At 40.8% G+C, this 60948-nt stretch overlaps 3 protein-coding genes across 3 annotated transcripts in view; 1 reads left to right on the forward strand and 2 right to left on the reverse strand.

Moving 5' to 3' along the window:
• The window catches only part of CFAP100 (cilia and flagella associated protein 100), a 13737-nt gene extending 8621 nt beyond the window's left edge, over nucleotides 1–5116 (forward strand). Inside the window, exons 11-15 of the mRNA XM_032194356.1 lie at nucleotides 1297–1445; nucleotides 2105–2240; nucleotides 2710–2912; nucleotides 3923–4016; nucleotides 5003–5116. Of these exons, the coding sequence (XP_032050247.1) occupies nucleotides 1297–1445; nucleotides 2105–2240; nucleotides 2710–2912; nucleotides 3923–4016; nucleotides 5003–5116 (696 nt within the window). The remainder of the gene's footprint in view (nucleotides 1–1296; nucleotides 1446–2104; nucleotides 2241–2709; nucleotides 2913–3922; nucleotides 4017–5002) is intronic.
• Nucleotides 5117–7630: 2514 nt separating this feature from the next.
• On the reverse strand, nucleotides 7631–17193 carry ZXDC (ZXD family zinc finger C). Its single transcript, XM_032194388.1, has 10 exons — nucleotides 16053–17193; nucleotides 15428–15580; nucleotides 14269–14347; nucleotides 14021–14151; nucleotides 12914–13084; nucleotides 11901–12586; nucleotides 11045–11129; nucleotides 9914–10086; nucleotides 8941–9042; nucleotides 7631–7897 (listed from the first exon to the last, which is right to left on the reverse strand). The coding sequence occupies exons 1-10, from the start codon at nucleotides 17191–17193 to the stop codon at nucleotides 7811–7813; spliced, it is 2808 nt and encodes a 935-aa protein (XP_032050279.1). The 3' UTR covers nucleotides 7631–7810.
• A 4229-nt stretch (nucleotides 17194–21422) lies between these two features.
• UROC1 (urocanate hydratase 1) lies at nucleotides 21423–59891 on the reverse strand. Its single transcript, XM_032194167.1, has 20 exons — nucleotides 59766–59891; nucleotides 52869–52999; nucleotides 51687–51780; nucleotides 50555–50614; nucleotides 47836–47964; nucleotides 47099–47160; nucleotides 45949–46015; nucleotides 45349–45492; nucleotides 41885–41973; nucleotides 41374–41436; nucleotides 40482–40661; nucleotides 38956–39053; nucleotides 38622–38694; nucleotides 37209–37330; nucleotides 33342–33412; nucleotides 32324–32422; nucleotides 30711–30810; nucleotides 27797–27878; nucleotides 22476–22575; nucleotides 21423–21620 (listed from the first exon to the last, which is right to left on the reverse strand). The coding sequence occupies exons 1-20, from the start codon at nucleotides 59889–59891 to the stop codon at nucleotides 21480–21482; spliced, it is 2031 nt and encodes a 676-aa protein (XP_032050058.1). The 3' UTR covers nucleotides 21423–21479.
• Nucleotides 59892–60948: the final 1057 nt, after the last annotated feature.

Consider the following 60948-nt stretch of genomic DNA (forward strand, 5'->3'; position numbering starts at 1 on the left):
TTCATATAACTTTCCTCCGCTGCTTTCCAAAAACCCACCATCACTTCAAAGCTTGCCAACCCACAACAAGATACGACATGTCACAACAGGAGGTTTTGAGATTAGCAAAGTTACCATTTTATGTCCAAAACTGAAGTTTTCTCACTCAGATGTTTGCATCACTTTTTACTTCCCGAAATTCAACTTGGTGCAGCTACTGAGGTAGTGTCAAGTTAAACACCTGGCAGGAAAGTAGGAGACATTTGTACGTGGACAGCCAGGTACCTCTCTACATGCAAGAACAGTTTGACAGCTGGGGTTGAATAAGCTCTTCACTTGCTTTATTTCAGTTCGTGCCTGTTTTCTACCATCTGTGCAAAAACTGAAGTAAGAGCTTCCACTGTTTTACATCAGTTGAATGAAATTAAGGCAAAGCTAGCAGCATCACCACCCCAAATCAGCCAGTGCAATAAAGGCACACAGACTTTGTGTAAGTCTTGCCTCTCTCTTCAAGTAAGCCTTACCTCCCTCTTTTCTTGAGTTCATCACGTTGACTGCAGATCACAAATCACATAAACCTTCTCCATAAAAAGACAAGGCTTCAGAGACAGGCCTGGTCCTAGAGAAGAGAAGAGACAGAAGGTTTCAGGAGTCAAAAATCAATGCTCAGAGTTGGGTGCAAAGCATTCAGCTTTTTGTAGCCACAGCCCCTCCAGCCCACACTGCCATAAGAAACCAGAGAGCCACTCTGCTGGGCGACAAAACTTCTTTAACCTAGGGCAGGGTCTAGTTGGTAGTTTCCCCTAACTTTTTTTTTTATTATTTTTATTTTTTATTTTTTATTTTTTTTTTTATTTAAAGGGAATATAGTCATGTTTGGGGATCATGCCTGGCTGTCCTGCTGGGGGGAGCTACTAATAACTCCAGTAGGCAAAGGCACTGGAGGGCATTTCCCTCTTTCCTCATTTTGCAGTTTCATCTGGAACAGAGAGAGAGGAGTCACAAAATCATCTTATTTGGATATTGAACAACTTTTATGTTCCAAAGTTTTAGGAAATTTCTCTCTCTCTGGGATTGAAATAGTTACAAACAGCATGTTGTTTAGGCAAAGTTTTTCCAGAAAAAAATACTTTTTTCAAGTCTTTTCAAGTTTTGTTTTGTTTTGTTTTTTCCCAACAGTTGATAAAACAAACAAGCAACAACAACAAAAAACACAAGGAAGCTTTAGGGCACCTTCTTCCAGTCTCAGATCAAAGCAGCAGAACTAGAACAAGCACAGGGCAAAAAACTCATCACACGTGCTTTCCTCTCCAGGAGCCTGAGCTATATTTTACTGATCCCCAACAACTGCTGTCTATTTTCACGGCGATGGAGGAAGAGAACTTGTCCTTCATCCAGAATTCCCAGGAGATGGAAGAAAGTTTGGATGAGCTCCAAAACACTTTCATCACCACACACCAAAGGACGTAAGTGTGATCCTGCGATTCTGTGAGTGATGGGAATGGGGTCCCTGTGCCCCGGCTTTCAAACACAAGTGACCTCCTCCATCTACTAGCACCTTCCCACCAGGCTGCCTAGTCCTCAAGGCACAGGCTGGGGAACTGATGCAATTAGCATTCTGTGGGGTACACACGCCAGGAAGTATCATGTAATTCTCATAAGAAAAGATCAAAGCAAGTAACAAGGAACCTGGAGCTATCCAGACCAGCATCTGTTTTGACTCAATGCAAACCCTTCCCAGAGGAAGCCAGCAGGGAACCTGAGTGTAATTGCAGCACAGTATTTCTACCGCAGGTAGGCACACCTATTCCCATTTGCAGTGCACCTTAACCCCTTGTGAATGTTTTTAAATGCAATCTACTTCCTGCATCGACTCATTAGAAATTCTCAAGTGTTATTTAGCTATGCTATTTCTCCATCCCCCACACCGACACAGGAACTGTTATTCCAGAAAACCCAAAGCTCTCTGCTCTCAGAGCTACAGTGCAAGCTGTCCAGAAATGGCATGTAGTGTTACCTCCATCTGCCGGCAGCAGGAGGGATGGTCCTGGGCTGGAAAGCAGAAGAGCAGCCAAGGGGTTCTGAGATGCCTTTTTCAAAATACCTCCCTTCTCTTCTGGCCTAGGGAGCAGGAGATAGGACAGCTGAAGCAGGATGTGGTCAACCTCAAATCCACCATCGCCAAAGAAGAAGAGAGGGCAGCAGATCTGAAGCACAGAGTTCAAGCCTTTTCTTCTGAAGAACACAACACTGATGTCCAGGTACTCCTTGAGATCAAGGCAAGGTGGGATAGCATGGCAATGAGCATTTCCTCTCCACTGACCATAATCATCCTGGGTAAAAAGTGACAGAGGGCTGGGATCAGCGCTTTTCTCAGCAGTGGAGCTGCAGCAAGGGCAGGTTTGGGGCACAGTGGAGGCAGCAAACTGGGACAAATGTGCCCACACCACACAGCTGCCATGAGGAGGGAGGAGAACCCACAGAGGCACCCAGGCTGCTGCAACCTGGCCCGGGCCACAGCAAAGCTGGGATGAGGAGGCCAACATAAGAACAGCTCAATACAGCTCTCCCACCCCAGGCACTGCAAAGCAAATTGAGAAGCAAACAACTGAGTTTTGTTGAGGGAATTGAAATCTACTGGTTTCCTTTTCTATTCTTTTGAAGGGATGTGGTGTTTCTACTGGGCAGAAGCTCACTGGTGCATCTCACCTTATCTCCTCTTATCCCTAGGACAAAATGCTCACAAGCTTGAACAAAAAGGTGCAGGAGGTCTACAACCAGTGCATTGGAGACAATGTGGCAAACCTGACGACACTGCAGATGCTGGCAGCGATAGAAAAACAGCTCAACAATTTACTGGACAACCTGGAGAGAGTCCCACCAGAAAAGATAGCACAGATTGAGAAAGCCAAAGAAAAAGAAAGGAGATTAAGGTAAAACCAGACTCTCTGGAAACAGGTCCTCTATTTTTAAACATTGAGGGTCAAAAGCAAAACCACTGAAAGAACTAAATTTTTCAAATCAACCCTGGAAACTAACAGAAATCTGACTGCCCAGGTGACCAATAGATCCCATTTTACTCCTGTGTTGCTTCAAATTCATGGTACTCACAACTCTTCATCAGCAAACAGCAGCCACAGCTATGTTAGAAAAGACCTGGAAGGTGCCTGTGTTCTGAACTGAAAGGTAAAATCTAGAAAAGGATAAAAAAAAAGTCTTCGAGCAAATTTGATGAGAACTGTAATTTTAAGAAGACAATTTGCATTAACGGTTAAAGTAATTGGATAGAAAATTAATCCTCTGTATAAGTACATAAGAATTTTTGGCAGCTACACCAGTTTCTAAATGTTTCTTCTACAGAACTCTAAATTTAACTTGTGCTTTTTAATGGAAATAATACCCAGTTAATACAACAAATTCAGGGTTTGAGACATTGCTATTGCTTCAGTTACCCACCTGAAAGTTCCCCTTGCAAACTGCAAAGAGAGCTGGAAAAAATGGAGAGCTGACTGGATCTGGCCATTCCCAGGTGAACGAGATTAATCAGAAGTAGCTTGAGCATTTAAAGCCAGAACAGTGACATTCTGCTCCTGCTTAGTTTCTTTCTCTGTATTTTTCTTCACCTTTGTAGTAGAAAGGGTGCAATACTTCTTCCTGATGTTCTGAGTGATTTTGCACTTGTAACTGATAAAAGAAACAAGACCCACATGTAGCATGCTCTGGGGATGGAAGAGAGAAATCCAGGAAGGAATCTGACCAACCTCTGCCCCTGCCTCCACACCCCCCATGCCAAAAAACACCATTCAAAGATCATTTAAAATCCAACATCACCTATACTCAATCCCCACACTCCATTGCTCTTACACTGTTAGACGACACGTATATCAAAAGCGTACTCTGTGTAGCCATGCACGTTTAAATCCTTTTTCATTCCCTTCAAAAGGTTCAGAGAGGAAAAACTAAAGCAACAGAAGAAGCTGCAGGAGGAAAGATTGCAACGGGCCCTGGAAAGAGCACAGGCAACCATAAAAAAAAAGGTCAGTGCAATAATCCATAGGAATATCTTGTCTCCATAGCCTGCCTCAGAGAAGTTGGGGGTACCCTCAAGCATTCAAGGGAAGAGCTGTTGCAAGGAGGCTTCCACAGCTGCGTGGGAATGACACCCATGCTCAGGTGTAGGCCAGATTACAGGATTCATATAATTAAAACAACTGCCAGAGGGCAGCTGTGCAGAGTTATTCTGGTTCTGTGTCCTTCTGCTGTCCTCCCATTCTTGTGCCTTAACCATGTGGTCCTGGTCCTCTCCATTGCTTGCCAATTTTCTCATTAAACTCATTTCAACTTGATAATCTGGCAATATTAAGAAAAAAAGGCAGAAAAATCAGCAAAGGAGAAAGGAGGCAGCAGCAGGACATCCTGCAGCAGCAGCAAGCCCCTAGACCAGCTCGGCTATATCCTCAAGCCCTACTTTTTGGTGCATAGTCCTCATCACTACAATCCAAGACTTCCCTCCTTAGAGGTACGTGCAGAACCACAGGCCAGGGCTCCTGCTGCACACCAAGTGAACACATTTCACGGGTCAACATGACCGTGAGGGCAGCCCAGCTCTGCCACACACCAAGCTGGTGCCAGGACAGGTGACCAAGAACAGGCACCATGAGTCCCTGCTACTTTACGCAATATACAATAGTTCCACAGGCTCTCTCAGATTCCAACTTCCCACCTTCTTGTAGCAGTACTAACAAGGCTTTAATCAGAAAACAGCTGCAGGAACATCTACAGTCTTTGCAGAAGCTGAAGTACTAGCACATGAATCGTCTTCAGGTGCTTGACGCTTACACTTTAATAGAAAGAACACGCTGAATAGACACATTCAAGCCTGCCTAGAAAGCAGCCAGCAAAGGGCCATGGCTCCAGGCAGCAGGAGAGCCCCATGGTGTGAAGCAGCTGTAGCAGGAGCCACAGGGCTCAGAGATGCTGCTCAGCACAGCACCGATGTGCACGGCCTCTGCTTTCTCTGCAGACTGGCAGGAAGCTGATGTTCCGCTCCAGCCCACCCACCAAGAAGGAAAAGAAGAAGCGCAGCCAAGAACAAATGGATAAGGAGAAGGAAGAACTACTCTATTATTTCACTTGACAGCACAGCCTTTGCTATACCGTGTAGGGCTGGTAATCGTTCTAGAAAAAAGGTTTTCCTAGATCTACAGTCTGTTAGAGTCTAAGCCATTTACTCAGTGTATGAACTGCTATAAAATTCCGTATCTTATACCACAAGATCCCAGGGAAAAGAGCTAGTGACAGGTAAATACTTTTTAGCCCCCAGTTTTTTGCTTACGGAAATAAAATTTTCTCTCATTTCATTGCAGGCAACAATGTTTTTCTCATTCAGTTCTTGAAGCAGAAAGCTTTATTCCTACAAAGCTGACTAGTGAGATTTATCACAATAACGATTTTTTTGTTATGGTAGAACTAAGTCAGGCACTTACCAGACATCTATTAAAGTCACAAACCTGGTGAATGACTATAAAAACAGAGGCTATCCCTTAGCCTAAAGGATGGGTTTTGTTATATATCAATAACTTGAGCAAAGGAAAAAAGCTATACAGAAACCAAGCTATTGACCGTTAGCTTTATGTCAGATGCATCCATACAAAGAACACCACCCAGTGACAAACTGACCATAAAAAAAAAAGCTTTATTAACCCTTTTGCACCAGCAGTTCTTCGGGTATCCATTGCCAGCAATGGACTTCAAGCCAAGTGATCCAATTTTCGGCCCCCAGAGGTTAGCGCTTTACATTCATTTACAAAGCTGAATGAGGTACATTTTCAGAAGTATAAAGATTCAGTTGCAAGTCCCATAAAAAGATGGTGTGTTCCTTGGCCATTTTATTAGATTAAGAACTGGTATGGTCCTTGAAAACAGATTAACACAGGCAATGGGAGCTTGAGGAGTTTCAGCTTCCAGAGAGAGCACGGTGACCACTAGGAAAAACACCAGTAGTCCCTTCAGCATGATTCCTCCTCAACCCTTCTACCTCTCAGGAGTGGATTCTATGCTGTGGTCACAGCCATCAAGTATATCCCCTACCAATTAGCGTGGTTTCGAAACCCCACCTGAGAGGGTTATGATATTCCCTGGACATATGCTGTAAACTCAGGATGAGAGGAACAGAGAGACCTCAATGCTCAAGATAGTTAAGCAAAAGATAGAAAAAATAAAGACTGGTTAAACCAGAAGATAAAATACTGCCTACAGACCAGGACCTGAAGTTAAATGTAACCTGTAAACTCCCCCCCGCCCCCTCCCATCAACCAGAAAAAAAAAGTATTGTTCTGGACACATACATAGTTCAAAAGGCACAGGAAGTAAAAGCATTTCTGAATGACCTCGTGTGAATTCAACATCAGTAAAACTGTAAAATAAATAAATATGTGCAAGATTAGAAAGATCACAACGTTCTTCTGCATGACATATCTTATTTCATAAAAAATATACACATACGTGCATACACACACCTCATTGAGAATAAAAAACAGTACATACACCCTTTTATCAAATTCCTATACATAATTTTATAGGCATTCAGTACATTACCATAAGAAACATTTAAATTGCCACCTTAAAATGTAACCAAATGGTGGTTTTCCCCCCTATACAACCCTAAACTTACTTAACTGTCTGCAATCCAATCCAGGGAAGTACAGTACATACAAACTCTTCCCCCCACCCCCCGGCAGAAACTGCAGCTTTTCAACGGGACAAGTCTAGTAACAATTCTTTTCCCCTCCCAACATATTCTAACAACTGCATATTCTGTAAACCAGACGGAAGCTCCACATGCATGTGATACTCTGTGATATCAATAACAAAAAAGTGTTAACAGTGTTCCATAAAAAAAAAAAAAAAAGGGAAAAATTAAAAAAAAAAAAAAAAAAGTAGTGGCCAGTTTACAGCTAACTTGGCAGCAGTTCATAGATGAGATATAATCAAGGTGCTTAAAATTTATGTGACGGTCAACATCTCTCCCAAAAAAAGGGAACACAAAGATAAAACTAACCTCTCTCAGACACTGTTGGAGTTTTAACTAATCACTTACAGTGAGTACAGTTCTATTGCAGTTCTTTTTTCAAGTTTTGCTGGAAGAATTCAGCAGATAATTTGGGATGCAGGAGCAAGGAAAGGGAGAAACTCAACATGAGCTACAAACTGATTCACAGCTAAGTTAACATTTAGAATCTAGCTTGCTAAAACAAAGACTTTAGAGCTTTCATTTTCATGGTGTAGGACATTAACTTTGTTACATGTGACAATTTATTCCAGTTTTCTGCCAAAACACAAGGGCCAAAACAATCTGTGTGTGTGCACATGTGAAATACTTGCAAATTTTAGCTTTTAATTTCTCAATACCACTGGTTTCAGCAGGAGACCAATGGAAGGGAAGCTTGAACTGTCATAGGCAAAGGTTTATAAATTTGTACTTGTTAGCTGTAGAATACTTGCTTTCCTGTGAAAACAGTAAATATTACCTCAGTTTGAAGTTTAATACAGTACTTCTCCCTGAAACAACACTGTACAGCAGCCTGCCTCGGTCTCTGTGACCATTAGGCAGACAGGTTATACTACACAGGCACATCAAGTAGGATTTACATTTTTTTTTTTTAAGAAAATCTTTCAGCTGTAACTGTCTTTAGCAAATTGTAAAGAGTGCAACCCATAGTCCAGTACTCCTAGTTTTCATATTTTCCTTGGAAAAAGACCCACACGGTTATCTCACTTTGTTGAGACATGATTGCCCAATTTGTTTTCAAGTAATAGTTCTTAATAACGGTCACTCCAGATCCTGTAAGTTTATTGTGCTTCCAGTGAACTGAGAGTTATCAGAACCTGCATCATCTTCAGTGGAATTGTGTGGCTCCTGTTAAAGCAAACAGATAGCATGAAGAGTTCAGTGGTGCTCAAGATGCTCTTAATGCTTCTCACTAAGACTACCTTGACATTTATCCAAGATCAGAGAAACGCTTTTAACTGTTTAGAGGAAACCCAAAGTTCTCCTACTTCAGGGACCCACTCAGAGAGTGCCACTCCATTTTTTCTTTGGAAAATTTCACACAAATATTACTAAGGGAGATAAAATTTAAAATCACTGACTATTTGCTTTCCCTCTGTTAACTCTCTACCACAGCCAATGATCCTAGTACTCCTGCACTTCTACATTTATCATAGTAAGGTGCTTCTCCCAAATACAAAAAATTATTTTCTATCCAAGACACACACACACTTGGTAAGAATACTGCATGGCAGAGTTTAACAAAACCATAGCTCCACATGGTCAAATAGAAAATCTGGTGTATGTATATCCATTAATCACTCATTGCTGCTTGGTTCTCAACTGCTCATATTCACTGACAAGCAGCTTACCAGAACAGCAGATAACAAAATATTCATGCTAGCAGCAAGACACTGAGCCATATGAAACTTTCTGCATTTGAACAACTGAATTTCCACTGACACTCAGTAGTTAACAAGCAGTGAAACCATGGATTGCAGAACTGAGCAGACTTTAACAGCCATTCTCATATAGACACCTCTTTAACATCTAGGACCACGATTTTATTGCCCACTTCCCACCCTTCATGTAGCCTGTTACCGTTAAGAATATCAATTCTGATCCTCTTTCTTGACCTACTTAATATCTGTAGAATGGGATCAGGAAAACAAGAATAAGGCACTAATAAATTAGTAACGTTTAGTTATTCATTGCTCAGTAGCAGAGGAAGAAAAACAAGTGGCTATGATGCATCACAGGTTGGTAACATACACAAGATAAAACTCGCAGTGCAGTTCTGAACGCCTAATGGAAAACGAGGTATTTCCATTAGGCAGAACATCAGGGTTCACAGTAAGCTATATTCACTTTCAAGCAAGCCAATAAAACCCGGCAGCTTAGACATGCTCTACCTGAAGTATGTGAACAGGTAAATCCACTGTAAGCTGAGAATGTGATGAGGAGGACTGAGAGCTCAGTTGAAAGGGTAAATCTCCCTCTCCTGAGGGATCATCCTGTGAAGGCAGAAACATGATGCAATTACAAGACTCTGAAGCATCTCAGCACAATACAGCAAATTTCAATCAACCTTAGAGTCTTAAAAGATCTGATAAAGCAACTACTCTGTACTAGTATAAAGCCTAGACCCACCAAGATATGAAGAAAGCTAACTACCACTTAAATCCAAACCTATAAAGACAGAGAGGAAGAACTCTGTCCATAACTTCCTCCATACCAAATCTTAAGTGGAACTTACCTTCCCTCTGGATAATACGCAGATATCCACCATACCAAAAATGTACTGCCCAACACGCTCCACCAACCAGCCCACATGGATTATTAAGTATTTAAAAAAAAAAATAAATTCAAACCTTATTTCAGTAGTTTAGGGGAACACTAGTTTAAGCTAAAACTTCATTTTGCAGAAAACTTTTTGTGTCAGTTTTATTTACCTTGTATATGTGACAAATAGAGAGCAATGCAAGAATTTTGGTGGAAGGTAGGGACAGGAGTGGAGGTGGGTCATCAAAGGGAAAGACTTTCCTTTTTCAAAGAAGAAAAAGTTCAGCTTAAGAAGTTGAATAGGATGCTCCCTACAGTTACAGTGCCTATATGGTCCAGACTGGACTGAATGTTAGCACTAAACCAAATAAATTATCTTATCCACTTGTGCAATGCATTGGGATTCTGGCCCCAGCTGTTGCATGACTGAACCAGCTGTTCTCAGGCACTTCTACACCTCCCTAAAGCCACATTTCATGTAAACTTCCAGGAGAATATTTCTCTAGGGGCAGTCATACCTGAGTTCACAGTCAGTCAGATTTGCCTGTAAATGTGCTAGCTCAAGTAACAGAGACGAGCATGTTTGTCCTCCTCAGCTCTTACCTGTAGAAGCTGAATTTGCACATACTGTGCTCCAGTGGCAGGGTCCCTTATTGTCAGCCCCCCATTTGGCAGAACAATGTTGCCACCCAGTCGACTGCCAGTATTGGATGATGAAAAGTTTGTAGGGCTTACTTTACCACCCTTGCTTTTCCTCTGACCAGAGCCAGAAGCCCCTGAAAAAGACGGTTTAATATTTAGATAGCCAGAAGCAATTTGCCAAAGTTTCTTGCTAGCATTTTTCAATTTTATGCAGTTAATTTAAACTGCACCACTAATTAGCACTACACAGCAAATGCCTGGAACAGTGCAATATAATTAAGCACCATCTGATAGCTAAAAAGGCCAGACAGCAATCAGCTGATGAACTCCACCTGCTGACTGAGCAGTTATCTTTCTACATGAATGTCATTAAAACCACATCACAAATTGCTAAGCTTAGGGCTCTCCCCTCTGGTAGAACAGAAATACCAGCACATTTGTTATAGTGAGGAATTAGGAACTAGAACTTTGTTTTCTATTTTTAATTTTGCAACTCATTTCCTGAGAAGTCATGTACACAATTTTTCTAAACTGAAAAAAAAAAAAAAGCATAGTGAAGCAATGAAGTTTGCATACTTCCATGTCTGCATGACCTAAATTTCACCCTGCTCTTTACAAGACTAAAATCTAACAGAGATGTTTGAGTATTTCTGGGTAACTGAAAAAATGAGTTCCTTAACACTGCATAAACATTGTTACCAAGCGAAAAACAGAAGCAAGAGAAATCCAGCTGATCTTTTCATTGTCTGTACAGAATAAATGAAAACCCACAATGTAAGACCAAAAGTGACCTTAACTTTTTTCTATTAGTTTTAATAAGAAAAAATAAAAAGCAAACGAAGAGACAGAAGGATCATCTTTTTAAACATCACAGAACATAGGGTGCAAAGTTCTTTGTAAACTTACTGTGAATTTGATACTCCACAGAACGTCATTTTCTTACTAACAGATGGTAAACCATAGGCATAATTATTTTAACTACCAATAAATGGATGGGTTACTTAAGAATGAACTGATATCTTCTCCCATTTCACTGCCAAAACCCCTAAATACTTGTGTTTAACAAATTTAACAAAATGAGTATCTTCTCACCTGTGCTGCTCCCATTCCCTTTCTGTTTTCTTTTCTTGGCTAGCTGAATGGCTCTGTAGTCTGTTCTTGCAGACCCACTGCTCTCCTGAGGGGATAAAAAAAATAAAGAGGGGAGGGGCAAAGGGTGCAAAGTGTTTTGAATGCAAGAACTAACCAAGACAATGAGAACAGACTAATGAATTCCCAGTCATGGTTATCTTTTATATTGCAAACACTGAATTCCAGTTTCCCATGCTGTTCACATTAGGGTTTCAGTAACTTACCTGCATGTAGTTAATATCTGGAGTTCAACACAAAAGGAAGTTAGCTCCATATTTATAAGCTTTCAGATTTTAATATGGTAAACATCACAATAGAAAGAATACCTCATGCTGTAAATAAACAGGCTTCCAATAACATAAGAAAGCAGAAAGGAATGACTATTTGAAACAGCTATGGGAATGAGGACTAAGATGAAAACGTTTCAGTTACTCTCCTAACTTAAATCTTTTCCTGCATCTAATGTACACGTAATGTACATGAGATCATCTTGTTCCTGGGTTTTCTTGTACATCCCGTTTCATCCTCAGATGGATGGTTATTTTTTAAATCCCTTATTTTGATAGGTTTTCCCTCCACTCTCACCACCAGAATTCCAATTGTTCTTAACAGAACTTATCACCATGTTGAATGTACTTCTGGCAACACACAGTTCAACATAACATCTTACATTCTTCATCCAAAAAAAAAAAAAAAAAGTCGAAACACATCACCGCCAAACTCCAAGAAAAGAGTCTGCCTATAAGGTGTAAGTAGCAATGGATAAATTCAGGGTGTCTCACTCATCTAAAGGTAAACAAGTATAGCCACTGCATACCAAAAACGAGCTGCCAGTGACCGCGCTAAGATCCATTTCTTTCTGAGCACTGTAGCTTCCTGGAGGGTTGGAGAAAACAAACTGAGTCACTACTTTGCTGCCCTCTTGCTGACCAACAACGTCCGAGCTGGGAAGCAAATTCCGTTCAACTTTAGTTGGCGTTAGTAACTCAGGCACGTTGGTACCACCAAGGCTACTAGAAGGAGTCAAAGTGGCTGTGTCAATTGTTAAATTATTGCTGGATGTCAAACTGTGCACATCTTGACTGGAATTCCTCACTGACAGAGACGCTAGCGAACCCAAGGCTTCTGCATTGACAGTCTGTACATCATCCAAATTTAAAGTGCTTTGCTGTAGAACTGTTGTGCTGGTTCCCAGCAAGAGAGAACTGTCCAGGCTCTGCGGCATGTCACTGCTGGCCACCAGTATCAAGGGATCAACCGCTTGACTTAAAGAACTGTTACTGACAGGCAGGTTTCCTCCGAGAGTTGAGCCCACCGAAGCAACATCTATCGTGACTATTCCAGAGTTCACTAACGCCATATCTGTTGCAATTCCAGAATTGTTACTTGACACGTTGGAGAACAGGGACACCAGGTCTATGTTGCTGAGATCACTTTGTCCCGGACTAGTAAGTTCGCTGCTGGGTGTGAGGGAGCTGGTTGCTTCAAGCTGAGTTAGGAGATCTGCAGCAGAATACAGTTTAAACATCTTTAATTGCTAGGACAAACAAAGAAGATAATGCTATGACTTATCAGGAGAACGAGCTATTAGGATACAAGAACATGGATAACAAAGTGCACAAACAGACAATACTGTCATCTGCTCTAGGGAACACAGTGAAGATAAAACAGCAACAGTATAGTAAAGGCAACTCATCTTTCTGGGCAGGGTTCGGGCCCCTTTTCATCAGAGAACGGGGATGAAAGAATATGAAAGATCAAAGGAGGAAGCTTTTAGAAACTTTTAGGTGTTCAACTGCACCTTGCCACAGTTTGAAAAAAATTCATTACCTGGACTGAAGTTGTGCTGTTTGACCATGTGTGTCTTCATACTGTGTTTGGAAGTGAACAATTTATTACAGCTTGATACAGGGCAACGCGTCTTTAATGAGTCCACATCCTGAAGATGTTTTTTGGAGTGAATATACAGACTACTACGTGCTGAGAATTTTGCGCAACAGCCTGCAAAAAGATACAGAAAGCTTTACAGATTCATCTAGCTTCAATTTGATGTTTCTTTTTACTGTCTTAACAAATCAAAATGGCTCTGAAGAACTCTATTTGTTGCTTTGCAGTGTCTGGACATATGTTCAGAGGAATCAGAAGACAGCCAAACATACATTTTATTGTTTTACATTGAGGATATCTCAGTGGGTAGAATAGTTCAGCAATCTCATTTCCGACAAGAAATGCTAAATCATTCAGTGTAAAGTACATCCCTTCCTTACTGCATCATCTTAAGTGAAAACTCTTCATGCTGGCTGCTGGGAAAAAAACATTAAAAGGAGAAACAATCACCAAGGGGAGCTGTTTTACTTTATGAGGAAGAATATTCAAGATCAGACACAAAACATTCACATTCCTGGAATCTTACTGAAGCAATGGATGTAGTGCTAAGAAACTCAGAGAGTCAGTTAGGTTCCCATGTGACCACAAACCACAACAGAAAACACTCACACTGCCTTTCCAGCAGCAAAGCCTATCACAGAGCAACCACTGAACACCCAAGATCACATCACAGCAGCCAAATGGAGCCTTGGAAGCGCTGGATGGTACTTTTCACTGCTTTTGATGAACCAAGCTTCTGACGAACCAATCTGAGCTGCAGAAACTAAGCATCAGAAGTAAGATTTTCCAGAGTAAAGCAGTTTTTTTTAGCATAAAAGGAAAAAAAAAATCAACCTAGAGCAAGCCCTGTTTTCTTGGCAATCCATAAATTTGAAAATGATCACTCAGTTAAATTAAGTTACTTGTCTTCTGTTTTACCTCTTCAAACTGTGTTAGAAGACTCACTCTGAATTTCTCTGATCCTGTACCTAGCTTGTGTCTGGGGAAAAGCATACAACCTTTAGGCTATATGTACACCAATTATCAGTTAATGCAAAAGTTGAACTATACCTTCTACTGGACACTCAAATGGTTTTGTACCAAGGTGGGTTATGCTGTGGCCTTTCAAGTGTTCTGCTCTTGTGAAAGACTTCCCACAGCCTTCTACTGGACACGTAAATCTCCTGTCATCTTCATGTTTCCTACAAAGGAAGGAAACCACCAATGGCAAGATTAAACCTGCTGCTTAACTTCTGCAATAATAATGAAAAAATAATAAACAGCAAGCGACTGAGAAGAGCATAACCAGAAAAGGCTACCTTTTATGTCTCAGCAGCTTGGACATACTGGTGAAAGACCAGCCACAGCCTTCAAAGTCGCAAATAAAAGGCCTTTCACCTTAAGCAAAGAAAGGTTACATTAATAATATAATACCAAATTACACACTGCTATCAAGAAATCTCAAAAGCTACTTAAATTCAATCAGATTAAGACAAGAAGACTTGACCACCCCCTCAGGCAAATGATTTCTGAGTAGCGATGCCACCTTCCCTCTCCTAAAGTCTGAACGTTGTTTAACACAAGGACTTTGCCTTTTCTCACGTGTACGTGGGAGCAAGGATTGTTATCAATCCATCTTGTGCTTGTCAAAACACATGGTCTTTCCTGGTTTTGTGCTCTTTTTTCGTTCAGCAATCATGGTCCATCCTGTCTTGTTTGTTTTCTAACACCAGACCTTCCACAGTATTCTCCTAATTTTCTCCCAAATACTCTTTCCAAATAACCCACAGCTATCTTGAAGTTGCTTCAATAGCCAGTGATGACATTGTTCAAAACAGAAACATGACTGAGGATTTTTTCCTGTTTCCATGACCTGTGAATATATGTTGATTACAGTATAATGAAGTACTTGTATTTTCCACCACTTCTATTAACCTTCACTTAACAAAGCAACACTTCTTGAAACACACTGTAAAGCCATGAAACCAGGAAAACAGAGGACAGTAGCAAGTACACAAAATTGTCTTAAAAACACTAAAATGTTGGATTTCAGCCTAGCAGTAGTTCTTCCAAGTCAGGAGTGCTTGCTTGTGTTGAAATATATCTTTGTGCTGTTCCAAATCTTAGTACAGATGTTTTACATGTTCTGAGTATCTCTTTTAGCATCTTATTTTGAACAAGATTAGAATTCACACAGTGATCTGAACGTCTACGAACTTGGGAATAGAGCTATGATAATTTTTATGAACAAGCTCACATGCCAAAAGCTGTATCTCTTGCATATCAATTGTTATCTCAGATTTGGGCAGTATGTCCCGTGGACTCCTAGAATCCCAAGAATCAAGCATTTTCACTGCCTTTAAGTAACTCATATCTTTCTTCCTCTTCTCAAGACTGTCAGTCTTTCCAGCAAACTGAAATTCACTGTTGACACTTTCTCTTCTACTTCCCCAAGGTGCAAGTTGCCCCTATGAATACCTGTGTGACTCCTCATGTGGATCTTCAGTCGGCAGGCCTTGTCATACTGCTTGTTACAGCCAGGGAAGGAACAGGAAAACTGTTCTTGCTCTCTAAAGTGGGCTCGGTTGTGGGAGAATAACGCGCTCACTGTGATGAAGGTCCTCTCACAGCCTGAGGAAAGAAGGGAGACAGCGAATCAGCTTGATACAGGAGTAGTTCAGGAAAGGTGTGTTGCTTTGTTTTGTTTTAGTTAGTGACCTTCATTGTCTTCCTGGATAGTACATCCAGATACAAAGAAAAAAAAACATGATTGTGCTGTTTTTTTATGTTATTTGCATCAATTATAGCTACTTAGACAAGGTGAGTGATGAGAACATGTAGAGCCCGGCCTAGGGCACACAGCCAAAGACCTGTGCTTCAACCTCAGGCTACCAAAGCCGTAAGGAAGATGCCAAGCTCCCAGATAACCGAGGCGGTGGGGGAACAGGAGCCTGCTGGAGACCCAGAGGGCGATCCCAAAACCGAGCGGGGGCTGCAGAACAACCGGCGGGCGGGGCCGGCAGCCCCCATCCCTATCGGGTGCCAACCCCAGCGGGTGAAGAAAGGCACGAAAAGCCGGGGGACGATCGCGGCGCTGCCTTACCGGGGAAATCGCAGCGGTAGGGCCGCTCGGGCTCCAGGTGGCTGCGGCGGCGGTGGGCGGCGAGGCGGGCGGCGCTGGGGAAGCGCTGCCCGCACGCCTCGCACTTGTGCGCCGCCTCCTGCTCGTGGGCGCGGCTGTGGGCCCGCAGGTTGTAGACGGTGGTGAAGCGCTTGGAGCAGCCGGGAGCGGAGCAGACGAAGGGCCGCAGCTTGTCGTGCGAGTGCAGGTGGCGCCGCAGCTTGTAGGCGGTGGCGAACGACCAAGCGCAGCCCGGCACCTGGCAGCTGAAAGGCCGGGCAGCCGTCACCACCGCCGCCCCCCGGCCGTCCTCCTCCTCTCCTCCTCCTCCTCCTCCTCCACCACCGTGAGCAGTCAGGCGGTGCAGCCGCAGCTGCTGCTTGCGGGGAAAGGCTTGGCCGCAGCGGGGCTCCGGGCATGGGAAAGCCGGCGGGGAGCGCGGCCGGGGCCCGCCCGGGGGCTCGGAGGAGGAGGTTGAGGTTGACGAGGCGGCCGCAGGAGGTGGTGGAGGAGGAGGAGGCAGCGCGGAGCCCGCGGCCTGCTGCTCGGCGCCGGGCCCCAGCGTCAGGACGCCGTTCTCGATGCGCACCACCAGGCTCTGGTTGTTGATGGTGATGGTGCCCGAGAAGGAGCCTTCCTCCTCCTCCTCCTCCTCATCCTCCTCCGTCACCTCACGGGCCGCCGGGGACGGAGGCTGCGGAGGAGGAGGAGGTGGTGGTGGTGGAGGAGGAGGAGGCGGCGAAGAAGAAGCGGGGGCCTCGCCCTCGTCCTCCTCCTGCTGCTGCTGCTCTCGCCCCGCTTCCCCACAGCCCGGGCCGGCCTCGGCGGCGCCGCGCACCACGTTGAAGACGAGCAGCAGCCCGTCGCTGTCGGGCGGCGGCGGCGGCGGCTGCGGCCCCGCCGGCGGCGCGCAGGGGCCGGGCAGCGGGCTGGAGCCAGGCTCCGGCTTCTCCTCCAGCAGCAGCACCGGGAAGCTGACGTAGAGGCCGGGCGAGGAGGAGGAGGAGGCTGAGGAGGAGGCGGCGGCGGGCGGCGGGGCGGCGGGCGGCGCGGCGGGGCCGCCATGTTGGGCGCCGGGCCGGGCCCGGGCCGCCTCCGCGGCGGGCAGCCCCTGCGTTTCCATCTTGGGGGTCCCTGTAGCAGCGGCTGAAACCGGAGCCGCGGGGCGGGGCCGGCGCGGCCCGCGGGGAAACGCGGAGCGCGGAGCCGCGCGGAGCGGAGCGGGAGGCGGGGAAAAGGCGGAGAGTGGAGTTACGGAGCGGGAGGTGTTGCAGGAGTGGGGTTGGGGCTGTGCTGCCCTACAAAGGCACCGCTGGAGTTGTTTTGTTGTTACTAATGTTAATTCAGGGGAGAAGTTGTGTCAGTGCAGAGCGCTCCTAAACTTGCAGCCGGGGTGGGAGAGGTAGAATATGTGAATGGTGTAGCAAAATGTGAATGTTTTGGCAAAATAGCCCATGCACTGTTATTAGGATCATGAAAACAGCATTATGAACCAGCCCTGAGGGATGCAAGTTATTTCCCCCACGTTGAAGTCCTGGCTGTGCTGCTCCCTCACCCCAGCCCCTCAGAGAGGTAACCCAAGGGAGGGAGTCCAGCAAGAAATCCTACAATAATTACCTAGAATCATTAAGGCTGGACAAGGCCTTCACGACCACCTGGCCCAACCCTCACCCTGCTGCCAGTGTCACCAACAGAGGGACAGGCAGAACAGGAAGAAGCGAGTGGCTGAAGGTGGTGGAAGTACTAAAAAAAAAAAAAAAAAAACCTACAAAGGTAGTTAATGCATAAAGAGTGGTGTGCATTTTTTTTTTCCCCCCAGTTATTTGGGAGAGTTTCTCTCGCTCCAGTCTTGAGCAAAATGGAGAACTCTGTGATAGAAATAACGAAAGTCCCAGCAGATGGTGCTGTGATTCTTCCACTAGGCAAATTTCTGCTTTCCTTGGAGCAATTTTGCATCGGATCTCCAACGGCAAGGATGGGGAACTGCTGTCCAGCCACACTTGGCTCTGGGGAAGTTGGTATTTGTTGCAATACCACTGTAGGTGCCTCCACTCTGCACCTCCACAGCTGTCTGTGCAGAGGCTGAAGGCTCTGGGTGCCTGAGCTCAGCCTCCCCAAAATCCCTGTTAGCCCCGTGCTGACTGGGTCAGGGTCACTCCTGTTGGCTGCCCCTGGCCATCCTGATCTCACCTCTGAGCAGCTCTCCTTCACGTTCCTAGGAAAAGAAAAATGTGCCCAGGACCTACTGCTCAAGCCATAGGTTCATCCCAAGTTGATGTCAAAGCTGAAGGATAAAACAAACAAAAAAAAGCCACAAATCTAATTTGCCATTGCCAGGAGAGACTTGACAAGATTCTAACTAGTATCTTGCTCAGGAGAGCAAGCAACAGACATCAGAAACTTTATGCACTCAAAAGCCACTGTACTTAGACACACATACATCTTGCATGTTCTTCCTCACAAGGCTCTGATGTTCTCTTGCCTCTATCTGCAACCACACAAAAGGTTTTCAGACAAGTGTCTGTGTTACGAGGAAAGCATCAAGGTACTGCAGCTCATAGGAAGGACACCAGCCTGTGGCAAGCTTGGAACCTCACTACAAAAATTCACTACTTCTATATCCACTGTCAGGATCTGACACAATGACTGCAGATGCGTGGTTTGACAGACTGCTCTGCCTGCATTGAGCTTTTCCAGCGGTGAGGTCATCTACCTAGAAATGACATCTGCATCCTCACTGAACAAGGCAGAACAATTGCTCATTCATAATCCCAGTTTCTCTGCAAACAAGCAGAGAGCAGAAAAAAATAAGGAGGCCCAGCCAAGCTCTGAAAGGGAATCTTTGAGCACACAGAAGCCATAGGCCAGGCCAGGGCAAAATCACCTTCTGTTTCCTCCCAGCAGGCAGGAACAGGTTGCTGTTCCCCTCTGCTTTCCCAAAGGTAATGTAAACCTCAGTTCACATGTGTTGAGTAATTTGAAATATACCATTAAAGGACCACAAAGTAGACTAAGAGTATACACATAACTGCATGTACTGTATAACTCAAAAATTATCATTGCCTTTCTGTAATCCCTTTGCCATATTCATACTAATTAATAGACAAATATTTCATAGCCTCATCTTCAGCTAGAAGCTCTCACATATACCTTCAGGTGCCGTGTCTCCCTACAGGTAGACCAGAGTTACAAACTCCCAGGGACTTGAGTGACATTAACATAGTCATACTTGCAAGGTTATGTCCTCTTGGCAGTAAAGTTGCAAGGAGGAAAACAGGGTTCCCTTGTTTTGTCTGGGATGTGAAGGTGAGCATGCTGGCAGGTGTCTCAGTACTAAATAACACAATGGTGAAAAACTCATGACAACTATGGAGCAGCTGTAGATTCTGTAATACAGAAAGCCATTATATTCTCTGCATGTTCCTCATAACAAAACAGTACCCCAGTTCTTTGGGGCTATGAAAACTAGAGTGGTTTTGCATGATAGTTACTGAGATGCCAACTTTAGGCCCAACCCAGTGTGGTTATTAATAATAGGTAACACATAACATATGTCAAAGCAAAGGCTGTCAAATCTGGCTGTCAGCTACTCACGTCTCAATTGTACAACTTGTCAATGTGTGTGTTTTTTCCATAATGTAAAGCAATTCCAATGAACTGCAGATTGCACTTCACAGAAGGTTCAGCTGCAAGCAGATGCCAGACTCTCACTATTCGTCTGGAGACACACACAGTATGTGAACAGAGTAAAGAACTGATTTCTGATTAAAAAAAATAAAATTAAAAGGTTTTCTTTGCCTGACACCAGAGGCAATACAGGGGTGCAGTGATTGCATGCTTGGTAAGTGCCACAGGGTCTAATAATTATTTGCTTTCCTGAGGCCCGACAGTCCAAAGGACCGCAGCTCATCACTCACCTGCAGCAGGCAGCATGGGTTTACCTGTGTAACCCCCACCTTCCCACCATGGGGTGCCAAGCAAATCGAGTGCCAGGCAGGATCAGCGGTGCATGTCCAGAATTACGTGCACACTGAGGCAGGGACCGCTGGCACTCTGTGTTCCTGTCAGAATGAGGCCCGTAGGCAAGGGCCATACTTAACATGAGGCTAATGATAGCTGAGAACTATTTTTGTACACGTACCAATATGTAAAACATTTCTCTATGTGTGCATATAAATATAGATATATGTATCTGTCAATATGTATGCGTAGGAGTTCATTCACAGTTAGCCTCAGATTTCACTTCAGCCTCATAGCTGATTAGAACAAAATATACTTCAGTGAGCTACAGTTAACAAATATAATGGTAAGTTCAAGTGCAAAATAGGAAGTTTCTTTTGGTTGCATCTAGGCATATTGGGGTCTGTGTCTTCTTATCTCTATCTTGGAAGAAGGGAGGCCAAAAGACTTTATCTCTCCCTTTATAACCATTTTCTATGTGAAGGAAGCCCGTATCATCCTGCCCTTGATGCTTTAGTTTATTTCTTATCAGAAAAAGTCAGCCAGCACTCAGAATCTAGATTTTATGAAGGTTTCCATCCATTTGTAAACTGCTCAAGTGCCATACACTTCTACAGAAGAAACCCATTGGTGTGAGGCAGCAAAGCACATGGCAGATTCAGCAGCAGGGCACCATCTCACACTGAGGCAGAATTTGACTCCCACTAATTTATTATGAGCTGTTCCATGTTTATCTGGCCTTAGTCTAAGATGTTTGGAAGTGGTCTACTACTTACCACCCTCTGGTTCTCCTCCACCACCACCACCCCTCCCAACCTACCTAAATAATTGGCACTAGATTCTGTTCTTTTTTCTCAGGTAACGATTTCAGGGAGAAACACATGCAGGCAAGCTGCACTGGCCATTTACAGTTTATCTGTCTGTTTCTGTTGCAATAACTAAATGTTTTTATGGTGATATAGAAAAGTTTGATTCCAGCATATGTAATATTAGTATATACTCCAACAGCCAAAGAATAAATCTGTTTTACAAATCAACATGTTGACTACTCGATTTCATGACTATTTGCTGATAGCAGCAGACTGAATTAGGACACAGTTCCAATTTCCAATTCAAAGTCTGATCTGCCAGAGCTAAGAAGTCTCCTCAAATTCTGAATTATCAGGAATATTTTTATATATATGGGACAAAATTCCAGTTCATTTTCTTAAAATGAACAGTTTCTCATTGCAAATACTCCTCCATTTTGTTAGTGAAAAGGCTGTTCCTGACAACAGTGGACCTGTCACAGACCAATACAGGTCTGCACTATTAACAAGGAAAAAAATAACAACAACAAAAACTCACATGGAAGAGACAGTTGCAAAGCTTTTATCATTTGCACAGGTAGGATATCAAGGAAGCAGCTTCAAATGTTTCTGCCAGGATAACAGTGCACTTGGAATACCACTAACTTTGCAGGGCTTGCTCTAAGATGTCTTCATCTGCCACCTTTTGAGGAAGAGTCACCTTCAACATGACATTCTCTTTCATTGCTTGGCAGATTGTTTCATAAGCGTAGTCATTACCTGACCAGCAGCGTCTTGCAACCTGTCAGACAAGAAAATCAATGGGTGTAAAAATCGTACATTTCTCATGCCACATCCCATCTTATGCAGTATTTGTGCAAACACTGGCACCCAATTTCATTACAATAAATCTTTCAGCTCTGCCAGTTTCTAGTTTCCTTACTAATTTTGGAAGTAATTTGTTAATAGGTACTTCATTTTCATGAGTATTTGGATGGTTTTGAAACATTTTCCTGCAGAAGCATATTGCTGGGCTGATAATATTGGTAGAGCCATGTACCTCAGATACTTCCCAAAATTCTCTCTACAAAAACTTACGTACTCCATCCCGGTTTGGTAAAAACAAACCTTTTATTTAGATAATAATCTGATTTAAACAACCGATGCTTTTTCAGTTGGATAAATAAAAGGATAAATGACACTCAATGCATTTTCAAAATATGAAATCAAGGAGCCAAATTCTCTGCCAGCATGTATGAGTGAAACTCCACAGACAGGCAGTCTCTTTCAATAGCAAAGTTCTGCATTTAAGTCTGTGTACAAGAAAGGTATCCCAGATGAAAAAACATCATGTATTGGCACAAAGGAAAGAAGCACTTGCTTGTATCCAATGCACTACAAGTCTCTGCATTATGAATTGCATATCAGAGTGTGAAATATTCAGGCTCAAATGTGTTCAAGCAATAAAATCACTCGGTTCCGATTTAGCAAAATATTTACACATTTGATTAATGTAGGGCTAATAAGAAGTTGCCAAGATCATAGCAATAACAGCTAGAAATGACCTTTCAAGTCAGCAACTCAATTTCCCTGCCACTCACCTATGATTATTCCTGGCAGTATATGCCAGTGAATGTATATAGTGAGTTTTACTTACTCCATTGGAAACATCCCAGCTGAGCATCATCTTAGCTCGTTCTTCAGCCTCTGTGGACCCATCCAAAACCAGGCCAAATCCCCCATTGATCACTTCACCCCTAAAAATATAAACATAATAGAATTCAATCAAAAGAACTGGAGCCAATCCCACAAAATCTACAGGAGTTAATTTGTTCAGTTGCACTGGAGGAAGGATGAAAATAGAAATTACACTGAATAAGAGAAACTAACAGTGACCTCTTAAATTCTTTAAAAAAAAAAAAAAAAAAAAAAAAAAAAAAAAAAAAAAAAAGGGGGGGTGGGGGGGGCTAGTTTCCTGAGCTGCATAAAACCTATTCTACCTTTCTTGTAAAGTTCTGCTAGCAGTGAGTATCTACTCCAAGCAGGTGTGCCAAAAACTAAGCTTATGCTGTGTTTCCTGGGGACCGCACTTTGTACTGGCTCTAGAAACAAGTAAAGAAAGGCTAGCACTTCTGATGGACTAGAGAGTTACCTATCTTAAGGTATTTTTGAAGGTTAAGCTGTTCGTGTTTGCTACGCTAGAGCCTGCCATATACTTAGGATCATGAGGAGGATTGTGTACTTACTGAAGCAGACAGATGGATCTATTTATATTCTCTCAAGACAAATGAGAGAGCATCTCTAATTAAAAAAAGTGTTAACCACTGCTTAATGCACATCTGCCTTGATCATTTCAAAAGTTGTCATTCATTTTGTATGAGATATGTAGATGTTTAAAGACACCAGTGCCAACTTTTCAGGAAGCAGACTTATTGGCAGAAGAAGAACAGAAACATGCTCCAAACTAACAGACCATACTTGGGAGAAATACCAGTCTGGTTTTAAAAGGACAGGGAAAACACAGAGAAAAACATCTTGTCTCACTTCAAAATCTGGTATGCTCAAGTTCCTGCTTTGTTGCATATGGTGAATAGTAGAGAACACAGTTTGAAAATCATCTATTACTGTAAATCTGTAAGAGACTTCTAGCACTATAACCCAGCATCAGCAATGTGTGAGATGGGGCATGTTTTACAGCAAAGCAACATGTGGTGTGAGAGAATACTAACGAAGGTCCTGGAGGCAAGATTTGTCCTCAGTGTTTTATAGTTAATAGAATGAGTATATTCACAAAATTTACTTAGAATAACATCGGACAAACCCATGAATCAGGCAGAAGTTAGGTATCCAGAAAAGAATCATTTCTTACATTTTCCAGCAGTAACTTTTGCTTCTCAGGAAATGGGAAAAATCAAGCTGCATTGGAGCCTCAACAAACTTGATCTGCTTTGTGAAACTAAAACTCACATTTTTCCCCTTTTCAATGTTATGTTGTTAATTACGTGATGTTAATTCCCTTTCACTGGTTATATACACTACCTGTGTGATAAGCAGGACCTTGTCACATAGATGAGCAAAGAACTCAGAGCTCCAGGTGTCACAATGATTCTACCCATTATTGGAACTCCCTCCACTTTACCATTGTTAGATATATTGCTATTACAAATACATTTTATCTTGAATTATTTTTTTCCCCAACAAACGTTTGTCATAGCAGAATATCAGAAGATTAACCACTTTCTTATATTTAGCAGGAAAATCTGAAACAAAATCATGTTTTAACTGAGATGTTTGAATATTCTAACCTCTGACATTCAAAATAAAACATTTCATTTTGATTGACACTCAACATGTTTCAGTTTGGAATTTAATTCCTAGGATTTTCTTACTGTGTGAAATCTTTCATTAACACTGCTCTAGGTCTCATTTTGGGATGAAAACAAGCATCCAAGCATTTGTATTTCTTGCCAACTCTACTTTTTGAATGGCTCATGTTACTGTCTTCTCCAAAAGAGGTGACCAGATTGAACTACAACATTACAAGTGTCACCGTATGAAGACCACGGCCAGTTACCACACTACACTCTGCTTCTGTTGTGTACAGAGACCAAATTAACAGTAAAAAAAGACTAGTGTGAAAGTATAAGCCCAGAGTACACTTACAAACATCAGTTATGGCATCAGGATCATAGTATGATCACACCTCAAGGCAGCCTACTTATGATTTCAGACAATAAGAAGATGAGATTTCTGAATTGGTGCTTTGTAAAGATTATGCACACTGACAGATGATGTTCTGTCAGTGGTAGAGATCCCCTCTGTGCACAGCATCCCAAAGAGCATCCTTTGAAGCTCAAGCATCAGCAGTGAGCGTCTGATCTGGCTTGCACTCCATAAATTCAAAGTCTCTCCATCAATTTCCATGGAGTTACCCCAGTGTAAATCAGAATTACTCATCAGAATCTGTCCTACTGTCTAAAAATCACTCATAAATTAGATGTCAACATTTGTTAGGATGGATTTTCTAGCAAAAGCTCTCACTTTTAAAGGGGAACTCTCTGCCTTCATTAGCATTGGGTCATATTTTCAGGTAATTAAAGAAACATGTGGCATTTTGACCTAAGCTACCTCCTATAATTTCCAGATGTCTCCTTCTAAGGTGATCAAAGAAAACAAGGCCTCTCTCACAAACAAGATGTCACACTGTCAACAGCTCAGTTCAATTCTTAAATTACTTCTGCCTTTTTGTTACTATAGGTTACCCAGGCTCCATGCTAACATATATTCTCCTGCAAATAAAGAGGCAGCAAGAAATGAATAACATTCATTTGCTGTAATTATAGTCAAGACCATGTTAATCTTAAACCTCTGCAACAGCACATGATGCAGATTCCAGCTAAATATTAATCCTGCTTTTTTCCGTTTGCCCACCAGGCTATTGTGCAGGATGTCAGAGCAGGTAAAATACATCCCTCTGGTCTCAGAAAGAAGACACAGCAGATCTATCAACAGATCCAGGCGAGCCCAGCCTCTGCAAGGAGGACAGGGAGCTTGGCACAGTGCAAATGTTATTTCTGAACTCCCTGAACAAAAACAGTACAATGGCAACTTCATTTCCTTCTAATCATACGCATGTTTGTTTATAAATATATGTTTATTGCTTATAAATATAAGCTTTCACATGCTTCACATTTCCAAATCAGCTGACAAGAATATTTTATCAGGCACATGGAGATTTCTTTACAAAGTCAGCTGAATTTTTACCTCCCCAGAGAGAAAGCAAAACAGTCCTAAAACCTAGAAGCATCTGTCTTTCAGGCAAGGAAAGTCATTTATAATGGTTGGGGGATGGTTTTGCTTCTTTTCCCACCTTTAAATTATTCCTCTCTTTCTCCTGAGAAGGCAGAGGGGCACAGTGCTTTAACTAGCCCGGGTGGTGCCGTGATTAGTTAAACCAAGCAGAACCACCTGTCGTGCCACGGCTTTCGGGGCTCTGCAGACCGCGGCATCTAATGACATGACATTGTTACTGCATCTGAGTCCCAGCATGGAGGCTTATTAAAGCTCATGCAGAGACAGGACTAATTTTCAGGCACCGCATTCTTCACTGAAGCACAGTCATTTAATCACAGAGGGTTAAGACTACTCCTGAGAACAAGGTGAGCAGACACTGTGCCACAATGACAAGTCACTAAGCAGCCATAGGAGCTGGTAAAGAGGACAATCAAGCCCTGCTTTTCCATGGATATTTTGATTTCAGTGAAAAGTCACATGCTAGCTTCCCAATTCATTACATAAATGACAGCACCTTTCCTCTGCCTGCAGGGACAACTTCTTTCCAATGATGCAGTTTCACTTCAGAAGCAACAATACAATGAAACTGTATTCCCAGTTTTTCCAGAAGTCAGGGCAGTCTCACCATTGATTCACTCTGTTTGAATTGCTCAGAGGGCTAGGAATGTGCAGGAGGGATTGGTTTTATAGAGGCCAGAAAGAGACAGGGAATAAGATCATCTTGATTAAGCATCATTAATGCACAGAACACTCATGGCATAAGCAATTACTTAAGCAATTCCAGTAATTATAATCACCATGAAAACATTCCAAGCATTTTGCACAACAGTTAGCGGAAAGTGTTTTTCTTCTCTTGTATTCCATAAGCAATGTTTTAGAAGGTTAAATTCAGACAGATCTAGTCTGCTACTATCTGGAGTCTGACTGCAGTAACCAGAATAAGTGGATATTCTGGTATTTTCCATTCAGAATTATGGAAGTTGTGAATAAAATCCTGACCGTTGTGGTTGTTACAACTGAAATCAGTAAAGTCAGATTTTCACTCCATGTGTCTAAGCCCGCAGAAAATTTTCTTATCCCATTGTTCAGTTTTGCTATTGCATACCTTCTATTCAGTATCTACTTCACTGGAAAATCAAAGGAGGTAGAGTACAGGGGAGGGAATTCTCCATCTGACTTGAAGGGTTATTTTTCTAGCTCCAGCTCATCCAGATGAGTAATAACTAGGTATCATCAAGTGTCTCTGAGGAAAACATCTGCAACAAGTTCTTTGGTTTGCTGCTGTTGGCATATTCCAGAGCTGGATGAAACAGTGAAGTGAGAGATCACTAGAGTATTTAATAGAGGGTTGTCCTCCTTTTGACTGGCTACACGACAAAATGAAGACATGACTGTAAATGGGAGAGGTTTTGCTGGACCGTGCCATAAAGAACAAACAAGAGTTAAATACTCTGTAGTGTACCCAGGCTTTCCTTTACCTTTAGTCTGTGCCAAGCCAGAGTAGCCTTTTAGTAGCATATGAAGGAGATTAATTTCCTTCTCAATAAATGATATTTCTTTCATTCTGCTTCTTAGTCTAGGCATTTATCCTAGTTCTGCATCTTACGTGAAGAAGGTGCTTAATCAAGTCCTTGCTTAGCTGTAGTCTTTTATGGTACCACGCAGAAACAAGGGGAGAAAGAAGAGTGGGGGGTTTGCTGGCACCTGAGCTGTTTTGTATCAACAACCCCTCGTTGCACTTTAGCACATGGGCATTTATATTGGGGTCCTAAGGTCACAGATTTAAATACAGCTTAAGGGGAAATCTAAACATAATCCATCCACTAACACTCTGGCTGTGCATGTGTGAAGACAACTTTGGAAACGGGATCTGTTCGAAAAGACCATGGCAGACTGTCCTTGTTTTGCAAATTAAGTTCTCCAAACTGTGCTGTGGCCAATGTCCAAAACACTTTTTCTTGACATATGGACATTAATTAAGAGAGCCTCATACAACACCACACTTTACCTTATAATGCATCCTTCCATCCCTTGTCTCCAAACCCATCCTTCCCATCATACTTCTCCAGTCATACACACACGTTCTCTAAAATTCACCTCCTGTCTCTTGTCCCCACACACATGCACAGCAGTGATAACTGGATTCAGAGTCCAGCTTTAGAAAATAAAAAAGTAAGTTCTTACCAGCCAACTCCACCACCATTGTGCAGTGCAACCCAGGTTGCTCCTCTGAACGCATCTCCTACAAAGTTTTGTACTGCCATGTCTGTGAGGAGAGAAAAGGAGTTACCAGGGCTCTGACATGCTGCATTTGTTTTTGTTGTTGTGCTGCTCACTTCCTTCCACTGCTACCTCGATTATGGCTGATTGAAGGCAGTGTTGGAAGCAGGGCTTACACACAGCTTCTCTCACATATATAGTAAATATCTCATGTTGGGTGGGGGGCAAACAGGCAAGAGTTCTCCCATTCTTTCTTTCCTCCCTACACTGCAGGAACCAAATGCTGATTTCACACCGTGGTTTACAAGGAGTTTTATGTATTTGTGATCCAGTTCAAGAAGCTGAAGAACGTACCACTTCTCAGCTGGGAGGTAGCTCCTGAGCGTGGAAAGAAATACAATCCTCTCCTTGGGAGTGCCTCAGTCATGGAACAGGCTGTACACATCCACATAGAAGATTTCAAAGTGAGGGGTCACTTGGAAAACTACGTACCTCGTAGCTCTCAGGAGAGCCTGAGCTGAAGTATTTTCAGATCAGACTGAGGAGTTAATTCAGCCCTGTGCAGAAAACCAGTCTAAAGCTAACGGGTTGCATTTTAGGAACAGTCACAATGAAAATGATATAAGCTGCCATTCTCTGGACACAGGAATTTCACCCTCAAAACTAGGACGGTTGAAATCACATGGGATGTTTCTTTTGTTTTAATAAATGAAGAAAAATAAATGTAGGAGCCAAATGTAATTTGACTAATGTTAAATGCACAATATCTGCTGAAGTGATCACTAGAATTTCATGTTCACTACAACTTGTGCTAAAAGATATACTCAGAGAGGTGGAAAAAGGTACACACTGAGGATAAGAGTAAAAAAAAAAACAAAAAAAAAAACACAACACTCGTCCAGATTTAATTCAGGAGCAATAGATTACTTGCTAAGCTTTTAACAGCAAAAAATGGGACATAGCAAATGTCCCTAGTCACATTTGTAGACCTACAGTAGTTACACGTCTGATGGAAAAATGAGTTTACTTGAGCACTAATCTATGTTAAACCCTGTCAAAAGCCCCATTATGGCATCTTTTATCTGGCATTATGTCACTTTAATAACCCAATTATCATAATTATAGTGCTGTCAGGAGGAAATGGGAGAGATTCAAATCCCTATACTCTAAAAATGTACAGATTTCTTCCTCAGCCACTTGCATGATAAGAGTGGAGCTTAGACAAGGAGCATGGTAAATAGACCAACAACGTAATAACACTGTGCTCCTTGGTTTCAGTAAAGGTCACTAACTGCACAAATGTCTGTGCTGAAATACTCTGCAGAGCAGCGATTACCTGTTTGACAGGGATCAGACTGAGGTCCTTACTGCAAAACAAAATGACACAGGCAAAGACTCAAAAATTCCTTTTGTGCCAGAGAGGAGCCAATTTCAATCGAACTAGCTCAAATTTGGCGTTAAAACAACAGAAAAGGAGGGAAAGAAGAGAGAGGAAGACCTAAGATGCAAGGTGTTCTTTAATTACCTCCAGAGGCTCATCTGGAAAACAGAGTTAGACTTGGTTTTAAAGACCAGTGAAATCAGTGGTCAACAGGATTTGGATAAGCCCATGGAGAAGGCAAATTGTTCATTTAATTCACAAAACTCAAAGAAAAACAGATAACATAGTAAGCAACCGGGTTAGCAGGCCTTGTTTCTATTTGCCCTCTTCTGAGAGCATTGCCTGGTGTTTACTTATATGGTTAGGCTCTTTGGTGGAGACTTCAATTTGGATTGCTGTTCTCTGTGCAGCTGCACCATTTTCTCACAGCTTGGCAGAAGCAAACATTATTTCAGGCCTCTATCCATCTGGCACATTAGAACCAGCCAACAAACTCAGAAAATGTTGAAGTGGGGCTGATAGGTACTGCTAAAAGCCTCATTTCATCAAGCAGTCCATTTAAGATAGCAGGGAACTTTTTTCCCTAACATTGAGCCATAATTTGTTTCTATTATGAATTCTCAGTCATAATGGGAGCCATTCAATATTCTCAGCTACCTCAATCATAATTTCTCTTTCTACAGCAGCTTGCATCCTCCTCTCTGAAGTCACTTCATGATTGTCAGTTCATGGCATGTGATAACACTACCGGGCTAAAATTATCGTCATCATTTCCACTTTATGGATGGAAAATTGAGGAAGATTTAGGTTAAAAACATTTAGTGCTTCACTCATTTTTCACATCTGCAGTCTGATATGTTGGATTTATTTTTTTCTAAAGCACCATTTCACAACCTTAAGAGCAGATTCTGGTTAGCTCAGGTCAGGTTTCTTTTGAACAGCGAGTGTACATAATTTGCCCACAGTCACACTGAGTGAGCAAAAAGGTTTGGAATATAATGCAGAACTCCTGACTTCCATTTTTGTGCTTTCACTAGCAAAGTATATATGTACCCTTATGCCCAGAAAAGTTCCTCTCAGAAACTCCAGACTTCTGAGTCTTTGATTTTGCTTTAAGCAAAATGCTGCTATAGATCTGATTTTGTGCATCCTGATGAATTACTGCTGTAATTCTGGTCAGATCACCTCTTTGAAAGAGTGAGGTGCAAAATTAAAATCAAACACAAGATGCAGTTCTCTAAAACAGATTGCTCTCCATTTACAGTGAAGTAAATCTGGTGCATCTTCATTGAATTGTCATTGTTCTGAGCCTCCCCTATTTATCTAGCTCTACAGACATTTCTTTATCTCTTGACAGCTATGTCACATTCACAGAAAATCTGATTAATTGGGATTATAGGGTTGAACAAAAACATTTCAAAATGTTGCATAAAAAATTCTCTTTTAAAGCAATTTTCTTGTTTGCCTGTACAGACAAGTCTCAGATGCTCAGCTGACCTGCGCAAAAGGCTGATCCATCATAAATGTTTGACGTTTCTCTGTAAGGACTGTCAGTCCCGCTCACATCATGGTGATCTCGGCTGAGGACTACTGGAGCCTGCAAAATCCAAGGACAAGCAAATGGAGTCCTTCATGGACTGGAAATGTTACCACAGATCATATATTGCTGAATTCTCTTTATCTGAAGTCATCTCAAATCTCAGCTTTGTTCCATCTCCTAAACTCCCTAAATCTCCTCTCCCTGCTATAATTTATTAGCAAAGGGACATTGATATGCTGCTTGTTCATGAGAGTCATTATCATTTCATAGCCAGCAAAAGGAGTTTGTTCTTTTTGTCAGTGCCATCCTCAAACAGGACAGGAAGAAGAAGAAAAGTAGTGTGGCAATTTCATCTGAAGCCTTTCTTTGCCGAAATTTCAAAGACACTTCAGAATGCAAAAAATCTTCCTTCACAAGTAGTTATTTCTCTGAACAACAGCAAACAAATAGCAAATATTACTGTTTTCATTCTTTTGGAAGACTTCAAGACTAAAAATAAGGCAACAATGAAAATTAGTGATCTCCTGCATCTCAAACAAGTCCATTCTTGATTTGGAATTTAACTAACAGTATGAATCTAGACCAGCTGCAGGTCTTGCACCAGGCTTCTGTAAGAATAATTCACTCTTTTGACATGGTTTGGTCTAGAATTAGCTGGCTTTGTTTTATGCTGGCAGTGGATTAGAAAATAATTGAAAATAGAAATGAGTACCCAGATTGCAAGAGGCGGAATAGAGATTTGAAGAAATGAAAAAAGTACATAAAATCTGAAGGGCCTGGGAGTCTGACCCTGTCAGTCACAGCTCCATGGGAGTGCTCTGCCTGGTCAGGTTTATTTTTTAAGACTAGCTTGCAGTGATGTTCGTTTTGAATCCCGAGAAGGTCAACAGCTCAACATTTGAAATATTTTAACAAACATTTTCTGAGTAACAAAAACACAAGCCTTCCCTAGCTGGAATCCATTTTAAATTTTACTTGAATTTGCCCCTTTTAATATGGCAATTATTGTAGTTTGGCTATAAAAGAGATTGAGATGAGTAAACATGCCTAGGTCTGCTGCTGCTGTATACACCCAGCAGGGACACTGATGAGGACTGTTTAAAAGCAGGTATCACAATCTTTCAAAAGTTAAGGAACAATTTTGAATTAAATCAGTAGATGTAATAATATGGCTGAAAGCAGGGGATTGAGGGTAAGAAACACTGGGCAGTGGCATGGCCTCTTGTTATGTGTCATCTTGGGGCACTGCTAAGGAGTTTGAGACCCTGTCTTGTGTTTTCATCAAGTCACAGTGTGGTGCATTGTACCTGCAGTTGCTCAAACACAGAATAAAGCAAATTTCCAACATGAAATAAAGGGCAATGTATTTCAGTTTCTAAACCTTTACATAACACAATACTGGTTACATACAGAGGAGGACTGACCTTTAACATATTTTAACAGAATGGTCCCACGTAAATAGCAGGCATTTCTGCTCTTATTGATTGAAGCTTTCTCCTTTCCCACCTGCCACCCTAGCCTCAGATGCTAAACACAATTACTGGACCATATCAAGAGGAAAAAGGCAAACCTTAATCCTTCCTTCAGAAATCGCTCGATTAATAGCCACAGCTATAGACACACGACCCCTCTGATCAGAATATAAGATTCTAGCTTGAGAGCCGACAACCTGCAAAATAAAAAAGCCAGAGTGATAAGGTTCTCTGTGCAACTGGCTTATCTTCAGGTCCCAGATAGATATAGTCACAGGATTGCCTCCTTCTGTAGGAGAAAGTACAGATTATTCATTCATCAACATCCAGCTTTCAGAAAATATAAATTAAAGCCCTTCTTTGAACTGAGTTTTATCTCCACTTGCACAAACAGTGAGATGTATTTCTGTATTCAGCCACTACTGTCCAATAAATCCTGTTTTTAAAATCAACCTGATTGCTAAACTATAATCCCCCTATCAACAAACCCCTTATCAACATCTGAGAAGCAGAGGTTTGGAACTGGTGGTGGTGGGCTGGAAGGGAAGAGAAATACAGAGACAAAGAATGTCAAAGAACATCTGTCCTGCACTGCTATGCTCCTCTCCAGCCTTTACTCCACAGACCAGTCTGGTTTCCAGATGAGGAGAGCACATGTAAGCCCTTCAGTATTACCAGTTAGCTTCACAGTGAGAGCCTGCCCTAAAAGAAAAACAAGGGATGTTTCATTGCCATCCTGCTTCCCATAATATAACATACCTGTTTTGAAAGGGGAACTGAGAACTGTAGGCCTAATGAGGTTGGGCCAAATGAAGGACATTTTGAATGGTGCTGAAAGGTAGTTCCAAATCAGGTGGAGAAAAATCACTAGCCTGTTTCACTCCAGATACAAGACTACAGCTTGCTGTATTATTTTAACATTTCCAGATGAAGAGGTGAAGGGAAAGAACTGCTTCAGCTCACCCTAAACCCCTGCTGTGGAGAGATGTTTAGTTATGAGCCCTGGTATTTACAGACAGTGTTTTCATTCATACACATTCCTACTTTTCACTCCAGCATTTGAAACTGTCCTGGACAAGGAACGATCGCTTGTGCTGAAGGAGGTTGTGCACTTACCAAGCTGTGCCTGCCAGCTTCCTGAATCCAGCGGATGTTGTCATGGTACTGCTGCTTCACAGATGTGCTCACTTGCAAGAGAAAGCAAGAAAAAATAGGTTTTGAAAATTAATGCAATATGCTCTAAATTAAATTAAATTCATCTGACAGCACTAGCAAGTCAAATTCTGCTCTGAGATATAAGCACGCATATATAAAGTGCTGTGCTCTTCACAGCCAATGCAGTAATCGGTAAAATATATTTAGAGAAAGGTATGAGATGCTGTGGAGCAGGCAGTTAGAATTATAGCTCCCATTCAGGTCTTTAGCAAACTAAATTAAACCTTGAAATATGGGCTGCACATACTGCTCATTTTCAGCAACCTGGCTTGCTGCCTACTAGATGACCAGACACTTTCTGAGCCTTTGCTAAATTAGTAACTTCAGCAAATTCCATGATATTGTGTACCACAGCCCAGTGTTGCATCAGGTAGTAAATAACTCTGCCGAGCATCTATCAGAAATTCTCAGAAGCAGTTGGTAATATATACTTGAGGATAAGTTACATCAGTGCTTGGGATATAGGTTTATAGGATTGCAATTGCTCTGTACTGAATTGCTCATGTGAACATTCTTATCCCAAGATAAACCTGAAGTCAGCCATGTATATCTTACAAACTGCGGTACGTTGCCTCACATTATTACAGAGCACAAACTGCACAGAAAGACTTATGGGTTAGCAACTGCGTGTAAATTCACCCTACACCTTGTCTAGACACGTACGTTATCTGAGAATTGAATACAGCATCTTGAACTACTCTCCAGGAGGACAAAGAACAAAGATATTTGAAGTGAAAGACAGGCAAATATGGCACATATCAGTCAGATACATGGCAACATCAGTATAGCCAGCTGCCTCCAAAGGCATGGCACCATCTGTATCACATGAGTAACTAAAGGGAGGAGTGTAGAGCATCACAGAAGCATTGTCTTATTATCTTAATTCGGGGGGCTTTCACAGTTATGCCTTTCTACAAAGGGTGCGTGTGAGCACAGCTGAGGTTACAGTGCTTAGGAAGTTACTCCCTATAGGCGTAGTTACAGACAAAGATTGGCCTAGAGTTATGTTGCATTACTTTGGCCTGAGAGACACAGGCAGCCACCAGGACTCAGCTGGCATGTGGCAGCATGCTAAGCCACAGTGACTTGCTTGTGCACCGGAGCTCCAAATCATAATCATTTCTGCAGATGCCAAGACAGCATGTCTCCTACCTCTTCCCAGCTCTCACCCATTTTCAAGTCAGATTATAACGTACAAATGATTTGCATTTGCAAGTCAAACTGGAGTAACTGCACACTGCTAACTTGAAATTGGCCAGGTAACTGAGCAGAGTGTTTAGACTGCTATCTTTCCATTTAGGCAATATGACAGCAAATACGCATGTAAAACTAGAACTACTCTGGGTTAAACATATCATTAAAGAGAAATACAAAATACATTCATTCTTGCAGAGGAAGGCCTTCCAAGACACAGCTTTAACAATCCTAAAAGGACCTGTCAGGGCTTTATGGGTTGCTTCCAAATGAGAGCTTCTAAACACTGTGATGAGGATTAACGTGTCAGCTCTTAGACTCATAGGGAGTGAAAGACAAAACATCTGCTTGTGCTGTCCTAGTAGGATTGTGCTGCCATTCAGAAGTTTCAAGGAAACATCTTCTAGAATGTAATGGGTAGTATTAATTTAGGTTATTACAGACATTTTGTGAGAGTTTACAGGTGTTACTCTAGAAAACCAAATAGTGAAAGAGTTCCTTTCTACCATTTTTATAAACCATTGAGTTCCTTTCTACTATTTTTATAAAACATCTCAGAATACTTATCACATTTTATACCTCGCTGTGCATGGACTTATAGAAAAGATCCATCTGTTAATTCTATAGAACATCACCAGAAGGGTAGTCAGATGAGCAAACTGCCTACACACACATCTCCACACAGCACGTCTGTCTCTCCCAGACAGCTCCAGTAACAGTCATTCTCTGTCCTAAACTGCAGCGGTGACCACCAGTTTAGTTTTCATCTATTAGCCCTGGGGAAGTGAAGAATCCTCCCTTTTATTTGGACCTTCCTGCAACTGAAAATCTTACAGCTTTTTCTAGAAAGAGCTTAACTTTCTAGAAAGAGCTCCATGTGTTTCATTTGCTAAACTGCTGCCAGCCTTCAATCCCACACCCCAAAAGGAATCCTTCCTAAACAGGCAAGGCTACCATGTTACTTCTGGAATTTCATGGTCTCCTGTGCTTTTTTAGGCTTTAAAAAAATACTAGAAGACATTGTGTATGCAGCAGAGGAACAGTCTTCATTAACACAGAGATTGCTTCTCTTTTGCTCTTGGGAGATTTGTGTTGTTGTTAACAGCTCAGCCTCCAAGCTGCCAGAGAGGTAGTAAATCCAAGTTACACTTCAGTCATCAGTGCTGCATCTCTTGCACAGATGCTAATTTAAAGCTGAGGTGCCTTGGCATTGGAAGCAAATAAAACTATATTGGATTTTTTCAGTTTGTGAGGTTTAAGCATAAAAATTCATCTCCCCAAAAGAGGAAGAATGCTTAACATTGAGTTCAAGGCCGGGTCAAAAGTTTAGAGTTGGAATACAATAGACTTCAGCTCTGTGAAGTTTTCTTTTAACCATCACAACCAATTCTTTTATAAAATTCAAATGCAGGCTCAGATTTTAGATACATATGCATATGAGTATATCCAGACCCTGGAATTTGGTCTAAGCTCACGTCCCACAGGGACTGGACAGCAAGTGTAACAGTTAAGAACATGAACCCATGAATGGCTGTTTATTTTCTGGCCAAATTCTGCTTTCATTTCTCTTTGAAATCCTATTCCCATTGTCCTGCCAAACACAACAGCAAATCAAATAATAGCATTGCTAGCATTTCCCTTAAGCCTGTTTTCACCTGTTGGGATTTTAAAATGCCATTTTAAAATCTGAATTAAGAATATACATGCAAGAGTTCAATTTTTTTTTTTTTTTTTTTTTAAATGTGGAAGAGAATTCTCTACTCAGCTTTACAGTAGCATCTGTAAAAATACCCACATACTATTGTGCACACAGTAACTGATCCATTTCCGAGTCTTGCAATGCAAACCATCCAAAGGTCATGCATCAGTTCAGTCTTGAGAGGTGACTGGTGATTTCAGTACACAGCAGAAAAATAGCTACATTATTTTTTAAAGAAACTACAGCATTTTGATATGGAAGAGTGAAAGTGTAATTCCTAGATACTGGTGCAGTATACACAACCATGAATCCCAATTTGGTTTCACAAATGGCAGAATCAGCTGCCACTTTATTAACAAATAGCAAAAAAATTTCAGATCTCAAAATTGTAATCCCAAATAAATGACACTGGATGGAGCACCAAGCCCATGAAATCTGGCTTTCAGGCCACTGATCTGCTTACTAACCGCTCACAAACCTCTGTAGATTCCCATATCTCATTCCCCTGAGAGACAGGGGCAAAACAATTTGACTCCTTTATGAAGCTCTTGGAGACCTAATGAAAGATACTGTTTGCCTTAAAGTTTCAAGGTGACAGAGTGCAGGAAAATCTTTAACAAATGAAAATAAATGCTCTTAGCCAAAACTGAAGCAATAGTTTTGGGATCAATAACCTCGCTACTTGGTGTTTTTACATCTTACCTACTGGTTACATTCCTTATACGAGTTTGGGGAAGAATGAGATCTCCTGCCTACATGGAACAAGCAAAAGACTGCTTTCTATGGTTTCAGCCAAAAGCCATCACATGTACAACTCAGTTGACTTTTGTCCTCAAAAGCACTCCCAGTGATGGGGGCATGGGATGTTGTCTTACCTCCCCGACGAATGGAGTCCTCCAGCACAGACATGGCAATTGAGTCAGTGGTAGCAAGATCCTGTGGGTCACCTGAGGTACAAACCCAACGGAATGGCCCAAATCCCAGGGAAAAAATGTCCCTGGGAAGAGAACATGTTTCATTAACAGATGGTTGAAATTCTTTCTTTATTTATCCTGGCTGCTAGCAGTGCTTTTCTTTCATTAGCTGGAGACGGAAGAATTTCAAACATTTTCAATGAACTAATCTAAACAGAAGCATCAGGAGCCATTAACTAATTAAACAGTGCTGTTTCCTGCAGCCGATGACTGGCGTGTAAAAATACAGTCAGACAACAATTTTGATAGAAATGTTGGACAGTTCAATCAAACAGGTGCACCATCAGATGAATTGCAATTTTGTTTTCTGTTTCATAAAATTTACTATCTATACTATCAGACTATTGTAGGTTTGAGAAAGTGCCTGAGTCCAGACTCATCTGTTGTCCACATCGTTTACACACAAGAGTAAGACACTTCATTCGAGCTTCAGAGAATCTGGTGGGTGCCTTACTCTACATTCAAGCTTTTATTCACATAGTACAGGCAAGCTAAGCATGAGTCAGAAGGTGTTATAACCAAGTCTTTCAGTGGATGTCCTGAACTCAGGTCTTTCTATCTTTCTATAAGCAGTGCATGGACAGCTTGAGTGAGGAGTGCAGCTGGTGACACAGGCAGAAAAAAAGTCTTATTTCAGACGTGTTTTGAGTTCGGTGCAGACATAGGCTCCAACGATTTGAAATTATGCTCTAGTGCTCTGAAGAGACAAGCTCTTCAATTTAAGCTCTTAGAGGTGAATTTGAAGATAGTTACAGTTTGAGGCAGCAACTTGGCTATTTTCTTGAGTAGAGCTGCTTAAAGAAAATTGATGCAACAAAAGAGAAAATGCAACTACTCATGTAAAGGAATAAAGAGTTTTGTTTTGGCAATGTTTTAGCTTACTGTTCAGACATCTGGTATCTGTTTTCATAAGGCTTTTTAATCCAAAAAAGGATAAAGCTTTTACACCAAGTTAACAAGACTTGTCATGCCTTTCACCGCAAATTATTAGCAAAACACCTCTGCTATTAGAGTCTTATACTAGTCACACATGTCCTTCCAGATCCGTCACTTCTTTTCCTTGTAGCTCTACTGAAACCAATAGAAAACACAAGCACGATGCTTATAGAACATCCTCCTAAGCCACACTGGGCACTACTCAAAATTAGAAGAGAATTAGACTAACTCTGACATAACACCTGTAAGATCAAATTTCCTACTGCTGTAGCTGATTCCTTTTCATTGTATACACTATGCTGCCAGATTTTCATTAAGTGAAGTCTCCAATAGCCATAAAGCATTAGAGTACTTTAGTCCCAGATCTACCCAACATACCCCATGATGTGCTGAACGTAGGAAGGATATCTGAATTCTGTTTTATTGCCTCCTTTTTTCTCAACATCAGCACCTATAAAAGGATTTTAGAGTCATCAGTAACTTGATTTTGATGAAAAAAATATAAAATATATAACCAGACTGCACCTGGGTTCCCATGAAGGCTTTCTCTTAGCCACAGAGGAAGTAAAGGACCCCAGAGAACAGTGATAGAACAAGAGGGACTAAAGAGTTGGCATAACGCTGTGACCAACCCTATCCAACCAAAGAATAGGGATGGAAAGAAGTATTAAGATTTGCTCGTTCCCATCTAAGAACTCCAGAATCTACTCACCAGCCCTTTGAGCTTCCAAGAGAAACGCATTGCCATAATCCCAAAAAAACATGCCCTTATCAGCTAGTCTGTTAATAGCAGCCACATGTCTCCTCAGACTGAAATAAAGAATGAAACCATTATTCCTGATTGATTAAATATCAAAAAGAACCATATCATGAGCTCACTAAAGGCAGGGAAGCAGTGTGGAGACAGATGGAATTAAAAAAACTAAAAATCAAACATAAGCCCCTAAGATATTTAAGATACTTTCGATCTCTGTAGCACCTGTTATCCCCAAATCTTGAACTGATGCATAGCCATTGCAATTAACAATTAACAGTGAAGGGTCATATGTTTCAGCAAAGAAGTGCAGCCAGCTCTGAGGACTGAAAGCAATAACAGCTTTTACAAATATGCAAAACAATTCAAAGACTTCAGAGAGAAAGCCTGCAAAGACAGAAAAAAATTAAATGGTCTGACATCACTGTTCTGGCCTCTCCCTTGGCCAGAACAGCCCAGTTTTTCCCTTTGCTTGGGTATAGTGGACTATACTCGAGGATTGTCCTGATACCTTTGTCACTTAGCAATATCCAGTTCTTATCTCAATGTATACTTGCATGTGGAGTTGTACATGCAAAGGTGTAACCTCTTAGAACTCTAAAAAGGTAAACCAATGCCTAACAAACTAAATTGTGTCTGTTTAGGTCATATCAGACTCTTACAAATGAGTCCTTCCTAAAAATTTACCTGTTACCTTTGTCTTAGTCCATATGATACAGACTTGGGAAACTGGAAAGGTTCTTGTAGGTTCCTAATCCAAAATCAAATAGACTACATATCCATGTTCTAACTTCTACTAGAAAATAGCTCTCCAGTGAGAATGTTTGAGGTGAACAATAGCAGAGTCATCCTTGTTTGTATATAAATTATACTAAATTGTTCCCTTTGTAACATCCAATTCCAATTTCACTTGCAAACTTGTAAATCAGGAGTAGCTCCCTGAAATCAAAATGCTAAAGAGAACTTGGTTACAGTTGCAGAAAGCTGGGAGGACTGATTGGAAAAGTTTGTTCCTTTGTTATATCATTCCATAAAAAACCTATCACCAGCCACAGCTGGAAGTGTGGCAGGCTACATGGATTCCTGGCTTACCAATTGCTGTTTTATGCCTTAGTCAGTGAACCTAAACCAACTGTTAGCCTACATGGAATTGTATTTATTGCCTTGGATGTTTAAAACCTAATGCAATTTAGGAATATTTAGAAGTGAAGTAAATCGTAAGTGTTCAGGCCTCTGGATTTTGTATACTAGTGACAATTCCTAAAATGGTGAGTAGGTGACATGTCTGCCAGACTTCGAGTAACAACCGTTTAAGTCCAAGTCAGCAGTTACTAGTGTTATTGCTACAATAGCTCTACCCCAGCTTTCTACTGAAGGGCAGTATCTTATACTTAAGTGAAACTTCTTGTGAAAAAGACAAAGATCCAATCAGTTGCAGAGCAACAACATTTAAAGGTTAGAACATGAATCATCAAAACATTTACCTCTCTTGTACCATGGTCCGGAACTTCCCTGGATTGGTGGACAGGAGCTGCTTTGCTTCCTCAAAGCCAAGCTGGACTGGATAATATCCCCCACTGAATGGGTTATGACATGAAGTTTGGTCAGACCCCAGATCAACTAGCAGCTCTCCTGTTGTGTCCAGCTCATACACTAGCCTCTCCCTAGAGGGAAGGAAAGACAATAAATGAAATGTTTGAACAAAAGCTGTTATCTCACATTGAGGCTCCTCTTTCAGGCGAACTCCTTCCATCACAAAAAGTTGTTTATGAAGGTATGCCATGGCAAGCTGGCTTTATTTTAGCAGTCAGGAAGTGGGAAACTGAAAGTTGCATGCAAATCTTCATCACCATATACTTCACATTCCCCTGCACAGGAATGCCAACAGTTAAGTCAAATGCCAGTATGATGTAGCAGCCATATATCAATCAGTTTCAACCCTTGGTTTATGGTGTAACAGCAAGGTTTACCATTGGATAAAGCCACAAGAGTGCTAGAATTTACATCCACTATCTGATTATTTTTATTCAATCAATGCCTCAATATTTCTATTCCTCACTGAAGTCAAGGCTATTAGGCTAACCAAATAGCAAAAGCTTAGGAGATGGAGAAATTCCCTCTTCATCCAAGGATGAATCTTAGTGATTTCTTTCCCTAAGAAATTCACTGTTCCATAAAGAAAGACGATGCATTTCCCATGCAGCTGGAAACTGGGACACAAGGATGAAAATCCCTCTTTTGACAATACAGTTTCATAAATATCTAGAGTCATGAACTCAGCACTACATTTAATGCTGCTTCTCTTCCATGTCTGGGATCTAATCCCAGGTTGACTTAACAAGCAAGAACATTAATATATCCATATATATTACTTACCACAGATCCACCACATTCCCATGGTAACCCAAACTAAGGGCAATTTTATTCTTTCTTGCATCTCTAGAATAGAGTTTAAAAAGACAGGTTGAAGAAAAAGTACCTCGTAATTCTAACTTGCAACATACAATTTGCAAACAAAACTATAAGTCTGTATGTTGTTTCCAACACTCACCTAGGCAATAGAACTTCTGACCTTTAGGTAGGTTGATTTTTCAAGTGTAACATTATTTGTAATTGATATATATGCATGTTCATGAAAAAAATGAAGACATTTAACATATAATATAAACTATATGAAGCACTGATAACTGCAAGTTGTAAGCACTGGTAGTCACTAACAATGAAAGCTGCTGTTTGGAAGGATAGACTCACATTCAAAAGCAGACCTAGGGTAAGAGGTGGTGTCCTTCAACCCCTCCCTCTATGCAATACTAATATAGCACAATGCAGAAAGATGTAAAGCAAGGATTAGGGAGCAGAGAAAGTAACTGAATGTTACAAATCATACCTAAGACGAGCAATGCAATGGTCCAGGTTGTTAGAGATTTCCATGAGCCAGCCTTGCTTGTAACGTTTCAAAAGCGCTGCTTCATCAACCTAAGACAAATAACAGAAGATCTTAAAACTCCTGTTTCTCCCATTGAGTCCCTTTTACTTTTTTTTTTTTTTTTTTTTTTAATAAGAAAGTAGCAAGTGAGTGAAAGGAATAGCCCTACATTGGCCTTAAGATGAAGTGATTGTTCCAATACTTATTTTCCATCTCTGATTTTTACCAATCCCATTCACTATTATTTAGGGTACAAGCTAGAAAAAAACCTGACCTATCACTTCCCAAACATATTTTGCAAACCAGAAATTCTCATTAAAATTGTGCAAGAGGTAATATATTAACATCAATTTTAAATGATCTTTAATGTTTGTTTTGATGATTTTAATTGAAAATTGTAAACATTTTTTTTCCCCTAATAACTCAGACTTTTCTGCCAGACTGCCCAGGACAAAAGAATGGTTTGCTTTTGACCCGCACTTTTGTACTTTGACTTCTGGTTGAAAATCTCAACCAAATATGGGAAAGAAAAGAAGAAAGTATTTTCTTATCCCAGCTGGCTGGTGCCTCTGTGAAAAATGGAATGGATCAAAACAAAACTACGTCTTCAATCCCCTCTTGCTTTGAACTTCGAAGCTCCAAACAAGCTCAATCCCAAATTGGTACTCTTCTGGAACCAGTTTGTGTGTATGCACCAGAGACAGCAGGATAAAAATATAAATGGATAGACAAATTGTGGAGGCTTTGGCACAGATTCCATATTAATGATTCAATGCACAAACTTAATGATGCATAAACATCATTAAGACATTTATAATGAGTTATCAGTGGCATAAAGCAAACGGCAAAATTAATTCAAGCAAATTTTCTGTGGTGGCAACTGATTTAGACACCCAGAGTGTTGTGTGTGCGCACAAGAATGCATAACATGAGTATCTTACAACATTACATTAAAGCATTTTTTACTTCTCTATAATCCACCCCCATCATTTCCATTTAATTATTTCTCATTAACAAAGTATTTATATGTAAATTAAATAAGTTCTGTATTCAGGAGTTGCTTGAACACCAGGAAACCTTTTCTTCCCCAATTATTCTTAGCATGAGAAACCTTCCATCACTTCCCACATCAGTAATAAAGACTGTCCTTCCAAAACCCCAGATTATGATAATAGCAGTGTCACTACCAATAGAATTATTCAACAAAAAAGTCAGGTGCCGTGGGGGACAGCTGCTTTGGGAATTATTTAAATCATCACAGGGGAAAAGGATATTAAATGGCCCATATGAATTACAGGAATGGGGTTCATTTAAAGCTCTGCATAATACAGATCAGATCTATTTAAATCTGTTACCACATCTTATATACTTTATTTCAAACCTCTCTGACAGTCTTGGAAAGTCTTTCAGACTTGCTGGCACACTCAAAGCTAGCTTCCTTTGAACCATCTTTTCAAATATGGGATTTTTTTTATTTTATTTTTTTTAAACTCAGTTTTAAAAATTGCACAAACATGATGAGCTAATGTCACCTCCAGTGTAACCCTAGAGAGCTTAGCACAGCTCAGAGGAGATCATCTGGCCCTCCACACAGCTATTTCATAAAATTACAATCTGCTTCATGTCAAACAGAAGAGGTAAAAGACTTGCACCATTAATCCCTTCTGTCTGAGCTTCGGAAGCCCTGGCTGACAAAATGACATCTCTTGCACAATTCATCAATGCCATTTGCATAAATAGTTCCTTAAATAAATAATATGTACATATATATAGCTATCCACATGTGCTCCTGAGACTCATTTCCGACAAGGATCATCTCACAGGAGATAAAAACCAGGCGATATTCAGTCTCCTGAACAAAATCATCTGCAGCCGTGGAGATGAAAAGGACAAAGGACTGCTTTGAATAGCATTCACTGAAATCTCTCCTTTTGTATTCTAGCATTTGAAAGTTCATGATGACAGAGTCAAAGTCTGAACAAGATAATTTATTCAATAGTAATTTATTCAATAATAAATTTGATCTTCATTCAATCTACCTAATGAGATCTCAAACACGCAAAATTCATGTTGTGCTAAAAAAATATTTTTGCACCATCATTACAAAATAGATGAAATCCTAACTTTCCATGAGTAAGACTTCTGCTAGCCAGAGTGGGACAGATTTTCTGCATGCCACGTAGGCAGTCTGACCCATTATGTTTTGAACTTACAATTATTACAGGTTAGGTTGCAATATTCTTATCCTTGGGATTGCAGCAAGTGGCATGTCCGTAGCAGAGGTCTGCCAGCTAATTCTTTTTATAAGCTACTTTGGCCGAGAAAGCTAAACTCCCACTCTAGTCTGCTCTGAAGTTATTTTCTGAAAATCTTCCTCTGAAGCAGTAGCAAGAGCTGATTACCTACCAATCAAAGAGCCCAATGCATTTTGGTCAGCTCATATCTGTTCCACTAAGAATGTTTCCCCAGTGTACTGAATTTAAAGGTTGTCAAGAAGAAATAAATGCATGGAAAGGTTTATTACTTCTCAATAGTCACTATCGTTAAAGAAATTCACTACCATTTTCACAGAATTGCAGAGCAACATTTTCAGTTAAAAACTATTGCAATGATTTTATAGTCCAGTCTTCTGATTTGTTGGAACAGAATTTCGTGATAAAAATATTACATCAGGATGGAAGACTCTCCAAAACAATATAAGCTGTGGGAGAGCTTCAGGGAACAGTGAAAATGATAGCACAGAACTTCTCCCCAACAGCATTTTCTCTTAGCAGAACTTACCTTTGTTGTCTACAAAGATAGACAGTCTACAACTGAAATTCAGTGCTTGTAATTACCCTCACCATTTTCATGCTGAAGCCAACTTTGAGTTTCCCAGTTTTACAAAATCTTGTTGACTTCAGAGAATCACAACACTAAGCACATTTGTTAGTCCCAGCCTGGATGACTGAATCATACCACCATATTTAACAGGTATTTTCACTGCACCTGATAAGGGTGCCAGAGGAATTAAAGGTTAATTGTAATATAACTATCACTTTTTGAACCTGATAGACTTTTTGGCAAAAGAGGATATAGTTCCCATTGGAATTGCCTGTGGAAGTTATATCCTTTCACACATTCAATGATGGTAGTTCAAGTGCTGAGTATGGCCTATCTAACAGAATCATTCTGCAGTATTTGTGAAGCAACTATAAGAAGCAACAGTTCATATCTTTACAGTACAACCCAGTGGGCAAACAGATAGAAGGTGGAATAGCAGTGAAAAATGCTCAGCAATGGAAAGACACACAGATCTTGGAAGGCAGTATCTTTTTTTGAGTTTGTCCTGACAGAGTTGATAGAGGAGCATATCTGATCAGGAGAATGAGCCTTCTAATGCAGCGCACGAAGACAAGATGACAACACAAGAGAATTGCTCTCACCTCTGCAATGATTCCCACACACCCAGCAATGACCGCAGCTTTTGCTTGAGCCCCACTCATCCCTCCAAGACCAGAAGTAACAAACACCTTTCCGGATAGGTCTTCTGCCTTCAAGTAGCGACGGCCTGCATTCAGCACTGTGAGCTACACACAACACAATATAGCAGTTATCAGGAGGTATTTCTTCAAGAGTCACCTCATATTTTTTCATTAAATTTTGGTCACATTTTCCCAATTAATTTCCATAGGTACCTGTAACACATGGATGTTTGCAAGCAGGACTGTTAAGGGGACTCACAGGCACTTATTTCCTACGTCCAACTGACATTCTGTTCCTTTTGGTCAATTCATACTTCATTTACTGTGGCTAGATGTGATCTCAGATTGAGACCTTGACAATAGATTCCTTCATGTCTGCTTTCTGGTTATGTCATGGACTGAGTAGAAGGACACTGCCTTTTTAAGGAGCAGGCAATGAGAATTTCTTTGGTAATCGGAACATCCTCTCACAGCAGTCCACACCACTCCAGTCACCAGCCACTGCAGGAGATACCCTCCTCCAATAGCTATCAACAAATAAATCTTTCCTTGATTTCTTACCACAGTCCCATGGACTATTCCCTGAGGTCCAATGTAGCAGTAGCTTCCTGCAGTCATCTGGCCGTACCTGGCAATATCAATGAAAACAATAACACCAGGAGTTACTCAGGCTGGAAGGAGGGCTGTGTACCTCTAAATATATTTCTAGTATAACAAAAACAAAACAAACAAAAAGAAAGAAACATGTCAATCCCCTGTGTTTCTTTTTGATGCTAAAGGTCTGGCATTATTAAAATCCTAACTTAACTGACCTTCCTCATCTTCAATGCACAAACAGGCTTTCAGAAGATCATTTAACTCTTTAAATTATTGAGCTCCAAAATGTGTAGAACAAAAGAATTGAGTGTAAATTTTATTTTAGCTTTTAGCATAGCAACTAAGACACAAAAAGACTCCTTTTCCCATTTGAGCGTATACCACTGGATTTTAGTGGCACTCCCACTTTTAAGTCACAATTGTTTTTTGAAGTTGTAACCCCAAAATCATTGTCCACATTCCTACAAAATCCCTGACAAAGCAGCAGTGAACATACTCCGCTCATTCCCTTTCCTTTCCTCCAGCATTCTGGTCTATACACATCCAGCTCTCTCATAGCTTAAACTGGTTCTCTCCATCATACACAGCAGAATAACAATCCTGTGCTCATTGGCTAAATGAGCATTTAAAAAAACCGAATAAACAAACATGTCAAATATATTAAAAATATATAGCTTTCTACTTCAAAGCTCTTTCTTAGTGTAGAATTAAAGGAAAACTTCATAACTTGTGTTTTGTTTTTTTTTGGTTGGTTGGTTGGTTGGTTAGCTGTTTTTTTTGGAAGATTGCAAAACAACCACTGCGAAGTGTAACTAGCCCAGGCTATAATTAGGTTATGATTATGGCTTCAGGGTCTAATTCAGCCAAGTGTTACACATAAACCTAATACTAATTCCTAGCAGACCTCAATGAAAACCTTATATATGTGGTTGAACATAACTCAAACTCCTAAGCAGTTGCACTTAACTGTGCATTAATGCTTTGCAACATCAGGAGTTTATGCAGTGCAGTTGAAATCCACCTGTACTGGAAATTTTAACCAGCCACTGCTCAATGCCTGAGTTAAATTTTAAATAAATATTTTGTATATTTTAATAGTAAGGTATCTTCTTACATTGTTACTCCCAAAGCAAACATCTTCTCATATTCATCTCTGGTAGAATAGTTGGGAATAACCTAAGAAAACAATCAAAAAGAAAATACAGATAAGCAAATTAAAGATTTAAGCAGATCTTTTTCACCACCTGAATTTTCCATGGTCAAACACACAAAAAAACTAATGAAAAACAGAAGTAGTAATTCAGGGGGTTTATTCCATGCATTCTAGTATTATACAAAATATATCTGATCTTTCCATCAGCATGGCTGTTATATAAATCTTAAAGAAAGCAGTTGTCTAGCCACAAAACCAGCCTACAGAGAGATGAATATTGAATAGCTCAAGAGGACAGGCAATGGACCAGCAGGCACATTTGTCTAGCTTGCCTTCTGAGCAAATCAGTCCAGGTATCTAAGCATTTGATGTAGGTCATCTGTTTGACTGTCGAGGACTTTCATGCCTTCCAAAATGAGTCTAGATTAATTGTTTTGATCAAGAATACGTATAGCTCAGGCTGAGTCAGAACATAAATCCTCTGACAAGGCAAGAATTGTTCCCTTCATCACTGCAGATCAGCCTGCTTGAGGTGAGAGTGACTGTACTGGAACAAATACTGTAGAATTTAGACCCCAGATTCTTTGGTGTGCTATTATAAGTTCAGGTAGCACGAACAATGTTTAATTCAGCAGAGACTTGAAAAATAAACCAAAGAGGGAAAAAAAAAAAAAAGAAAACAAGATGTTAACACCTACCATGCCATTAGTAATGATTAACCGAGGAGCATATCGATGGCTGGGAAAGAGTCCCAGAGGATGTCCACTGTACATTACTAATGTTTGCTCTTCAGTCATCTCTGACAAATACTGCATTACCAACCAGAACTGAAAGGGAAAGCAAGGAAAGTGATGGAATACATTTCTATCTTGCATTATGTTTCTTCATGAAGCTGCTAAACCAAGTATGATGGCAGCCACAGAGATAATGAGGTGTATTCACATACAGAGTAGCAGCCAGACATTTCAACACATTCTTGCTTTTAATAAAGTCCATTAAGAGACATCGCTCAGCAGGAAACATAAATCAACTGGCAAAGGTCTGAATAAGTTCCAGAGTAATTTCTACAGTACAAACCCCAGAAATGCTTTGCTAGCTTCTCAGTGCATCATTTTTAAAGCCATTCTAATTTTATCTTGAGGTTAACCATTTGGACCTAGCAATTTTCTGGCAATCTTTCCAAAAGCAAGCTGTGAAATTTTCACTTAAAAAGAGATCAAAACACCCATGTATAATGTTGATCCTAACCTGATATGGTTAAATTCAACATCTTCTGGTTCTTGTCATCTCTTCAAGAGATCATCATTACAGTATGCACTTAATGAAATAATTTCTCAAAAAATAGCTTTCACTATGGACAATGAAGAGAGTCCTAGAGACACCCTGGAATCTAAATAAATGCATCTCAAATCTAACTGCATAATTCAACAGTTACTCTTGATCTGTGCCAAGAAGTAGACTCGATCATCTAAACTTTTATAAATTTAACTCACATCCATTATCATCTACTACAAAGCCCATTATATTCCATGGGAATTTTAGTATGAGCAACCAGGTCCAAGAAGAGCAGCTGCTAACTGCTGTTAACACATTTAACTTCTGTGGCTGCCTTTCACCCATATTAAAAGGGTACAGATTTGAAGCTAGTCCCTTCTAGCCCAGATAATTTCTAAGATGGGTTTAGCAAGTTAAGTTGGGCAGGAAATAACTACTTTTATGTTTGTTTGTTTGCTTTTCATTTAGTTTGTTTCATGAAAAGTTTTGAACTTGTCCCAGTACAGAACAGGTAACTAGCTGTGAAAACTTTAGCAGTCTGGGAAAAACTTGTAACAAAACCAGAAGCTGTGAGATACTTAGTTGTATCTTTCAGTCAATGGAGAAATATCTAATAAGTAGGAAGGAAAAGGAAGATGGAGTCTGTATTTCCTAGCCTGCAGGCTTGCAGACAAGTGAGTAAGGGGAAATTTACCTCTGGTCATATTTTTCTCTTTAAAAGTCATTCAGTAGAAACGTGTGTGGATGACCAGCCTGTGTGGATGATATAAACCAAACTCAGCCTTTTCCCTAGGAATTTTGCAATGACAGATTTTCAGAAAGGATGTTGTTTTCAAGCCTCAGAGAACAAAATGTTCCATCATAACGGAATCATTCATGTGATTTGCTACTCTAAGCAAGCAAAAACAGAAAGGTTTTGTTTGCTGTGCTGTGAAACAACTGCAGGTCAGAGCTCTAACTTGGATGAGAACAAGAGAAGAGAAAATATTTCTGACTTTGGCAGAGCTTCTACTTCACCTTGCAGCCCAACATCTGTCTTAGTGATGTCAGCCCAAGCAATGCCACTATATGAACTGCTGGCACTGGACATGCAAGAAATGCTGTAAAACTTTCATGCAATGTGTTAACTGGCATAACTGACATTTATGAATTAACACAGTATAAAGAAATGGTGTGCATTGCCATAGTACCTTTACTGTAAAAAGGTACAGGTGATTATTCAACTTCAACAGCTACCTAAGACTTCCATTAAACTCCCATTTACCAGATCTGGAAACTGAACCATGATTTTTTCCTTAGCTACAGATAAAAATCACAAAGAAGAAAGACCACGTCTCTCAGTCCTGTGCTACAGTGAGGAATCCATTTCTTTTTTCCTTAATGAGGAATATCATTTACAGATTAGTTTTGCTTGAAATTTTTAATAAGCATAAAGCGAGATTCAGATAAAGCCACAAATTTCTTCTCAAAATGTTTTTCACATGCATTTTGCAGTACTTGGATTAAAGCAAGTGTATTTAGTGCCACTTTTGGATGGACAATTATACCTTAAACATCTCAGTTCAGATTTCAGACAGGACTTTACCCACCTGCCATTACTATCAGAAGTTCAGAGTTAGGCCTGAAAATAAAGTGTACTATGACCAGCTAGCATGCAAATATTTTCAGCTCATCTGATTTTATTGGAAAAAGACTAAGGACTACACTTTCTTAAAGCCATATTGTTTGTTTTTTTGTTTTGTTTTGTTTTGTTTTTATTCCACTATACATTGCACAAAAGTACTACAGAGAAGCAAGCAGAAGTTATACATTGTTTCCTAGAATTTATTCTGCCTCTAAAACTATCTGTGCAAAGTACTGGCACATACACATGCGTTAGAGAAAGACAAAGAACTTTTACATCATCTTGATATGTTTAAAATACAGTATTTTTATTGGGTTGTCTGTGCTCTCCTTACTAAATAAAGCTCTCCCCATCTATGCAGTTCATAACTGGGCATTCCTCTATCCAGACAGGATGTTTTGGAGTATTGCGAGACAATGACTGCCAAGAATTATCACAAACTCTGCCTAAGCAGAATGTGCCTGCGGGACAGCGAAATGGGTTTAATGAAAGAAGCTGCAAAGCCAGCAATGTCCTACCTGTGCCCAGTTGCTGAAGACCTGCCCATTTCCTCCATAAGTGACAAGCTCCTGGGGAAACTGAGAAAGACAATTTAACAATAATAACACAATTATTTTTCTGAAATGTTTCACAGGTATTTAAAAAAATAAAAATAAAAATATCAGTAATAAATCCTTTCTATAGCTTATTGCACCAACACTATTAAAAACAGGGAATACCATCCAAAAAGTTAACGGTTAAGCAAAAATAAATAAATAAATAAAATTATTTTTCAAAGTAAGCATTTATTATTGTTACAATGACATTTTGGTGATACAGAATGCTAGAAAGTAATTCCTGGATTGCAGGTTCTTTAACATACATGCCAGTAAAATCCCTTAAACTGAGCCTGAGTGAGCTTACAGTTGCCACTAGCTTTTACAGCTGGAAGAGTCTAAGACCAGCAGGGCATTGCTGAACGGCCTCTCCCCTGCCATTTGTAGAACAGATGCATTACACTGGATAGTGCTTGTAAGAAGGGACTTAGTCCTGTAACCCTCTAGTAAATCTGTCCTTGGGGGCTAAATTTGACAAGCTACAGGAAATATCAACACTATTTTTTCAACATATATTGTAGAAGCAGTGCACTAAGAGCTGAACTCTGCCTATCTCACAGATAGCAACCAAGCTCCCAAAAATAGTGGGAGCTGGAGTGAGCCTTGTTAGTGCTGCAGAAGTCCTCATAGGTCTAAATTAGAACCCCCTGCGGAGAATGAAGAACTATGCACAGCACAAACCAAAAGAACTTAGCAAATAAGAACCACATTCAGAGGTATCAAAACCACCACAGAAAAAAGGTAGAATCACCTTTACTCCCTCACAAGGTTAGCCTCACAGAAATGATTGTTCTAGCACATCACTCTGCAAAGAGACTGCCTTAGCACTACTAAAATTGGCCTGCCTAGCTAACACAGCAGCCAGCACCACAGAATCAGCAAAAGGCTTCTGTACAGCTGAAATCCTATTCAATCCACTGAAGGAGCATCATTTGCACAAGGATTAATTCTACCTATATGCTTACATTCTCCAATTTCTATGTTAGCAGGAAGGAACATAGAGATTTGTTTCTGTTCTATGAATCCAGCTTCCTTTATTATCACCGTAGCTTACCTGAGCCACTGAGGGATCCAGATTATTCATGATCATCAGCATAATGGCAGCAGCTGACTTGGTTTTGCAGGGATAGTCTTTGATGGGGTACGCTCTGAAATTGTATTCATCAGACGTCAGGAAACAAACAAGGGACTCATAATGGTAGCAACAGCAACAAAACATGCCACAGAAATATCCCTGCATGCCAACACATCCCTTTGAATTACAGGTTTTTACTCAAGAGGGATTAAGAAAATAAAGGAAAAAGTGCAGAACTGATATGACATGCATCTTAACAAGCAAACCAGGTTTCAACTTTTAATCAGAAATAAGCAAAGAAAAAAAAAATAATGAAAGATTACATTCAGCTTATCATTTGCTGAATTCATTAATCACAACTGTTTATTAACATGGTAGCCACAAGCACTCATTTCTTTTCTACATGAATTTTTTGGTTTACACTTGCACTGGCCTCTATAACCCAATTGCCAGGCCAAGCAGCTCAGTCCTGCAATACCAAGGGAAAGAGCAATGGGAAAAATTGTCTTCAGGCTCATTAGCCCTTGTTATTTAAGATCCTATCTAAGAAAAAATGCCCAGCTTGAAATTTGGTTCCAAAGAAACTCTCAAACACCAAACTAGTTAGGAGAAATATGCAGTCCAGCTCTGCAATACCTTTCAGACTGTCTTCCAGTTGTTGTCCCCGTAGCTGATTTCTGCAAGAGCTGACCCCAGTCTAGTATGGACAGCACAGAAATATGTATGTCTGTGGAAATTAGAGTGCTTTCTAGTTGCTTGCTTTATTCAGATTTATGTACAGACATTAACCAGACCCCTGCTGGATGCAAAAAGGAATCAATCAGTCTAAAAAAAGCAGCTAGCCCCTGGCAGCCCTCTCCAAAACTGTTCTGCTTCACAAACATTAGCCCCATCAGCCCTATAATGAAGCGATGCTCCAAGATCAACAGGCACAGCATATTACAAACCAGGGTCAGATACAGGTTCCAAGGAAGGAGAAGAGAGAGAAAAAATAAAAAAGTACTGCCTCTCTTTTTAGCCCAGGAAGACTGGAAAATAACCAGCCTCTCACAGCAGGTCCCAGTGCCATCCACAGTGCTACCACTATTTAGAGTCAGTTCCGCAGGTGAAAGCTGGTAAGCAAATGGTAGCCAAATGCAGTGTGAACCCCTTAGTTCTTACCTCATCTCAATATCTGGAAAGAATCTATACATGTAGATATGGCCATACAGCCTGAGTTCTTCAGCAAATTCCAGCACCAACTTCTTTTGTATTTCAGGTGGGAAATAGCGCAAGGCATTACGCAAAGCAAGCTGCCAGGAAGAGGAAAAAAAATTAGGTAAAAGAGAAATGGAGGTAAGTGGGTGGCCCTGAATTTTAGTCAGCTGGAAAACTGCCCCAGCTATTACAGAGATGATTTAATTTAAAAGGCCAACCTCACACCAGGGGAGCTTCCATTCCTGCTTTCCCATTGAAATATTGCCATCTGCATCTTTCCTTGTAAAAACTCATTTGCTGCATGTATATAATGTTCCCCTTCCCTCCCACCCCCCAAATCTTTATGGAAAGACCTCAAAGATTCATGAAGTAGTGTTCAATCCTACAGACACTTGACACAGATGAATCCCTTCCTACAGTGCTAGGGGGCACTGAACTACCAAGAAAAACATTGTCCAGAAATCCTTATCCGGAGATCCTGAACTCTTAGAGGCACTGAAGACCTCACTATACTTTCTGTTAAGAAAGAAACCTTAGCCTTGAATTATGAGACAACAGATGAAGATATTCTTGGCCTAAGTTTTATTAAAGATTCACTACATTTAGCATACTAATGTATTACAGAGAGTGGTGGTTTACATTATTTTATTGAAGCTACATGTATCACTTCTACATTAGCTGAAGTGATTAGTAGTCATTGAATTAAATTCTGCAGATGATACTAAGTGGCTTATAGTCCCTATGGCCTTCAAAGACATCACCCATAGTTTGCAAAGTACAGTGTGTCTTTTTGGATGAAAGAAATCATAAATAAATCACCATCTTTAGTAACAGTCTGTTAGTTAAGTCATGTCTCTGTATTCCATGTCCCACTTGATTAAAACCATAATGAGAATAAAGACTTTGTAATCTTTAAAAAGCCAATTTCATGCAAAGATGCCAGAAGCTCTTATAAGTTCCCCAATAAATGAAAACACTATCCAAATGAATCTTAACTGAAGAGATTCACAACTCACATGGAATTTCACATCTTCGTTAGGATGATTTTTAAGGAGCTTTGGAAAGGATAGGAAGGGATCAAATTTGGTTTCTGATCTGATAACAGCCTAAAAACAACCAGGAAAGACCTTTTTTGGAGACTGCTGACTATAGCAAGGATAATTCATGTTTGTAAAACCTGCTGTTGGAAGACCAGGGAGTTATGGAAGTATTTACTGGAATAAGTGAAGGGGTTGCACATGGTACAGAAAATAGATATCTAGAACAAAGGCGCACAGAGCCATGCAGCCTAGGTATCTTTACTCTCCTTATTCTTCTGGGAGGATAAAACATGTTGGTATAAAAACTGAAAAGCTCTACAAAGCCACCTTCTCAGCTTATTGACAAACCTCCTCATTTAACATGACTATACTGTGTCTCTTTTGGCTAGAGTTCTCCAGTACCTTCATCATCTGAGCATGTTGGTCTCACATACCTTAGAGCAGATGAAGTACAACGCCCCAAATCTACAAACACCTCATACTAGGATGTTCTTCTTGGTGTACTTGCTTCTGAACAGGAACATGGGTCAGACCCCTTCAGACCAGGGATGCTAAGCCTGCAAATGGGCTTTGCTATTCTACACAGAGAATGACAAGGGGTAAAATGCACTTAAGACAAGCAAACACAAATTCCACCTCCATATACTGCCTTATTTTCCAGCTAGATAAGCAGTCATTTTTCAAAAACAGGCTATTAAACACAAAAATCCCAGCTATATACACACTGTGACAAAATACGAGGGGACTTTCGAAGTCTCAGAGGCAAGCAGCCATCACAGGGGGCTCTACCTCTAAGAAATTCCTACAGTCAAAATGAAGTAAGCTGTAACCCCTTGCAACAACAAAATCTAGTTCCACAAGAGGAAAAGAGTGATATGGTGAGGAAAAAAAAAAAAAAAAAAAGTTACTGCATTTTTCTGCTACAGAAAACTATTAGGATGAAAGTGTTTTACTTGCATCCTGGCAAGGATCACCTAGCCTTTGATCAATATACTATTTTTATTATAATGAAACTGATGAGAAAATATTTTTATTTGCTCTAAAAATACAAGAAGGCAATATCTGTTTGGATTTTCAAATAAATTCACTTAGAGTGAGCCCCCGTACTGTTAGTGTTCCATGCTAGCAGAAGCCTGAATTTTGATGATGCAAACATTAATGAAACATGAACTTCAATGTTACATGAAGGGTGAGAAGGGCTCCTGGGTTGCACAGACAATAGAGAGCTGATCTTATAAAAGAAGACTAAGACTGTGGCTTGTTTAGCTTAACAGAACAAAGCTGACATTTGATTGCTGTCTTACTGCTGGATAAGTGTCAAAGCAGGAAGGAGCTTCAGGGAAATGCTGGGAGAAGAATAAATAGCTGTAAATTAGCCATGAAGAAATGTAGTCTTGAAATTCAAGGAATTTAAATAACGAATTCTGAAGCAGTCTCTCAATAGCAGTGCTGTGTCCCTTAAAATTGCTTAGATGGAGCCTGACTGCTTCATGAAAAAGCAATTGCCATGTGCATCAGGGAGAATTTTGCATATTCATGATTGAGTCATAAACTGGATAACCTGAGAAAGGCATTTAAGGAACAAATTTAAATAGACTGATCATCAGGCTTTCATGGTAAGTCAATACAAGGCCATTATTCCTTAAGTTTTAATAAAACACCATACAAAATACTATTTTGACCTCTAAGATTAATTTTACCCATAACTGACACATTCTGCTCTGATATTAGACAGCATGCATTTGATATTTAGGTGTTCCTGTTCATAGCTTCCTCAGACAGCAGCATGAGCTACATTTGTCTGTTCAGTACCTCTGAAAAATCATGTTTGAGATCACTTATCTCAAAAAAAAAATAATAAAAAGCAACATCACATTTCTGAAACTGATACGTTGCTTTTAAAAACCTACTGTGAATTTTTTGAGCTACTGATTCAGTTCAGCTCAGTGCAATGCAAACATCTGATGGAGAATCTTGTTCTTAGATCTATCAGGCAGAACTAACATTTAATTTTTGTTCATAAGCTCTAATCACTAGTAGAGGGTCCTTTTTTGGTTCTCGTTGGCATTTACACAGCAAACCAAGATCTTGCTGCCATTTAGTCAAGATTCAGTGACTCTCAGTGTCAACTAAGTACTCCAAAGAAACCATGAAACCCTGCTCCAGTTTATCAACTGTTTTGCTGTGGGATTCTCTTGAGAAACCAAGTATACCAGCTTGTTAGTCCATTGGTGTTTGTTAGAGAGCCACTGCCTCTGAGAATGGCGTTCAGTCTCCTTTTCTAACACCTTGATCAAGACTTCCAATTTAAGGATCATGAGACAAAAACAAACAAACAAACAAAAAAAAACCACTAAGATTTGCAATCACCCTATTTACTGGGGCAAAATATTTCGCCCCATTTACTGGGGCAAAAGGGAAGCATGAAGAGAAGAAATGAGAACCATTCTTAGTTCTGCTTTTTCCCCACTAGAGATGTTGCTTGTCATCCAGTCTTCTGTGTGATGACATCCAGGTCCAAAATCATTTGTGGTATTATTATCTAAACAAATGTAAAAGCAAAATTGCGATTGCATGTATTCTCACTCATAGGCCGTAGCTCAGATCAGCTGTTAGGAAGTAAACACAGCAATATCTGAGTAGCAGTTGCTATAAATGTCCCATTGGCTGGGAAAGTATGCCAAGATCTCTATCATTCAGACTTTCCAAAACAGAAGACACCAGGCTAGCCTTCCCAATCCATATACAAACATCCAAAAGCAGCCTAATTTCTAGGCATGTAAAGCAGCCATTAAGGACAAATGTCTTGCTTCTTCTCCAGAAAATTCAACAGGAACTTCAGGTACTATGCAACTTCACAGGCTCTGGTTTTCAGCTTTTTATACCAGGGCATCACAAAGCAGCAAAGACCAGCTGCTCCCTGAGAGACAGGGAGAATAAAACAGCCAACAGGCAGGCACCTCACCCACCATGGCCCAGGCCCATAATGCCCAAGGGAGGCAAACAGGGCAGCCCAGGGCTGGCAGCCTGGTTCAAACAGGAGTCTAGGTCATCAGGCAAGGCCATGGTGATGTGCAGATCTCAGTGAAATCAGGAATGCAGGTCTGGACCAGATGATGGTTGCCAGAAGGAGATACAGCTCAGAGATTACCAGAAGGCCCATAATGACAAGGCAGGCTCAATGACAAGTCATCCTACAGGTTGGGGTCCAGATCAGTTAGGCCCCTGGCTAGGCACAGGCAGACCCCCATGACAGAGCTCTAACATAAGCCAAATCTCCAATGGAAGTAAAATTAAGCTCAAATGGAGCCCCTAAGCCTATAGGCAGAGGGTGTGTGTGTGTGTGTAGCTCTCAGGTGAGGCTGGTTAGAGCCATCACAGCTTGTTAATTCCCTCAGGGCCCTGGGACAGAAACACAGGTGATAATACAGTCAGCTAGCAGGTGATCGTGCTGGGGAGAAAGAAACTGTAATATGATTTGGCTCAAAGTTAAGGGAACTGCTACATGGATGAAGATGTGATGTTTTTTCTGATTCTAAGCAACACCAAAAAGTGTACATTCTTCCTAAATGGCACTGACTTTACTGGAACGTCAATGAGTATCAAGCATGCAATGCCCTTGTTTTGCAAAGGACACAGCACACGTAAGATTTTAGGGATATCTGCTTTGCAGCATATTTACACAAAGATACAGATGCTGAGAAACAGAAAACCGGAGTTTCCTCTTGCAGAGGGAAAGGGAGAGGATGTGGATGTTACAGGCCTCAGGCAAAGAATGCAGAAGGAAGAGGACTCAGGAAACATATAAACAAAAATCAGTTCTGAGAAATAGCTTGATTTATCCAAAGAGATTAAAGTTGATATGATAGGAGGAATTGTATATCTTTCAGCAAGCCCCAAAACACGCAGAACTTTATAAATCTTGCCTATAGGATTTCTGTTACAGTCACAAAAGGAAGCCTCAAAAATTAAAAAAAAAAAAAAAAGGCACTACTACAGATCATTATTGTAAAAAAGGGTAACGTCAGAATGAAAGCATATGAAGAGAGGGACAGATCCTTACTGTGAGAAAATTAGCAGAGCATTATTAACTTCACTACTGTCAAAGCTTCCCATGAACACTTCAATTAGAAAATGAACGCGGTGTCATACATAATGACAAGCCTCACAATATGCTCAGCATTACACACTGCCAACAAAATCTGGAAGCCTGTCTCAAGACTTACAAACCACCTTGTAGACAGACAACCTTTTCCCAGCATGAAACACCTCTTATAAAAGAGATTCGGCCTTTCAGATATAAAATAAATACCATCTGAGCCCCTAACCCTGTTAAGAGTTTAAGGTGGAGGATTAAGAGTAAAATAAATCAGAAAGGAAGCTTTTAAATTTTTAACAGGCTAATAAAAGACCCAGTCAGCATGACCTTTTATCACATGTGGTAGATAAGAAGGAGAGATGAGGGTAGGATGTTAGACAGTAGACGGACCAAAAAAGCAGTCTACTGCTGTCTCCTTGAACACTTAAAGGAGGCAGGAAACAATTCCAGTTTCTGTATAGGGAATGAGGGCTTTGTCATTACCAATCTTTCCCCAGGTAAAGAGTAAGGTTTGGCATTGTTTTGTGAGATACCATCTTCTCCCCTGTGATGTTGACTTCTCATGATAAAGCAAACTTCTCCTGGGGAAAGGAATAAAGTGGAGATGGTTGGCAACGTTCTACCAGGCAGTGAAGCTCACCCCCTGCTCCTTTATCTCCACAACTATCACCACAGCTTCCTTCCACACACTCAGTAGCCACATTTCCATCTGTCTGAGCTGTCCCAGGCACAGACTGGATGCCTCTGCCATGAATGCTCCTGACATTGAAGTAAATCCTTTTTGGATATCTCACAGCTGTTCTTCCTCCTACCCCTTGGCTGGGCTCTCCTCTGCTTGTGGAAGTGGACTTTGAAAGAATTTACATGCTGATGCCAATGAGGAACTCCCACGAGGGCAAGGAAGTTGCATGTAACTTGCTAGTGGGGAATGAACTTCTGCATTCTGACCAGAAAGTCACATTGTAAGTTACATGTGATGAAGCAAAAGGCTTTCAAACTAAGAAACCAACCTTATCCCATCATGCACAAAATTCCTAAGGATGTCCACCCCTTGGACACTAATTTCTACTGCTGTTTTTTTTTTTTTTTTTTTAAATATATATATTATTGTCTCTAGCATGAAATAATTCAACGATTACTTTAGAGTGTGCACAGACTATTTAAACAAAAAGAGGCAGAAAAAGAATTACACAACTAAAGACAAATAATTAACTCAATCCCTTACAAGCTTGTCTAAATGCCAGGATGCTTCAGACTGCTGGTTAAACTAACTTATCTTTGGATCCCTATGCAAACATACAGATACATAGTTTGAACCATGATGGTGATTTGCCACATTTCATGTTAACTGTATTTGAGGGGATAGTATTCACTCCCATACATACGCAGCGTTTTTGCAGCAGCATTCATAATTTCATCTCCAAGGAACAATGCTGGATTGACAGCATTGAAGTCTAAGGCCTCTTGTTTAGCTATTTAAAGTCATGCACAATGCTGTTGTGTGTCAAATTTCCCTCATATCAATCAACCTAGGGAGAAAGAGAAAGCAAGCACGCAGAAAAGTTTCTAGTATTTTGTCTCACTATTCATTACTGAAAATATAACACCAAAGAAATATATCTGCTGGCACTCAGAAGAGCATTTGAGGCGATCAGGTCTGCTGCTCCTAGCTGCATTTATCTGAAAGGAAGAGAAGTGAGGCCTTGTGAAACCCCACGTTACCTTTTTCTCCTGAGCAGTGAGATTAGGGGTTCTCACAGGTGCATGGGGTATTCCTTTCCTCCGACCTCTGTTTTCAGGCAAAGGGTTTAGAGGAAGGCCACGACAGATTTCCTTCAGGCTGGTCATAGTTGCTGAAGAAATACAAGGAGGAAAGGCAAGGCAAACTGGAGAGATGCAAGGAATGGAGACAAAGGGTGCAGGCAAACAAGATGCTAAGCAACTGAGATGTGCCACCACTCTGGGGCTATCTCCAAGAGGACAGCCCGTCCTCTGGCTTTTGCAATCAGGCCTGTGGAGCACAGAGGGCAGGCAGCACAGGTGACACACCTACCCCCTCTGTGCCATGCCATTGGCTCTCCTGTCCTCCTCCAAAATGAATGATTCACAGTTTTGCTGTTTGTTCTCTGGGTGCTTTGTCAGGTGGTGCTGTGCTAAGCCACCAGAGCAGTCACTTTCCACATTATCTGGCTCCCCCAGCACCCCAGCAAAAGTCATGGTCTGGAGCATGAACCTTGCTTGAGACTTCAAGGATTGTGCTTTTACACTTCTATAGTTTAGGAGCTGACTAAAGCAAATCATCATTATTCACGTTATTGTTCATACACACCGTGCAGCTAAGATGGGCATTCTCTGCCTGACACCTCTGGGTATGGGCTGTTCCTCAAATGTCATCAGGATGTCCTCTGGACAGCAGCAGCTGTCAATGATAACAGCAAAATGTCTCCCTTAGATTTTAGCTCCTCTTAGCTCACAGGCATGCCTGGGTTTTAGTAGTACTAAACTGAAAACATTAGCTCTGTTACTGCTTTCCTCAAGACAGGCAATAATAGGGAAGAGAAATTAAGGCTTTCAGTTTTAAGTCACTTTTATAACCCACAGTCAACAACAACTGGAAAGTCTTATGTTGTTGCCATCCAGACATCACTAGTAAATGAATATGCTTAACTTTGACTTTCCACTTAAAGAGCAACATGAACTTTGCTCCCCATTTTGAGTTGTTGTTTAAATTATACAGGAGCTTCTTGACCTTTATTACATCCACGGAACTACAACTCACGGCCAGGGAATTTTCTCAAGTGCCACAGTTTAAGCCTGATGAAATTATCTGGAAGAAACTTTTCAGTTTGTTACAAGCCTAAAACCTAGGAATAAAAAAAAATGCCACGTTATTTTTTTTCACAAA

This window comes from Aythya fuligula, chromosome 10 (assembly GCF_009819795.1).
Source record: "Aythya fuligula isolate bAytFul2 chromosome 10, bAytFul2.pri, whole genome shotgun sequence".
In the NCBI taxonomy this organism is placed as follows: domain Eukaryota; kingdom Metazoa; phylum Chordata; class Aves; order Anseriformes; family Anatidae; genus Aythya; species Aythya fuligula.

Coding starts and splice junctions, on each gene's coding strand:
- UROC1 (XM_032194167.1), bottom strand. CDS start 59,891: ATGACCAGCCTGAAGGAAATCTGTCGTGGCCTTCCTCTAAACCCTTTG. Junction 53,000..59,765: donor TCACTGCTCAGGAGAAAAAG/GTAACGTGGGGT, acceptor TCTTCCTGGCAG/CTTGCTTTGCGTAATGCCTT. Junction 40,662..41,373: donor GGGAATGTGGTGGATCTGTG/GTAAGTAATATA, acceptor CCTTCCCTCTAG/GGAGAGGCTAGTGTATGAGC.
- ZXDC (XM_032194388.1), bottom strand. CDS start 17,193: ATGGAAACGCAGGGGCTGCCCGCCGCGGAGGCGGCCCGGGCCCGGCCC. Junction 15,581..16,052: donor CTACCGCTGCGATTTCCCCG/GTAAGGCAGCGC, acceptor TTCTTTCCTCAG/GCTGTGAGAGGACCTTCATC. Junction 7,898..8,940: donor TACCTGTTCACATACTTCAG/GTAGAGCATGTC, acceptor TTGCTTTAACAG/GAGCCACACAATTCCACTGA.